Source organism: Leptidea sinapis, chromosome 2 (genome assembly GCF_905404315.1).
Source record: "Leptidea sinapis chromosome 2, ilLepSina1.1, whole genome shotgun sequence".
Lineage (NCBI taxonomy): Eukaryota > Metazoa > Arthropoda > Insecta > Lepidoptera > Pieridae > Leptidea > Leptidea sinapis.
Window position 1 is genome coordinate 18,574,654 of NC_066266.1, and position 58,737 is coordinate 18,633,390.

At 40.2% G+C, this 58,737-nt stretch overlaps 2 protein-coding genes across 2 annotated transcripts; one reads left to right on the forward strand and one right to left on the reverse strand.

The window, feature by feature from the left end:
- Positions 1 to 231: 231 nt before the first annotated feature.
- Positions 232 to 2,990, reverse strand: LOC126973335 (adenosine 5'-monophosphoramidase HINT3-like). Its single transcript, XM_050820563.1, has 2 exons — positions 2,400 to 2,990; positions 232 to 473 (listed from the first exon to the last, which is right to left on the reverse strand). Exons 1-2 carry the CDS (start codon positions 2,599 to 2,601, stop codon positions 232 to 234), a joined length of 444 nt encoding a protein of 147 aa, XP_050676520.1. The 5' UTR covers positions 2,602 to 2,990.
- Positions 2,991 to 30,583: 27,593 nt separating this feature from the next.
- Positions 30,584 to 50,857, forward strand: LOC126973345 (trimeric autotransporter adhesin AtaA-like; the record flags this gene model as incomplete). The annotated part of the gene is made up of 1 exon (XM_050820575.1): positions 30,584 to 50,857. A coding segment is annotated over one exon (19,362 nt), but the record flags the coding sequence as incomplete, so codon positions are not given.
- Between the last annotated feature and the right edge of the window lie 7,880 nt (positions 50,858 to 58,737).

The following is a 58,737-nucleotide window of genomic DNA, read 5'->3' on the forward strand; positions in this document are numbered from 1 at the left end:
AATGCAGAAGAAAAACCCCAAAAAATTCTGAGCGGCACTACAACTGCACTCCTCACCTTGAGATGCAAGATGTTAAGTCTCATTTGCCGAGTAATTTCACTAGCTACTGTGCCCTTCAGAACGAAACACAGTAATGCTTCACGGCAGAAATAGGCGTCGTTGTGGTACCCATAATCTAACCGGCATCCTAAACAAAGGAGCCTCAAACTGGTAATGCCACTAACAACTATGCTACATGGGATGTCCATCAATTTGTTTCAAGGAAAGACAACTACTTACAGAAACAAACCAATATGAGTTCTTCATAAAAACCATCCGTGCTATGTAACCCATCTCAGATTCTGGTGCTATTGCATGCAAATGTAGATGTTTCACACTCCGGAATGGTGGCCAGTGGTAACCGAACCTTGTGTCTTCAACAGTGTAGTTGTTTTTAGTTACCATTTCTTTTGCTACTGATAACATTCTTTCAACTAGAAAAAAAAATTAATAAAATGCTTGCATAAATCTATTTTACATGCCAGATGGATTCTGTCTATCATAGGTGTAACAGACAGCGCCTTGTGCAGAGGATGCATGTAGGCCGAGGATGCATGTAGGCCGAGGAAACGCCAGAACATGTGCTTATGGAGTGCAGCAGCGTGGCCAACAACGGGCACAAATACTCCAATCACCAGCATCACTTCAGGATGCCGGCAGAAACTTAAAAAGACCGACTTCTGGCATGATCTGGGCTGTAAGAAGACATTTTTAAAAATGCACAATGGCCCAATCAAGAGCTTAGTCTGTAATCAGCCCAGCTAAACTAACTAAATGACTATGACAGATGGATAATAGTTGTAAATTGCATTGAGGAGCATGAACAAATCTGAAAGTACTCATTGAAAACACTCTCCTAAACTGTGGTACGCCACAGAGATGAAAAGGCTGAAAACTATCGATGTGCTCTAGAAAGGCAGTTGTGATCTGGTCTATTTTGCCATACGCCATACTCACACTTACAGGTGCAACTGATTGCAGATTAGATTTAAAAAACTTTACAGATATTGTTTATTGATGAAGCTGTAAATGTTGATGTAAAAGAGTGGCAATGAGTTCCTTGCCACTTCTTGGCAAGGAACTCATTAAAGATCAAACTTTACTAAAGTGGTGGTAAATGGTAAAAATATAACTTTTCTCATTCATAAGTTTCATTTCCTTGCCATCAATTTTGATTTGATTTAATACCTTGTCGATTTTATCCCTTACCACTAAACTATGATCACTCAAAACTGAAGTTCTTTATGTTAACACCAGGAACAAGCATAAACTTGTTATGCCTACTACTCTGCTAAGTCAAGTTATAATAAGTATATTGTAAGCCAATGTATTACTTTTATCAGAATGTTCCCAGGAAATGTACAAAACTAATGTGTTATGAAATAGACAGATTTTACTTATTGAAGGTAGAAGTAATAAAAATTGCTAAAGGTGACTAAAAATCTTAGCTTAACACATTTCTTGCTCACCACTCGGATCCGAGTAAGACGGGGCTATAGAAGCAGGGCCTCCCACTCGGATCCAAGAAAGCATCCCGTTCATTAAGTAGTAGTTAGTAAATTGCGGGCATTTGAGGTGATTCAATGTTTCTTTGTGTGGCAACTCTCACAATATAGTCGACTTACAAAAAGGAGTATACATTTATCCCTATTTTCAAACATTCATTTGTACCAAAAAATGTAATCAATTTGCTAATTCACAAAATGCAAAAAAAGAAGAAGTATTCGCCTTAAGGCAAAGAGTAAGCAAAAAACACGCAAACATGGTGTTTTTAGACAAGTTTTGTGGTGAAAGTATAGCATTTCGAGCTATGACCACTACTTAATCCTGTTACCTCCCTTTTATTTGACAAGCTTAGAAGTTAAATAGATTGCACTTAATTAATTAAATTAAATTCTTATTGTTAATCAATTTATATTGAGTATTTCTGTTAATAAATGTACCCATATCTGGCCAACTCATAAGCCAGAGGTAATTTTTTTATGAAAATAGTTCTTTTATGTAAATTAAGTTCCCATGCCTTCGTCAGCAACAAACAATGCCAAAGTTAGAAATACACATCTGTGACTGGTGTACACAAATTATACCAAAATTTAGTATATTTCTAGTAGGAATTCCACCTGCAACCTATGGCTTGATTTGAATTTTGGCGGGTTCATATAAATCTATTATGATGCTGTATATTATAAGTGCAGAAAGAACATTATGTCTTCACAGGTCACATTTAGGACTTCGGCTTGTTCAGCAAAAGGGACCAAAAATATTATTTTTAATTGTGGATGGTGTAGGTACTTATAGAAAAAAAAACTTTTGGACAATGGACTCTATCGAATATTACGTGATGATATTGATATACATACCAAGATCCTTATCACTAGGTTTCAATGATTTAGTATCATCTATGTGTCTTTTAGGAATGATCAAAATATGGTACTTGGTGGCGGGCCGAATATCCCTGAAGACGCACACTAAATCATCTTCATATAATATCTCAGTATCTTCCAACTTATTCACAATATTGCAAAAAATGCAAGCTGATTTTTGACTGGAAGAAGAGTTCATTCTACGCAGTTGTTAGGCGGGCTAAACGAGCTCTGAAAATATATCATAATTAATCCAAAAAAAGTCACTTGAAATAGGAAGTATCACATACAAAATAAGTTTAATAATAATTGAGTACTGAATAGTGAATACTAATAATTAATGATTAGGTACTGACGACTGAGCAGAGTAGTCAGTAGACTTCAATTAAAAATTATCTGATCCAAAACTCTGTAAAAGTTAGAAAAATAGGAAAGAGAATTTAAACACTACGTAGATAATAAGTCCTAGCTAGTCACTCAAACCACAGAGTACTTTATCTTAAAACTGAAAACTCGAACCACCAACAAACACAGAGTACATTTTATTAGTTCTTATGCTGGCTCCATACAGTCGCCCAACACTACAACTGTTCGTCGAAACTTCCAAATTCCTAGTGCGGAGAGATACTTCGTACATGTTTGTCGATGTTTGCTCGAGTTGGCGCGTGATCGCTCGGATGGCGGTAAATCGGACCCAAATAGTTGGCCAACTGATACGAACAGACATCATTGCGGTCGTTTCACTCAGGCTGCAGGCAGCTGTAATTTATTTCGCGCCATTTGTGTATATTATAGTATAATATTTAATTATTTCGTATTTATCAAAAAGTATAATAGCTTATACAGGTATTTATCATGACAGAGAGTAGTAACGACACCGTACTGTTGGTTTTGGAACTGTATGAAGGAGAGTCGGTGCTATGGAATCCCAAGCATCGGAAACTTAGATAAAACAGCTTTAGACGATGCTTGGTTGAGAATGAGCATTGTTAAATAAACCACAAAAAAAACCCCATTTGCCGTATCTTCTCTTCGACAACACTTTCCTTAAAGCCTCGCCTAGTATCGGAATACTGGGTCTCGAAATCTCGAGCGATTGGCAATTCCGTTGCCATCTGGAGGGCAAAGCCAAATTGGCTTCGAAGAAGCTGGGCGTCATTAATGGAGCACGGCAATTATTCAAGATGGCCCACATTCTAGCGCTCTACACAGCGCAGGTCCGGCCACACATGGAGTATTGCTATCATCTCTGGTCTGGCGCAGTGACCCACTTGACCGCGTGCAACGTATGCGTGTGCTCTGACAGGGCAATTGATTCGCCAGTAAAGATGGAATTCTGCGGGGGACTTTTGTAATTTAAAATTATACGGAACTTAGGGATCCAAACTGCAGACCCGACCCAGCTGTTGTTGGATAATTTGGATGCGTCCGTGTACAACGTCACCCAATCAGACCAATCAGAAAATAGAATGGAATTAAATTTTCTATTGGCTTCAGGGCAGCGTTTAGTAATTCCAAAGTCAAAGAAAATTTTAGGTTGGAAAATGAGAGACTGATATTCTACTTCAAAGACTGGGCATAAGGTTGATTGGTAAATGGGAACTGGAAAGGCTTTAAATTTAGTATAAGAATTAATTAACGGAGGTGGATCTTTATGAGACCAATATAAAGAAGTTTGAATAGTTAGAGACAAAGAGTGTAGAATATCAAGAAGAGGGTGTGCGCTAAATTGGATTACTTTAGTTAGGAATCTATCGGCTAGGTACTGACGGCGAAGGTGAAGAGGTGGGTCTACACACTCCACTTGGAGAGCGTTGACGGGAGAACATTTCATAGCACCAGTTATGATTCGTAAGCATTTGGACTGGATTTTCTCTAATTTGGACAGGGCTATTTTGCTACACGGCTCAAGTAGAAAGCTACCGTTATCAAAATGACTACGAACGATAGCATTGTATAAAAGTTTTTGACAAAATGGGTGGGTACTCCAGCGTACCCCCGAAGGGGCCCTCATAACGTTTACACCCCTCTCACATTTCTTAACAGTGTACTTCAAGTGGTGAATACCGGAGAGCTTAGAGTCAAGAAAAAGACCTTGGAATTTAACATTATCCTTAAACGGGACTGATTCATCACCTACTGAGAGATTTATGACCGGTATAGCGCGTTTTCGGGAAAAAATAACCGCAGTACATTTCGGGACAGAAAGAGTGAGGTTGTGGTCTAAGAGCCATTGATTCAGATAATATAAAGCAGAATTTAAGCAAGATGATGAATAGTTAAAAGAAGATGAGATGGAGTATAGTGCTATATCATCAGCATATTGAAGAATTTTGCAGAATGGGCTAACAGTAAGGCCTAGGTCAGAAGTATATATATTATATAGGATAGGACTCAACACCAAACCCTGTGGGAGACCCTTCCAGACAGTTCGAGGTGGGTTCCTTGATGGCGGACGGAATTAGAGCGACCCATTAACATATTACAAATGATATTGATCAACCTAACCGGAATACTCAGCTGGTGCATTTTCTGCCTGAGTAGAGGAAGGTGAACATTGTCATATGCCGCTGAGACATCTAGAAAGACCCCAACAACATGCTCGCTTCTAGAAAATGCTAAACGAATTTCAGAAGTAAGGATGCTTGGGTTGTCCAGCGTACCCTTACCTTTCCTAAAGCCATATTGGCTATTAGAAAGGAGATTTTTTATTTTCTATTATCCATTCTAATCTGTTTTTTACCAAATTTTCCATAATTTTGGCCAGAACTGACGACAAAGCAATGGGACGATAGGAGGAAGCAACCAATGGGCTGCCAGGTTAAAGGATGGGTATAATAATTTGTGTTCTCCAAGAATTTAGGATTACATAGGAGGAGTAGAACGAATTGAGAATATTAAGAAGGACTTTTTTGCTAGTGGTAGAGGATTTACAAATGAAGGAATAAGGTATACCATCCGCGCCAGGAGAGGAATCACGAAGGTGATCAAGAACAGATGTTTCGGAGAAGGAAAAAGGATCGTTCATTTTGTTTGAGTCGGAAAGGGTAGAAATCGGATCGGGAGTAAAAAGGCGATCAGATTCAGGGACGTAGGGAGGAGCTAGATGGCAAAAGAAGTCATTAATAAAAGAATTTGGGTCATTGTTTGAAATGTCCGGCTTGTCAAAACCTCTACGATACGTTTTTATATTTTTCCAAACGAGGGAAAGGGGGGAACGAGGAGATAAGGATTCACAGAATTGACGCCATCCAAGGGATTTCTTTTTGTAAAGAAGTCTTGATGTGCGAGCAGAAATCTGTTTAAAGGAAATAAAATCTACCATGCTACAAGATGTGGAAAATATTTTCTCAGCTTCTTTTCGCGAGCGGAGCATTCAGCATCCCACCAAGGAGGGGAAGAAGTAAATTTTCGGTCAGGATTTTTTAAGGGAATTGAAGCATTAGCAGCTTGTAAAATTGACGAAATGAACTTCTCATATATCTGGAGACAATTAGATGTTGTTATCTCTGTAAAAGAATCACTTTCTGAGTCCATAAGCAATGAAAATTGATGCCAATTGGCATTGGCGACTTGGTATTTGAGGAGAGGTTGAAAAGGGGAGAGATGGATGGGAATAAGAAATAATAATGGGAAAATGGTCACTACCCAATGAACTTGGTAGCACTAGCCAAGATAAGAGGGAGACTAGAGAAGGAGATGCAAGAGAAAGGTCAGGCACACTGATATTTTGTGCTGGGGAAACTCTACGAGTGGCAGATCCATCAATGAGGATACATAAATTTATGTCATCAAGAAGATCTAAAAGAAACGGGGAAGATGGGTGAATACAATGAGAACCCCAGATGGTGTGTCGGCAATTAAAATCACCTAATACCACCATGGGGCTAGGTATTGAGGAGAGGATAGTATTTAGTTCGAGAATGATGTTAGAATTGGGGTGGGGAATATAAACAGAAACAAAAGATATATTAGCACCTCTGGCAGCTACTACATGTAAACCTGGAATATGTATAGGCAAAATAATTTGGGAGAATGTCATACATGAATTAATCAGCAGTGCGCAGCCTGCCCAACCATCATTCCTGTCATCCCGGAGGCAAGAAAAGCCTGAAATCCTAAAATGGGACCCAGGCATGAGCCACGTCTCCGAAATGGCAAGGATAGGGATTGAGAAGTTTGAGGAGTAACAGGGGAGGGATGGGGTCTAGAGACCTCAGAATAAAGTCGTCTTGGTTTATTAAACCTGGTTGAGGCTTCCGAATAACTTATATTTTCCTGTGACAAAAAAAGTTTAATCGATTTTTGCCGAGCATGTTCGGGGCATTTACTATTGATGGCCATATGACTTCCACCACGACAAAGGAAGCAGGAAGCCTCCAAGTCATTAGTTTTGCAAGAGTCTCCGGAATGAGGTTGAGCGCATTTATAACATCGTGGCTGAGATCTACATTATTTAGCTATATGCCCAAATCTGCAGCAGTTACGGCATTGAATCGTGGGAAGCTGGTAGATCGAAACTGGGAGAAAAGCATGGTAGCAATATACTTTATCGGGTAGGGATTGGCCCAAAAAAGTTAGTACCACTGAGTTGGAAGGTACCCATGTGGTGATGCCATCATTCCTAACCTTAACATTTAGCCTTCTCGCTCGAATTACCTCTCCACAATTTACCACTATGCCTTGAATAAGTTCTTCGAGGGACCAATCTGTAGGTATATCGCGGACCACCCCCATACGAAATATATGAAATTTCGGAATATACGCAGAATATTTGTTACTTTCTAGAATATCCAAGTCTAAGAATTTGTTAGCTTTTTCAGCTGAAATAAAATCAACTGAGATCTTATTGCGGCCAAGTTTCTTAATGCCTCCCTCTTTAATACCGGTTATATTATTTTTGTGGAGGAATTGTGCAAATTTAAGGATTTTCAATGCGTATCCCGACGCGGGGTCTGGTTCAATTTTAGAGACATACACAGAGAATGGGCCTTTGTCTTCATCAGAGTATTTAAGGTTACAATCAGAGTCAAAACCAGGTTTCGAATAAATTGATTGGATCGATTCTGCCGGTGTCCTAATCTTCTTGCCATCGGGTTAAGTTATTTCGATCTCTGCCGGTCTTTTCAAAGTTCTTGATTTGTCTGGGGGTATCCCCCCCCCCTATCGTCAGGCGGCTCCTCCATACTCACTTCCACTTATAATTACAAAAATACCATATACTTATATAGTTATACCTACCACCACCAAAACAACACTAACAATAAAATTCAGATTCACAAACACCACGATCATCGTTAACAAAAAAATAACCTAAATTCAACAACCTCTCTCAACCACGCGTTGAACAAAAGTCGCAGTTTGTGTAAGCTCGCGTCGAACCTCGATCATACGATGTCAATGAGCATTCAGCACCTACTCTGTCGCTCATTGATTAAAATTGCATGAATAGCGATCGACGCCCGAGTGCCGACGCGTCATTCGAGGACGCTCGCCTCGGCCTTGCTGTGCGGTTGTGTAACGCGGGGCATATGACTGATCATATCTGCGGTCGTCGAGAGAACGTGACGATGCTCGTACATCGCTGAGATGACTACTGGTGATCTGTATGATTCTATGAGTTGATGTACAGCATTATGAAATGGTTCTTATCAGAGCTAATATTACGTTATATAAAATAAAATGTTCTTTTCAAACGAATCTTTCGGCATACGCTTATTACAGTTATTATGCACGATTACTATTTCTACGATCTATAATGCTACGTTACAAGTTAGATATTAGACATTTGTATTAATTGATATTATTGGTTTTAGGTACAGCTACACATCGATTCATTAACAACCATCATTCCACAGCATGGCTGTACGTGGTAGAAAGTTCCTTAACAACAGCTCTGTGGAGGAACGCGAGAAATGCAGAAGGTGGGGATAATATCTTTTGCGTGTGGAAGTACTGTGGAAACTTGAAAAATAAACAGTGTCGCTTTAACGCCTACTCATAAATTATGTTTTGTAATTCGCAACGTAATAATTGCTTTAATAATTTCTCAGGCGTTAAGTTTTTTCAATTTCAATTTTCTAGTTAAATATGATAACTCAAAAGAGAATTAATAATTCAAGAGAAATAAAATTCTATGAAAGCCATTAAATATTAAAAATCATAATTAAATCATTTATACATAAGACTTAACTAATATTGTGGTAGAATATTGTCGTTTGTGGTTGTGTGCCGAAAATTTAAGTATAATAAAAGTGTTTTTTCTGTATTTAACCACATAAATGGTAGTACTTTTATACCGACGAGTAAAGCAATTATTGCCAAATAATTCCCTCACCATTCCAAAATATTCAAAAATGCATGTTAGCGTTAAGCTTCCTGACAATAGAACAGATATAGTAAATACAACTAACTTCTTTTAAAATAAACATAAAATAGTGAACTGCATAATATTCCCTAAATATAGCTTAATCTTTATAATATTTTTTTAGTGAATTTATAATGATTTAAATAATACAAAGGTTTGTTCATTTAGTTTGAACAAACATAAAAAGATGGCGCTGCAAACAACATTCGAAAGGCAATTAAGAAAGACTTATTGCATAAAATAATTAAGTTTGATACAGAATAATAATAAATTCGAATAGAAAATAATTTGCGCATTTACACGGTAATTTATGTCTTTTAACAATAAATGAAACAACAAACATCTTCAAAACATTCAAACAGTCAAAACAGTGTCTCTAAAATATCAGACCTTAGTAAATAACATTTTTATGTTTGCAAATAGCTATATGTATTTTAATCTTATATGTTTCAGATATTTCTTTATTAATATATTCACTTTAACGATAAACTAAAACATAAATATCCATTGATACCAATTATTGCCGATAGGTGGCGATATGCGCCCCATTTTATTATTGTGCATATACTTGGCTCAACAAACTTAGCCCCCAAAAAAAAAATTGTTTTTCTATTTTTGAATTTTCAATATCGTATATCATTAATTCGTAGTTTGTTCTTAACTGTTCGCTATAAATAATTGTTTGTTCTTTTGTTGTTTATTTAAAAACAATAATTTAAAAATGGGGGGAAACGCCTACTATTTGGTTCTGGCGTTGTTTTAACTGTTCTAACATAACCTAACCTAACCAATTTTAATGAATTGCAAATTTAAAAAAAAAATGAGTAAAAACAAATGTTTATAGAGAACAATCAAGAACAAATGGCGAACTAACAATGTAATAAAAAAAAATAGAAAAATAAAAAATCTGGGGGGCTAACTTTCCTGAGCTCATATACTTACAAAGTTACAATGTTTATGTTCAAGTTTTCACTTCTGCCGGCACACCCGGAATGCAACCGGTTATTTTGTTTTGAGTAGGTAGGGATTGTCGCATCATTCGAACAGGAAACACTGCACAATGACGCTCATTAGGTCGTGTTGAAAGTGTGTAGTTATGTCATGTGTCTACTGTCTACCTAATAAATAGGCTGTATACAAAAACTAATTCCTGCCCGCGACTTCGAATCACTGTAATAATTCATATTATTATTTATTCTAAATAAGCTGTGGAATGAGCTTACTTGTGCGGTGTTTCCGGGACGATACGACATGGGTACCTTCAAAAAAAGCACATACACCTTCCTTAAAGGCCGGCAACGCTCCTGTGATTCTTCTGGTGTTGAGAGAGGTTGTGGGCGGCGGTGATCACTTAACTTGTGTTCCTATTCCATAAATAAATATGTTACCCTATTAATATTATTTAAAATGTGAATGTAAGTTGGTTTCTTACGCTTTCACGCCTTAACCACTGAAACGATATCTTACCAGTGGGAGGCTCCTTTGCACAGGATGCCGGCTAGATTATGGGTACCACAACGGCGCCTATTTCTGCCGTGAATCAGTAATGTGTAAACATTACTGTGTTTCAGTCTGAAGGGCGCCGTAGCTAGTGAAATTACTGGGCAAATGAGACTTAACATCTTATGTCTTAAGGTGACGAGCGCAGTTGTAGTGCCGCTCAGAATTTTTGGGTTTTTCAAGAATCTTGAGCGGCACTGCATTGTAATGGGCAGGGCATATAACCATCATGTGAACGTTCTGCTCGTCTCGTCCCTTATTTTCATTTAAAAAAATATATCAAATTTAGTACAGAGAGAGAGACTAGAACTTGGAAAAGGACATAGGCTACCTTTTATCACGAATAAGATGTTTGGAGGGGTTGAAATAGGGGGTGGAAGTTTGTATGTAAGTTCGTCATTATCAAAGATGTCACCGTGAAACTTTGTACGTAGTGTCTAACACTTAATAAGAAATATATAAATATTAATTGTTCCAGCGTTTTTTGTAATTTCGACCTGTATGTTCGTATCGAAGTACAAAGTAGAGATGTCGCTTCATTGTGTGTCTTCTACCGCATTTATCACGGGGAGTGTTCAGAAGAGCTGTTTGACCTGATTCCTGCCGCGTAATTCCATCTTCGCTCGACATGTCACCAGTAAGGATATCATCCCCACAATCTGGATGTGTGGCGGTTCTCCACAGTGCGGTTTTCAAGGAGCTTTCTTCCTCGTACTACAAAGCTGTGGAATGAGCTTCTAAATGCGGTGTTTCCGCGACGATACGACACGGGTACCTTCAAAAAAAGCGCATACTCCTTCCTTAAAGGCCAGCAACGCTCCTGTGATTCCTATGGTGTTGCAAGAGATTGTGGGCGGCGGTGATCACTTAACACCAGGTGACCCGTACGCTCGTTTGTCCTCCTATTCCATAAAAAAAAGTCACGCATTCACGCCTAGCAGTAAATTCGATTTTGATTTTATTTTGGTAAAAAAATAGAACTCTTAAAAGTAACATTAAGGAGTACTTTAAGAATAAAAATCCTTTTTGTCATGGCAAACTTTATATGGCTCACGAGTATCAAACCCGCAAAATCTTACCCCCTTATTCATAATAGTCTGCTAACTTAAAGCATTGCTAATTCTCACTCTGTCTTCTTCTATTGCCCTAAGTCAGAATGAGAAATAACACTCTCTAGCGGCTGTTTTAAGTTAGCGGACCATTATGAATAAGGGGGTTAATGTTTTAGCAATAGAAGGATAATATTAAAATGTATTAAAATAACCAATTATATTTTATTATTATTATATTATTTGCAAATTATTCTAAAACATAAAATATGCTGTCCAAAGTAACAATTCCACGTGGACGAAGTCGCGGATAAAATCTAGTATATTATATATAAAGCATTGTTTTGTTGGAATTAATTTTTTTATGAAAATAAGGGATGAGACGAGCACGACGTTCAGCTGATGGTAATTGAGACGCCCTGCCCGTTACATTGCAGTGCCGCTCAGGATTGTTGATAAACCCCAAAAATTCTGAGCGGCACTACAACTCCGCTCGTCACCTTGAGACATAAGATGTTAAGTATCATTTGCCCAGTAATTTCACTAGCTTCGGCGCCCTTCAGACCGAAACCCAGTCATGCTTACACATTACTGCTTCACAGCAGAAAAAGGCGTCGTTGTGGTACCCATAATCTAGCCGGCATCCTGTACAAAGGAGGCACTGGTAAATTAAGAATACATTATGAGAAAGATTTAGTAACTATAGTATGTATATTTTTATAATAATTATGTTATTTTAACCAAATAATAATAAAACGGGCGGTGATCAGGTAACACTTTAAAATCTATTCAATAAAAAACTTGGAATCGAATATTAGTGATGTTAAGTTTGTCTATTACTCCTCAGGGAGGGTGCCAAAGAGAACAAACACGTGCCAACAATTGTCACCGCAAGGGCTATAATTGAATTAGGAATAATTTACTGTTTCCATAGACAATATTATTAACGCAATATTCGGAACAGAACAGAGGGGCTTTCAGTGTTTCTATAGTCTCTAATATTACAAAGAGTACTAGTGACGACCATCTCGCAAAGAGGATATAAATACTACGTAATAAAAGGTCCCGCATGCTTAAGTAAAAATTGAAAATCATTTTAGTATGAAACGTGCTTTGACATATTTTGACGTAGTGGATTTCGGCTACCTCCGTTTTTTCCAAGATTAAAGCCGTCATCTGTCAATCTATCAATGACTGCACGTTTTATACAATTGAGTAAATAAATTTTTTCATATATCATCTCGCGCCTGGCGTGACTCCTGCATATGCCTGGTGAAGCATATGCAATTGTAGTTTAAACTTATAAAAAATGCTCCAATTAGTTGAAAAAGGATGTCCAGTTTCACGATTTCATGTCATTTAGTAAGATTGTTATATAGATTTCGCTAGAATGCTTCTGAAACTTTATTCAAGTTATTAGAAATAGAATAAAAAAATTAAGTAGCCATAAAGGATATGAATGGCGGTAGTTTCATGTCGATACGATCAGTGGCTTAGGCGTGATTGAGCCTCAAACAAAGACCATTTTCATTATATATATAGATAGATAGAAGATAGAACATTATATATATATATCTTTATCTTTATATATATAATTCTTGTGTGCGTGTGTATGTCACTGAACTCCTCCTAGACGGCTGGACCGATTCTAATGAAACTTTCTGTGTGTATTCAGGTGGATTCGAGAATGGTTTAGATTCACAATTGAACTACCTCCTAAACGGCTGGACCGATTTTGATGATATTTTTGTGTGTTCCAGTGAATTTGAGATTGGTTGTGTCTTCAGGTGGATTCGAAAATGGTTTAGATTCACAATTAAACTACCTCCTAAACGGCTGGACTGATTTTGATGACTTTTTTGTTTGTTTCAGTGAATTTGAGATTGGTTTAGATTCTCAATTCCGCCCATATAATATAATTCTCCTGCTCATGTGTATGTTAGTGAACTGCTCCTAACGGCTGGACCGATTTTTCAAATTTAAAACATGTGTACAGGACAACGTCTGTTGGGTCCACTAGTATATATATAAAAATGAATTGCTGTTCGTTAGTCTCGCTAAAACGCGAGAACGGCTGGACCGATTTGGCTAATTTTGGTCTTGACTTATTTGTGGAAGTCCAGGGAAGGTTTAAAAGGTGAATAAATATGAAAATGTTCGGAATTAAATAAAAACAACAATTTTGTTTTTCGTTCGATATTTGTTTTGTATGGACATATTTTCTATGAGAGAATTTATTGACGCACGGTTTGACAGTTCTGCTGTGAAACAATTTCATTACAATAACAGGGAGCATATTTTACGAAATAATACTTGATGTTATGATATATTATTGGCAAATCCATAAAAAACATTATTTTATTTATTATATACAGAACAACGTCTGTCGGGTCAACTAGTCAAGAATATAATACTGAGAAGCAACAGTCAAAATGTTAATTTCTTTAAATTTTTCTCTTAATGATTCTTTAGGACCTAGGTTATAAATAGCGCGAATAGCCCTCTTCTACAGTACAAAGATGTTATTAACATCGGCCGCACTGCCCCATAACAATATACCATAGGACATAGTATTACTGTGAAAATAACTAAAGTATACTAGTCGCGCCGTATGTCAGTTAATTGTCTAATTTTTTAACCTCATATGATGCAGAACTAAGCCTATTCGCCAATCTTTCAATATGGGGACGCCATTACAATTTGGAATCAAGAGTAATTGTAAGAAATATGGTCGATTCCATTGGTTTTACCACCTCTCCTTTTAATAAAATATTCTCATCTACAATCGACGCAATCATTAGGTACTTTTGAATCCCGTAACACATTTGTTTTGAACATTTTCTGGAATCATGTTGTAAAAGCATACAACGCCCAAAAAACACTCTTCCATCGCGACCCTTAGGCCTAAGTCCTCAGTAACTGTCACTTCATATTATTTAAATTTTTATTGTATGGTATTACCCGCCGCGATGGCATGCGTCCTGATGGAATAACGCTGATGGCTTGGGCACGGGGAAGGGCGCTGGTGTGGGACGGGACTAACGTCCACACTCTGGCTCCTTCTCAGGTCCAAGCTGCTTCCTGATGCTTCAACTGCCGAAGACAGCAAGCGTCGCAAATATGTTGGTCTCAGTGAGTCATACATCTTTGTGCCGTTTGGTGTGGAGACACTTGGCCCGTGGGGCCCAGAGGCGTGGAGAATGTTCGCGCCTCAATAAGGCCTAAGCGCTGGCAGCTATTTCGGTCAACGGATCAGCCTTGCTATCCAACGCGGTAATGCTGCCAGTATTCTTGGTACGCTTCCACGTAATGATAGTTTTAATTTTATGTAGTCATAGTATTGTAAATATAGTTATGATTGAGAAAAAAATATTGAAATTAAATTGAATTCATCAGTCATTTGTCAAATCTAACCTTAAGCAATCTCGAACGTTTGGCGCAGTTGGAAGCACTCGCACGTAACGCGAGACGTCGCGGGTTCGAGTCCCGCATAGTTCATAAAATTTTGTTTTTTATTTGTGTAATTAATCCCAGAAGTGAGGGTTATCACTTTAAAAGCATAACAAATTGTTTAGATTTGCAAGAGAGACATCTCAAGTCAATTTCCTAATATATATAATTTAATAATATAATATTAGGGTTGAGCTGTAAAGTAGATTCTGTAGATGAAGCCAGAACCTGAGAGTTGAACAAAGCATACAAGATTGTATAAACGATACGTCGGCAGTTCGAGTCTCGCATCTTTCAAAAATTTTGTTTTCAGTTTTATTTGTGTAATTCACGGACGAGTAAAAAAAGAAGGACTCCGCGCCGTGATATTAGCAAGTGAAGCACCGATATGCTAGTGTGTGTGCAGTTACGGGGGATACACAATTTTTTCTCCCTTAAATAATCATATGATTATGGCCACAAATACTTATATAGTATAGTTTTTACACTTTTTCACAACGCACGACGGCATTTTTAATATATTTTATTGAGACGCAAACTCACTCACTGACGATGTCAATAATTCACATAATGGCTGCCTATCGGCCTGTAGTAGTGTAAGTGTGTGCGTGGGGCTATATATTTACACGTTAATTGGCTTGTTTTGGTGCTACACTGTTATGTACGGTGACAAGGAGTCCTTAGTTTTTTACTAGTCCGTGATGTAATTAAGCAATCTTCCGCCGTACCACATCTATCAATACTTTATGACTCCATCTGTGTATTAGAATGACTCTAATTGTTCTATATGGTACCCATATAGCCGAATGGTTAGTGACCCTGACTACTAAGCTAGAGTTCCCGGGTTCGAATCCCAGTAGGTGCAATCATTTCTATGATGAACTAGCTGACCCGACAGACGTTGTTCTGTATATAATAAATAAAATAATGATTTAAAATGAATTTGTCAATAATATATCATAACATCAAAAATTACTTCGTAAAATATGCACCCTGCTGTCCTTATGAAATTGTTTCACAGCAGAACTGTCAAACCGTGCGTCAATAAATTCTCTTATAGAAACTATGTATGGATATTGATGTCAAAGGAAAAACAAATTTGTTGTTTTTATTTAATTTAGCAGCATTATCCTATTTATTCACCTTTTAAACCTTCTCTGGACTTCCACAAATAATTCAAGACCATAATTAGCCAAATCGTTCCAGCCGTTCTCGAGTTTTAGCGAGACTAACGAACAGCAATTCATTTTTATATATATATATATAGATATGGATGTTTTTTTCCGAGTTTGGATGTTTATATGTATTTATGTATGTTTAAGTGTATTGTATTAAATATATTGTCGTCTTGTACCCATAGTACAGACTGTGCCTAGTTTGGGGCAAGATAATTAATTGTGTAAAATGTGTCAATATATATATAAAAAAGAATTGCTGTTCGTTAGTCTCGCTAAAACTCAAGAACGGCTGGACCGATTTGGCTAATTTTGGTCTTGAATTATTTGTGGAAGTCCAGAGAAGGTTTCAAATGCTCATAATTTTTTTTTGATGTGTCCCCTGTCGTTCAGAAATCAAATTAAAATAATAGTTAGAATGAATAACTAATTAGAATTTTTAAATCCTTCTAACTTTCTCAGGAGGTAAAGAATTAACTTTATTTTAGGTAAATGTATTAGATAGATTAACTACAGTTGTTAGCTATCTGTCAGATTATTTTTATGTAGATTGATAAATCTTAAGTTTTGTCCAAAAATAAAATTTCTGAACCTCCCCGCACCAATAAAACAAAACAAAAAGTTTATCAGAAAGCTTTGAATTGATTAACAGACTGTATCATAACTGTGTGTGTCTATCAAACTAACTAACTAACTAACTAACTGTATCATAATGATATTCATCAATTGAAACTTTATAAGTAGCTAGTATTTCAGGAAAACTCTGTTTTGTAAGTAAGTAAATCGAAAATAATAATAAAATTTCATTCGTACCGAGAATTTTATTATTTTTGTTTTTATAAAAAAGGATTCCTTTTGTTTGTTTTAAGTTTATTTTATAAAAAGTTTATGTATTTTATATATCGATTGAAACGATACGAAGTCAGCACCGGGTCAGCTAGTATATTATACATACATATATACTAGCTGACCTAGCAAACGTTGTATTACCGATATTAAAATCGCGATACAAAAGTAACTGTTGATCGTAGACGGGTGAAAATTTGAAATTGTATGTATTTTTTAATGCTGACTCATAATCAAACAAATTAAAAAAAAATATCAAAAAAAATTGGCGTGGACCACCCTTAACATTTAGGGGGATGAAAAATTGATGTTTTCCGATTCTCAGACCTATCCAGTATGCACTCAAAATTTCATGAGAATCGGTCAAGCTGTTTCGAAGAAGTTTACCTACAAACACCGCGACATGAGCATTTTATATATTAGATATATCATATAACTCCATAGCGATCTCTATTCAAGCTGTTTCTCACCCAGTACATTTTTTGTTATCGAACATGTATTTCACGTGTAAAGTTATTTTCGTTACAGGTTGTATATAAAACAATTTATTGGCAGTTTCCGTTAGGGCCATGTGGCTTGCGTGGCGCGCGCTTGCTACAGTAACCATACATTCTTATAATGACGGACTCGTCGTGTCGGTCATCGGACATGTCAAATAAATCAATCAAATCAAAATCAGTTTATTCACGTAGGTCACGGAAATGACACTTATGAATGTCAAAAAGAAATAAAATATTTTTCTTATTTAATCTACCGCTACTTCGTGAAGGGTTGAGCTAATGAGAAGAAGCAGCAAGAAACTCATTGCCACTCTTTTATATTAAGATTTACATTTACATCGATTTACAAATCATTTCAATTACAATATAATATGTAAAATGTAAAATGATGCAACAAACACACTGTCGAATATTCATTTCGAGCAATTTGTAGTGAAAATATCTAATGTGCATCGAGCACGTTATTTTGAGTGTATTTAATGTCACGCAAATTTAGTAAAAATAAGGTATGTATTAAGTTACCGACATAGCCCAAATGATTGCGAAAGTGAAGTGGCAGTGGGCAGGGGACATAGTTCGACGGATGATGACCGTTGGGGGGTAAAGTCCTCGAATGGCGACCACGTACTGGAAGACGTAGTGTTGGTAGGCAATTAATGAAATTACATTAAATTACATTCTCGTAAATGACGAGATTGTCAAACTTCAAGACATTGTTAATTTCAACACCTCCATCAACAATACTCGTAGCTCAGCGGAAAAGTGTTTACTTTAGACGCTGTAGATCTGGGTTCGATACACCTACCAGTGTATGGAATTTTTTGGGTTTTGTTAAGTTAATGGAAGTTTCTAGTAAGTTCAGGATTAAATCGAATACAAAAAAAAGGGTTGGAAAATGTGTAAGCAGGATAGAAATAGTTAAAAGAGTTTTCTAGTACAATTTAAATTTAAAGATGGAATGGGAGAATCATTTTAAAAATAGAACAGATCCGGGGGTATATAAGCCGTACTAAGCGTGTCCTACGGCAGTTCCAGTACTGACCAAGACCAAGTGTTCCAAGAAGAAGAAGATAAAAGAGACTTAGTATTCGGTGTGGTGTGACGCGTTGATGGTACTGCCGCCCACAAGAGGAACAGGGGCAGACCGGCGAAGTGAAAGTTCAGAAAAAGTGAACGCAAATAAAAGACTCGTTCCTATAAGCGGAGTATTATTTCCAATCCCTGACCCACTCCCGTGTCCATTATCCCCCTCAAGATGGACCGACAATCTGGTCAAGATCACCGGAATACGCTGGATGAGGGCAGTGCAGGACCGATCGCCGTGGAAATGTTTGGGGGAGGCCTTTGGCCAGCAGTGGACGCCTGCCGGCTGATGATGATGATGAAGCGATCTATTTAGACACAACCCGTTTTCGGCAAAATCGGCTTTTTCCTGCTTTAGTTTCTCATCTCATTATCAATAAATAGTAAGGACTAAAATTGACTAGAAGTTCATAATAACCTCAACTTTTATCATTCTCGATAACTGAACTGAATTTTACTTAATATTATACATAAATCTTAGAGTTATTTTGAGATAGTTCGATTTAAATAAAAAAACATCGATTTAAAATCACTTGTACGAGAGTAATTTACTGTGGTGCTGCTTTATTATTTATTTATTTATACTATTAATCATTTACAGAAAGAATCTTAAAAGCTAACATAGTCCCGCAAAACTGTTTGGACAGTTTGTCTGCAGGATCAAGTCTCTTATAATACATTAATGCTTATTAGAACATTGATTTTATACAAGTGTAATTAACAAATATAGATAAAAATATAATAAATAATCTAATTTTAATTTTAAGGCAGTGTTGACAATAAATATTTCTTAAGTTTAGTTTTAAATTTTCTTTTACTGGTTTCTAGTCGGATGTCCTCGGATGTTTAATAGATAAGGTAGGCGTTTTTTCAAAGTTCTATCTCCGTAGTAGTTATTGATTCTAGGAACCTCGAACTTACCAGCGGACATCAACCGATAATACATTTTAAATAAAGATATTATACCAAATTTATTGTCCTACTTCAGTCACACTTTATCGTCACCCTACCCACAAAAATACTCCTGTAAGTAAATTTGTTAGTAATTTGTTTTATCGTCTTAATAAATGATACAAACTGCTTTGATGTTGTTTGCTACACTAGGGTTAGGACCACGACTTTTCCTGCCTTTGTCTAATAAGCCTGCTATCTTCTTCTTCGGTATTACACTCTTGTCAGAGTGGTCGTCACGTCGAGGTTAGTGGACTGTTTCACAATGCGCCAGTCGTCGCGAACTGCCACTCTTCTCGTGCATTCATGCAGAGTACCGTCGACAGCTTGCCTCACTTGGTCCGTCCACCTCATCGGGGACCTGCCTCGTGGTCTAGTGCCCTCGACTTTACCCTGCACTATGAAGCGTTCTATGGAGTCGCTTCCACGTCGCGATACATGCCCGAAGAAAGTTAGAATGCGAGCTGGTACGCTAGCAGACAGTCTCTGTATTTTTTTTTTTTTTTGAATAGGAGGACTAACGAACGTACGGGTCACCTGTTGTTAAGTGATCACCGCCGCCCACAATCTCTTGCAACACCAGAGGAATCACAGGAGCGTTGCCGGCCTTTAAGGAAGGTGTACGCGAAGGTGTCTTTTTTTGAAGGTACCCATGTCGTATCGTCCCGGAAACACCGCACAAGAAAGCTCATTCCACAGCTTTGTAGTACGTGGAAGAGAGCTCCTTGAAAACCGCACTATGGAGCACCGCCACACATCCAGATGGTGAGGATGATATCCTAACTTGTGGCGTGTCGTGCGAAGGTGGAATTCGGCGGCAGGAATCAGGTTAAACAGCTCTTCGGAACACTCCCCGTGATAAATGCGGTAGAAGACACACAATGAAGCGACGTCTCTACGCAACGCCAAGTGATCCAGCCGTTCACAGAGCGGGTCCCCGACAATTCGAGCTGCTTTGCGTTGCACGCGGTCAAATGGATCGAGCTGATACTGGGGTGCGCCAGACCAGAGATGACAGCAATACTCCGTGTGTGGCCGGACCTAAGCTTTGTAGAGCGCTAGTATGTGGGCCGGCTTGAAGTATTGCCGTGCTCTATTAATGACGCCCAGTTTCTTTGAAGCCAATTTGACTTTGCCTTCCAGATGACCACGAATTTGACAATCGCTCGAGATTTCGATATCCGGTATTCCGATACTAGGTGAGGCTTTAAGGAAAGTGTTCCGGAAGAGCTCCCGAAGAATGGACTCATTGGTTCGGAATTCCGCCCACGATAAACCGAGCATTCTGTTCAGACCACATCTCAAGAGCGTTAATCTTTTTCTTCTCACTTTCTTGTAGGGTCCATGTCTCAGCAGTATAGAGGAATATGGGGAATATGAGAGCCCTTACAAGTCGTATTTTGATAAGTGTGCTATAAGGTTAGTAAATTTTTAAAGTGAAAAACTTCTTTAGCCGCGATGGGCACTTTATGGGTTCGCGTTACCGACATGCTCATGACTGGCGAACGCGATAAATAAATAATTACATATATATATATAAATATATAGTTAGACACTTTTTGGGGTGGGTGTAAACGCGTGAGTTCGCGTCACCGAAATGCTTATAGCAGTATATCTGTAGCTATACAGCTGACGTATTGTGCAACATTAGTGCTGTGTATATCTTGAATACTTGAATATATCGTTATATATATCGTTGAAATAGTAATATTGTTTGATTAAAATATTGAAAATATTTTTTTTAAATAAATTGATATTAATAATTTAATTGTTTTTAAACATTATGAAACTTCTAATTTTAATACTAAAAGCTCTAAATTTCCACTTCTATCGGCAGTCTCTACGACTCCCATGTTTTTTTCTTTGATGGCGAAGATTATCCATTTAAATGATATACTTCTTAAGTAAATAAAATGTAATTTGAATTGAACTTGAAGGTCAGCTACAGCTTTGGGTCAATTCAAATTTGTGGATACCAGCTCCAAAATATATTTTATATAACGGGCAAGATGCTGACGGGATGGGGTAAGCCCATGGACATCCGCAATTACCGTTGCCAACCCCCATAGGAAAATTTTGTGTACTTGGATGATATAATTGATTTTTGTGTACGGCTTTTTTAGGAGTTTTCGTTCAGGTTGATTTTATATTATAATTATTAACTGACACTAAAAAGTAAAAAATAAAAAAAACTACGTTTAAAAAACCGACTTCAACAACTGAAAAGTATCATGATGTACATTTGAAAACCAATATTATATGAACGATGCGGGACTCGAACCCGCGACCTCTCGCGTTCCGTGCGATCGCTGTCCAAACTGAGCCAATAGAGTCCCGCATTGTTCATGATTTTTTTTTCAAATATTATTTGTGTATCAATCCTAGAAGTGAGGGTTATGACTTTAAAAACGTAACAAATTGTTTAGATTTACAAGAGCGACATCACAATTCAAATTTCCTAATATGCAAATATTTGGGTTGAACAGGTTATCAACTGTAAAGTAGATCCTGTAGATGAAGCCACAACCTGACAGTTGACCAAAGCATACAAGATTGTATAAACGATACGTCACTCGAACGGTTGGCTCGGTCGGAAGCGCTCCCACGGAACGCGAGACGGCGCGGGTTCGTAGTTCAGAAGTGAGGGTTATCACTTTAGAGGAAAGAAGACTTCATAAAAACAATTTAATCTGCATTCATTCATAAATACCGGGAATCGAACCAGCTTTACGAGAAAAATACCCTGTGACATACAACTTAAAAAAGCATGTTTTGCTACATAACATACCACAACGCCGCCCATTTCTGCCGTGAAACAGTAATGTGTAAGCATTACTGTGTTTCGGTCTGAAGGGCGCCGTAGCTAGTGAAATTACTGGGCAAATGAGACTTAACATCTTATGTCTCAAGGTTACGAGCGCAATTGTAGTGCCGCTCAGACTGGGTTTTTAAACAATTTATAGCGGCACTAAATTGTAATGGGCAGTGCGTATCAATTACCATCAGCTGAACGTCCTGCTCGTCTCGTCCCTTATTATCATAAAAAAACAGAAATAAAACGAACACCATGAATTTTAAAGTTTTGATGTTGTTTTTGTTCACATTATTGAAAAGGTGACATTGTCGTAAGGATATACTAATGACATTATTATGCTCGATTCCTGATACAATCTATACAATTACATGTACAACAAGATACATGTTTTAAGGGTAAATATATACACTTCTATAATAAAAACCCAGCCACTGTTCAGGCATTATCTATAAATTAATTTAAATGTTTTATAAAAAAAATGACTCTGTCGTAAATCCTATTACTCCACTGCTGAATATCTAAATGATCGGACAGCCTGGGACTAGATTGTGATTATTTTATAGCGATAGAAATGACTGTACAATATTGTATATTTTTATTGAAAAGAATGCTGGAAGAGTTTCTTGCGCCGCTTCTTCTCTCTCAGAGCACCATTTGTTTCCGAAGCGGTAGTAGTAGTTAGAAATGACATCAAAAATAATTCTAAAGGAATCAATTTTGAGAAAATAAATGCCTTTTATGCCTTTTAATCAATTATATAAAAATCTATGAATGATTTCAAGTTTTAAAGTTAAATTGTTTTTTAATTAATATAAAGTTATTTCAGTAAAACGTCACATCTGCAATATTTAAGGTATTCCCCTCTTTGTCATGCCATGGGTCACCCTGTATACCTCGTTTGAAATTCAAATTAGGATGTGACATCACTTATTAAAAGTCAAAAATTACCACCTGTTCTAAAAAGAATGCCTCAGACTTGAGAAGAACGGGCGCAACAAACTCAGTGGGCTTTTTTTTTTCATCAAAAAATATTTTTACAAAGTAATATTGTACAATTTAACTAATTATTTAATAGCCTGAGGGCGGTCGCTCCATTCCCATACTGTGGTATCATTAAGAAAGTCATATATGTTATAGTAACCTTTCCCACTTACCACCATATTAACTTAACCCAAATAAATAAATTATTTTATGATATTGAATTCTTGATACTTCATGATAAATGATTTATGGATAAATAAAATTAATATTTATTTTACAATCATATACTTATACAAAATAAATAGAATATTTCTATAAAAACAGACGAAATTGATAAATTTAATTACGCATTTACTTTATTTACACAGATGAAGAAATTCGATATGGCTGTGTGTGTTTTTTTTTATCTTTTGTGTTGCCAGACTTATATAAGCTGAAGTGGATGGTGTTGCCAATTGTGGTCCTCGAAATGTGGCTGTTTGCGCTTCAATTGTTGGTAAGATTATATTTTTATTCTTTATTTTTAACACAATCAACAAAAAAATTAAAAAAAGTATCGGTTCGTGTTTTTTGAACTGCTGTTTTTGAAGTTATACTTGTTTAGGCGCGTTATGAAAAAATGATGAGAGTGAAATTTTAAGATGCGCGCGCATCACTGTAACAGGTTGAAATTGGTTCCTAAAATTTTCTGATGTTTGCGTCATTCGTTATTTTTTTTTTTTTGGTTTCTTCGTCCATTATTAGGACAGGCAAAGGGTTCAAGCCCATACAGCTGTATTCATTATTTAATAATTTGTCAATTGTCAAAACCATCTTTGCAAGATTTTTACAAAATTGTTCTTTCTAAAAACGTAGAATAGCACGAGGAACAAATCATTTTAATGATTTTTGCTTCGTTAGGCCAAAGAAGTTTAACGTGCATACATAAGCACACACACACCTTTTTTTTAAATAATATACTAGCTCACCCAACACACGTTGTTCTATTGATACATGCATACATACATATAATCATGTCTCTATCCCGTTGGGGTAGGCAGAGACCACTTCTTTCCACTTGCTGCGATCCCTACATACTTGTTTCGCTTCGTCCACTTTCATTATTCCTTTCATACATGCTCTTCGGTTTAAGGTACTCTTGACCTGGCCTTTTTTCAAGACGTCCCTGATTCGATCTCAAAACGTTCGCCTAGGTCTACACCTTCCAACACTTTCTTCATTCATTCCCTCGACATGGCCAAACCATCTAAACTAAGCTTCTATTGATAATAAATATAAACTGCTTTTATTAATTTGTCAACACCTTTTTTTTTAATCTAGACCAAAGAAAGCAAATTCGCAAAAAACAAAGAAAGAAAAATACTTATATATAAAACAGACATATTTCTGAATGATCCATATAATATTATCTATTTAAATCAAATCAAATCAAAATCATTTTATTCATGTCGGTCAAGGAAAGGACACTTATGAATGTCAATTTTTCTTTTCTTTTTACATTTACCACCACTTCGGAAAAGGCTGAGCCTTAATGAGAAGAAGTAGCAAGAAACTCATTGCTACTATTTTAAATCAAAATTTACAGCTTCATCGTTTTACAAATCATTTCAACTACAATATATATTTATTAGAGAGTTGAGTTATTGAGATTTTGAGTTATTGAGTACAGTAGATGCATCAATCCACACACGCCGTAAATTAATAAAGGTATTTTGTGAGCAATTTATTAGAGATTGTAAAAAAATTATTATACATTTAAAAATGAAAATGAAATGAAAATGAATTTATTTTGGATGAAAAACTGACACATTCACACAAAAAAGTTAATGAGGACAAAAAATATGCTTAATCTAATACTTAACTTACTTAATACAAAAGCAAAACTTAACGTGGCAGTGGCAGTGGTCTTCCAAAACTGGGGTCCACTCAGTTATAGTTGTGTCCATACATTATGAGCACAACACTGATTTTCAGTGACCCCATTGTGTGAAGTTTGGAGAAAAACTGAAAACATGAAGAGTTTCTGGTAACAGGATTATCCTTCCACTACAAAAAGTTCCAGTTCACGAGCATGACGCATGGGTCAGCCATCGCCTCCCTCGACCATATTTTAGAGAGCATATTAATTTCGATAATAAATGGTGCGAATTATTTTGTCTTCCGGTTGATAATTGAAATAATATACTTCGGGTATCGGTAACGAGAAGTATTCAAAATAATGCCAATCTCATACAAATTGTATTATTTACTAGCGGACGCGACAGACGTTGTCCTGTCTTAAACTTGAAAATATTAAACTACTTTGAATAAGTCTTCTATGGAGTCCTCTCTTGCCCTCTCTCTTTTGCATTGGGCAAACACCCGCAGAAGACTCAGGTTTGCGCGTTTACCACTAAAAGAAATCTCAATATCAATATAGAAATTAAATTTCTGACAAAACTTAAGATTTATCAATCTACATAAAAATAATCTAATACTATCTATCAGAAGAAGAAATTAACAACTTAATCTACCAACTATAGTTAGCTAAAATTAAGTTTATTTTTTACCTCCTGAGAAAGTTAGAAAGATGAAATATTCTTTCAATTTGATTTCCGAACGACGGGGGACACGTTAAAGGAAAAACAAAATGGTTTTGTTTATTTAATTCCGAGCATTTCCATATTAATTCATCTTCCACCAAAAGCCGCTCTCGCCTCTCGCCGCCTCACGACTCAAGCACATCTCATCTATAACTATGTATGTAGTAACAAACCTATCTTGGATGACACCGTCTCCAAAAATTACAATAATCGTAACTAGAATTAGATTAATTAATTAGATTGTATAAAAAATACGCAATAATTTTAATACTTTTTAGTGAACATTATATCTATTTTTTAGAAATAGTGTTTTTGAAGGCAGTTGTTTATTTTGTTAATTTTTTTATTTATTTATGTTTTTTAGTGAAAATGAAGTACACTAACTAACAATATGTGTAGATATACTACATTTTTCAATGCAGCAATGAACGCAACTGCTTTACAATTTGACTACAGACAACTAGAAATTCTGTAACAGATCGCACCCTTACTGTAAGTCGTTAAGGAGTCCCATTGATCATCATATTCGACTATGACAATTACTAGACCATAACTATGTGTTGGTAAATGACTTAAATATTCGAATAGCATAAAAAAAGATTCGGCCGAGTATCGTTCATTTGCTCCTAAGAATTGAAGAGTTCCGTTACTTTGTCATGGATTCCGTAATCAGAACCTAACCAAACTCTCACCAAACTATCTTTAATATACTTCAAATTTTCAAATAAAAAAAGAATCATCGGTTGGCGCGATATTGAGTTATTCGTAAATTTATCATCCACTTTGCTATACGTATGTATAGCAAATTTAAGAATTTTATGGTTTTCTCGTGGATGATATTGTCAGATCTGGACCAAATTACAATGGGACCACACGGGAAGCACCAGCTTTCAAATAAAAAAATATCAAAATCGGTACACCCAGTCGAAAATTTTGAGGTAACAAACATTAAAAAAACATACCGACGAATTTGGAACCTCCTCCTTTTTTGAAGTCGGCTAAAAATAGGAGCGTGAATGCAATTTCGTCCGCAATTTTACGTTGAAATAGTAGTGAACACGGGCTGATTCGCTTCCGGTGATCGCCGGGCACTGCCGCGGCACGCTACGCTAGGCTCATGTGATGTGACTAACAGTGTAAATTTGATTCCGGGACCTACAAGTGAACAAATACCGATTCGTTTGGATAACAATAAGTTGATTACACTAATTGGGTAGTGTACATCAGTTGTGGCCCAACACGCACTTAGCCTTTTCTTTATAGACAATATTTATTCAAAAATACACAATCGTTACTGAAGGCCTTCAAAACATCTGTGTAAATATTAAATGTATGAACATCTGCCAGGTAATAAATTAATTGCAAATTATAATTTAAAAGTTTATTAAGGTTTAAAATTTAATGGTGGGTTCTACAATGGTGACTTCCTCTGAAGCAGTATATAAGATTTATTGATAAAACGCTCGCATAATATCTTTATTTATTTATTTCTTGATATAATTTCTAAGGTGGTAACTGCAAATGTTGATTTACTTGCCAATTCTTCTTATTAAAGCTCAACGTTTTCCCTGATGGTGGTAAATAAAGTATAATAAAAACGATAAGTTTTTGACCTACATTGAAAAAAGTGATTTTGATTTGATTTATTGTGTGTTGTTACATTTTTCGTGTAAGTCGTTGCGTATTTTATGTTATGATTTGTAATTTGATGGAAATGTAAATCTTGATATAAAAGAGGCAATGAGTTTCTTGCTACTTCTTCTCATTAGCTTAACCCGTTTACGAAGTAGCGGTAGATTTAAAGTTATTTTAAGTTATTTTGATTTGATTTGATTTATTGACGTTTGAGTATTTTTGTTACCTCACTTTAAATGATTTGTAAGGCGATGAAGCTGCAAATGTTGATTTAAAAGTGTGGCAATGAGTTTCAGCTACTTCTTCTCATTATAGCTCAACCTTTTCCAAAGTAGTGGTTAATGTAAGACAAAAACTTTTTGACGTACATAAGTGTTATTTCCTTGACCTACATTGAATAAAGTGATTTTGATTTGATTTATTGTGTGTCGGTTAAAGGGGTTGTAATTATAGTGACATTACAGGTCTAGTGACTCTAAACAGCCTGTGACTTAGGCTGAGATTTTTAGAGCTCACTTAGACTTTACTTACATAATAAAATAAATTAACAAAAAAACAACCGACTTCAAAAACGCTATTCCAAAACAATAGATACAATATGCACTAAAGAGTATCAAAACAAATGCGTATTTTTATACAATGTAATTAATTAATCTAATTCTAGTTACGATTATTGTTATTTTTGGAATCGGTGTCCTACAGCCACGACCCGCTCTAGCATCTAACTATGTATGTAGTTACAAACCTATCTTGGCTGACACCGACTCCAAAATTAGTAAAAAAAACATACGGACATTCAGCTTTGTAAGCTGTGGAATGAACTTCCTTGTGCGGTGTTTCCGGGACGATACGACATGGTTATCTTCAAAAAAAGTGCGTAGACCTTCCTTAAAGGCCGGCAACCCTCTTGTGATTCCTCTGGTGTTGCAAGAGAATGTGGGCGGCGATTATCACTTAACACCAGGTGACCCGTACGCTCTTTTGTCCTCCTTTTCCACAAAAACAAAAAACTTTCAAGTAGCTTTCAATTATAATTATTTCATAAGTTGTCATTGCAAGCAGGCACGGTCGAGTAAAAAAAGAAGAACTCCGTGTCACCTTACATAACAGTGAAGCACCAAAACAAGCCGGTAAACGTGTAAATACATAGCCCCACGCACAAACTTACACTACTACAAGCCGATCGGCCGCCATTATGAGATTTGCCATCGCCTGTGACAGATCAGTTTGCGTCGCAATAAAATATTTTAAAAATGCCGTCGTGCGTTGTGAAAAAGTGTAAAAACAACAGTATAAAAGTATTTGTGGCCATATATGATTATTTAAGGGAGAAAAAATTGTGTAACTAGTATCCCCCGTAACCACACACACACTAGCATAAAGGTGCTTTACTATCACGCCGCGGAGTCCTCCTTTTTTTACTCGTCCGTGGCAAGCTGGCTATAAGTTTCCCAAATAATTATAAAATAAAAATTCTTTCAGGTGGCTTCAACGGCTTTTGCCTTTCCGCAGAACTGTAAGTTGTTTCATATTTTTACTACACGATTCTTATTAGCTTTACCTGTATGTATGTTTGTTTGTAACCGACTCATTTGGGCGCGATTTTGACCCACCGTAAACAGCCAGATTTCGTTCAAACTTCGTAGATTTATCGAGGACCGAGGACAATACATTAATTTGATAAAATTATTCCATTTTTCATAATATATTTTTAAAAGGAGTCCCTTTAGGCAAGGTTCCGAAGTTACTGACAGCGTTCCCCCTTTGAATAGCTAGACTAATTCTTTGTCCGAGGTAGCTGCCAGCTCTTTCGTCTCCTGTGATGTCGACTTACCTTTTTGCTATTTCCTTAAAAAGCCTTATAGGAACCCACGGACCAAGGGTCTCGATACCGGATGGGACACACTCATATTCGGAGCCTAGACCAAGTATTATAAAAATATTATAATTTTTTTTTAATATGTTTTAAATAAATACATTAATTTGGCCATCGCAAGGAAACAGTGTTTCTCACAAGTTATACATATTACGATATTAAATTATTTAGTTAAAATAAATATGTCTAAATGTTCATTCAAAAGAGTGGAAATTTATTTCTTACCACTTCTCACTTACGAAATGATTTAATGTTGACATAAAGACTTCTAAATTGGCATAGTGAATAAAAACTATAATTTTATTGGCCAATACTAATAAATATTTTAGTTTCAAAATGAAATGAAAAATACTGGCCAATTAATTAAAAAACAATTAAATTTATTGGGCCGAAATTAGGTTTATTTATTTTAACCAAATGTTAGAGTTTCAACACTCCCATTCTTACTCCACATCTCGAACATAAATTTAAATATTCCCAGAATCTCCGCAAGACATCCTAAATATTTAACTATTCCCTGTAGTGTATTGACATCTAGTCTTAACAGAGTATGTGTTAACTATCATTGTGAGTGTCACAGACATCTTGACATCGAAAGTGACATTAACCGTGTGACTTTGAGTGCTATATAAGGAATGCACAGTACACTGTACATCGGAAGGCCAGTTCTAATCGGCTATTGGTTGCGTCCGGACGTGTCCGGGTGTAGTGCTACATAGTAAAGATTAGTTGTTGCACTCGTGAGCAAACGAGGAACATTACATACCCCATTGTGCGACAAATTACAAACGAAACTCATTCTTCAAAAGAGCATCTCACTACTTAAATAATCGTAAAGGCTTTCCTGAGTTTGACCTGTTTAAGTCATCCACCTATGTAATCATACTTTATAAAATATTTTACATATACGAAAAAATGTTGTACCTATATTAGACTATATGTTATAAGAATCAATATGTGAAAACTTTTACAAAGTGTAAAATGTTCACAATATTTTATTAGATATTTATGAAACTTTTGTGTAATAAGGTGATAATAGTATCACATGAGTGTTTTAATACCTAACTATCAACAGTTGCATACAAGACTTTACCTACACCCACAATATGAATCCTCTATACAAGATTCTGAAACAGTTAGCTTACTGCTAACATTAAAAAGCCAGTCGAGTATTGTAATGAAATTTAGTACATCATTACAAAACTCGTTTGTATGATGTAATGGTTATTAGGACATCGAGAGTTTTAATGTTGGCAATGAGCTACCTATTTAAGAATCTTTAATAGAGGATTTAATGCATGAGTGTAGATAAAGTAATTATGTTATAGCAACACTGTGAGTCTTCCAAATAAAATAAAATAAAAATAAATAATTCTTTCCTCCACAGACAATCCTCCTAAGCAAGGAACACGATGCATCGTTTTAAACACAGGCTCTCATAGAACCGCTGACATTGGCGAGTCAAGCTATGTACAACCTATCCCGATAAAAGTGTCGTCATTCTTATATTTTCCTGACGAAAGCAACGTAAGAGCTGAATCACTTCAACCAATCAGTCAAAATCCATTTAAATACCCATGGATTATATTCAGGCCTATAGGTAGTTACATCAAACCAAGAGGAAATTGTGGAGATGGAGCTGTGATAGATGGCATAACTGACTCCACCAATGGGAACTCATACGGCAATGCTGTTGATGGAGTGAATGGGGCCGGTGCTAATTCTGGAAGCAACATTAGCTCTGGAAGCGTCGTGAACACGAACAATGGAGGAACCACGGCTGAAAGCTACAGCAACGGAAACTCAAACGGCGACGCTGTTGCTGGAGTGAATGGGGCCAGTGCTAATTCTGGAAGCGACAGCAGCTCTGGAAGCTTCGTGAACACGAACAATGGAGGAACCACGGCTGGAAGCTACAGCAACGGAAACTCAAATGGCAATGCTGTTGCTGGAGGGAATGGAGCCAGTGCTAATTCTGGAAGTAACTCTAGCTCTGGAAGTTTCGTGAACACGAATAATGGAGGAACCGCGGCTGGAAGCTACAGCAACGGAAACTCAAATGGCAATGCTGTTGCTGGAGGGAATGGAGCCAGTGCTAATTCTGGAAGTAACTCTAGCTCTGGAAGCATTGTGAACACGAACAACGGAGGAACCACTGCTGGAAGCTACAGCAACGGAAACTCAAACGGCAACGCTGTTGCTGGAGTGAATGGGGCCAGTGCTAATTCTGGAAGCGACAGCAGCTCTGGAAGCTTCGTTAACACGAACAATGGAGAAACCACGGCTGGAAGCTACAGCAACGGAAACTCAAATGGCAATGCTGTTGATAGAGTGAATGGAGCCAGTGCTACTACTGGAAGCGACAACAGCTCTGGAAGCTTCGTGAACACGAACAATAGAGGAACCACGGCTGAAAGCTACAGCAACGGAAACTCAAATGGCAATGCTGTTGCTGGAGGGAATGGAGCCAGTGCTAATTCTGGAAGTAACTCTAGCTCTGGAAGCATTGTGAACACGAACAACGGAGGAACTACTGCTGAAAGCTACAGCAACGGAAACTCAAACGGCAACGCTGTTGCTGGAGTGAATGGGGCCAGTGCTAATTCTGGAAGCGACAGCAGCTCTGGAAGCTTCGTTAACACGAACAATGGAGGAACCACGGCTGGAAGCTACAGCAACGGAAACTCAAACGGCAATGCTGTTGCTGGAGTGAATGGGGCCAGTGCTAATTCTGGAAGCGACAGCAGCTCTGGAAGCTTCGTGAACACGAACAATGGAGGAACCACGGCTGCAAGCTACAGCAACGGAAACTCAAACGGCAATGCTGTTGCTGGAGGGAATGGAGCCAGTGCTAATTCTGGAAGTAACTCTAGCTCTGGAACAATTGTGAACACGAACAACAGAGGAACCACTGCTGAAAGCTACAGCAACGGAAACTCAAACGGCAACGCTGTTGCTGGAGTGAATGGGGCCACTGCTAATTCTGGAAGCGACAGCAGCTCTGGAAGCTTCGTTAACACGAACAATGGAGGAACCACGGCTGGAAGCTACAGCAACGGAAACTCAAATGGCAATGCTGTTGCTGGAGGGAATGGAGCCAGTGCTAATTCTGGAAGTAACTCTAGCTCTGGAAGTTTCGTGAACACGAACAATGGAGGAACCACGGCTGGAAGCTACAGCAACGGAAACTCAAATGGCAATGCTGTTGCTGGAGGGAATGAAGGCAGTGCTAATTCTGGAAGTAACTCTAGCTCTGGAAGCATTGTGAACACGAACAATGGAGGAACCACTGCTGAAAGCTACAGCAACGGAAACTCAAACGGCAACGCTGTTGTTGGAGTGAATGGGGCCAGTGCTAATTCTGGAAGCGACAGCAGCTCTGGAAGCTTCGTTAACACGAACAATGGAGGAACCACGGCTGGTAGCTACAACAATGGAAACTCATACGGCAATGCTGTTGATGGAGTGAATGGAGCCAGTGCTACTACTGGAAGCAACACTAACTCTGGAAGCGTCGTGAATACGAACAATGGAGGAACCACGGCTGAAAGCTACAGCAACGGAAACTCAAACGGCAACGCTGTTGCTGGAGTGAATGGGGCCAGTGCTAATTCTGGAAGCGACAGCAGCTCTGGAAGCTTCGTGAACACGAACAATGGAGGAACCACGGGTAAAAGCTACAGCAACGGAAACTCAAACGGCTACGCTGTTGCTGGAGTGAATGGAGCCAGTGCTACTACTGGAAGCGACAGCAGCTCTGGAAGTTTCGTGAACACGAACAATGGAGGTACCACGGCTGGAAGCTACAACATTGGAAACTCATACGGCAATGCTGTTGATGGAGTGAATGGGGCCAGTGCTAATTCTGGAAGCGACAGCAGCTCTGGAAGCTTCGTGAACACGAACAATGGAGGAACCACGGCTGAAAGCTACAACAATGGAAACTCAAACGGCAACGCTGGTGCTGGAGTGAATGGAGCCAGTGCTAATTCTGGAAGTGACAACAGCTCTGGAAGCTTCGTGAACACGAACAATGGAGGAACCACGGCTGGAAGCTACAGCAACGGAAACTCAAATGGCAATGCTGTTGCTGGAGGGAATGGAGCCAGTGCTAATTCTGGAAGTTACTCTAGCTCTGGAAGCATTGTGAACACGAACAACGGAGGAACCACTGCTGAAAGCTACAGCAACGGAAACTCAAACGGCAACGCTGTTGCTGGAGTGAATGGGGCCAGTGCTAATTCTGGAAGCGACAGCAGCTCTGGAAGCTTCGTTAACACGAACAATGGAGGAACCACGGCTGGAAGCTACAGCAACGGAAACTCAAATGGCAATGCTGTTGATGGAGTGAATGGAGCCAGTGCTACTACTGGAAGCGACAGCAGCTCTGGAAGCTTCGTGAACACGAACAATGGAGGAACCACGGCTGGAAGCTTCAGCAACGGAAACTCAAATGGCAATGCTGTTGCTGGAGGAAATGGAGCCAGTGCTAATTCTGGAAGTAACTCTAGCTCTGGAAGCATTGTGAACACGAACAACGGAGGAACCACTGCTGAAAGCTACAGTAACGGAAACTCAAACGGCAACGCTGTTGCTGGAGTGAATGGGGCCAGTGCTAATTCTGGAAGCGACAGCAGCTCTGGAAGCTTCGTTAACACGAACAATGGAGGAACCACGGCTGGAAGCTACAACAATGGAAACTCATACGGCAATGCTGTTGATGGAGTGAATGGAGCCAGTGCTACTACTGGAAGCAACCCTAACTCTGGAAGCTTCGTGAACACGAACAATGGAGGAACCACGGCAGCAAGCAACGGCTTTGGAATCTCATACGGTAGTGCTGTTGCTGGAGTGAATGGGGCCAGTGCTAATTCTGGAAGCGACAGCAGCTCTGGAAGCTTCGTGAACACGAACAATGGAGGAACCACTGCTGAAAGCTACAGCAACGGAAACTCAAACGGCAACGCTGTTGCTGGAGTGAATGGGGCCAGTGCTAATTCTGGAAGCGACAGCAGCTCTGGAAGCTTCGTGAACACGAACAATGGAGGAACCACAGCTCAAAGCTACAGCAATGGAAACTCAAACGGCAACGCTGTTGCTGGAGTGAATGGGGCCAGTGCTAATTCTGGAAGCGACAGCAGCTCTGGAAGCTTCGTGAACACGAACAATGGAGGAACCACGGCTGGAAGCTACAGCAACGGAAACTCAAACGGCAACGCTGGTGCTGGAGTGAATGGAGCCAGTGCTAATTCTGGAAGTGACAACAGCTCTGGAAGCTTCATTAACACGAACAATGGAGTAACCACGGCTGGAAGCTACAACAACGGAAACTCAAATGGCAATGCTGTTGCTGGAGTGAATGGGCCCAGTGCTAATTCTGGAAGCGACAGCAGCTCTGGAAGCTTCGTGAACACGAACAATGGAGGAACCACGGCTAAAAGCTACAACAACGGAAACTCAAACGGCTACGCTGTTGCTGGAGTGAATGGGGCCATTGCTTATTCTGGAAGCGACAACAGCTCTGGAAGCTTCGTTAACACGAACAATGGAGGAACCACAGCTGGAAGTTACAACAATGGGAACTCATTCAGCAATGCTGTTGATGGAGTGAATGGGGCCAGTGCTAATTCTGGAAGCAACACTAGCTCTGGAAGCGTCGTGAACACGAACAATGGAGAAACCACGGCTGAAAGCTACAGCAACGGAAACTCAAACGGCAACGCTGTTGCTGGAGTGAATGGGGCCAGTGCTAATTCTGGAAGCGACAGCAGTTCTGGAAGCTTCGTGAACACGAACAATGGAGGAACCACGGCTGGAAGCTACAGCAACGGAAACTCAAATGGCAATGCTGTTGCTGGAGGGAATGGAGCCAGTGCTAATTCTGGAAGTAACTCTAGCTCTGGAAGTTTCGTGAACACGAACAATGGAGGAACCATGGCTGGAAGCTACAGCAACGGAAACTCAAATGGCAATGCTGTTGCTGGAGGGAATGAAGGCAGTGCTAATTCTGGAAGTAACTCTAGCTCTGGAAGCATTGTGAACACGAACAACGGAGGAACCACTGCTGAAAGCTACAGCAACGGAAACTCAAACGGCAACGCTGTTGCTGGAGTGAATGGGGCCAGTGCTAATTCTGGAAGCGACAGCAGCTCTGGAAGCTTCGTTAACACGAACAATGGAGGAACCACGGCTGGAAGCTACAACAATGGAAACTCATACGGCAATGCTGTTGATGGAGTGAATGGAGCCAGTGCTACTACTGGAAGCAACCCTAACTCTGGAAGCGTCGTGAACACGAACAATGGAGGAACCACGGCTGAAAGCTACAGCAACGGAAAATCAAACGGCAACGCTGGTGCTGGAGTGAATGGAGCCAGTGCTAATTCTGGAAGTGACAACAGCTCTGGAAGCTTCATTAACACGAACAATGGAGTAACCACGGCTGGAAGCTACAACAACGGAAACTCAAATGGCAATGCTGTTGCTGGAGGGAATGGAGCCAGTGCTAATTCTGGAAGTAACTCTAGCTCTGGAAGCATTGTGAACACGAACAACGGAGGAACCATTGCTGAAAGCTACAGCAACGGAAACTCAAACGGCAACGCTGTTGCTGGAGTGAATGGGGCCAGTGCTAATTCTGGAAGCGACAGCAGCTCTGGAAGCTTCGTTAACACGAACAATGGAGGAACCACGGCTGGAAGCTACAGCAACGGAAACTCAAATGGCAATGCTGTTGATGGAGTGAATGGAGCCAGTGCTACTACTGGAAGCGACAGCAGCTCTGGAAGCTTCGTGAACACGAACAATGGAGGAACCACGGCTGGAAGCTACAGCAACGGAAACTCAAATGGCAATGCTGTTGCTGGAGGGAATGGAGCCAGTGCTAATTCTGGAAGTAACTCTAGCTCTGGAAGCATTGTGAACACGAACAACGGAGGAACCACTGCTGAAAGCTACAGTAACGGAAACTCAAACGGCAACGCTGTTGCTGGAGTGAATGGGGCCAGTGCTAATTCTGGAAGCGACAGCAGCTCTGGAAGCTTCGTTAACACGAACAATGGAGGAACCACGGCTGGAAGCTACAACAATGGAAACTCATACGGCAATGCTGTTGATGGAGTGAATGGAGCCAGTGCTACTACTGGAAGCAACCGTAACTCTGGAAGCTTCGTGAACACGAACAATGGAGGAACCACGGCAGCAAGCAACGGCTTTGAAATCTCATACGGTAGTGCTGTTGCTGGAGTGAATGGGGCCAGTGCTAATTCTGGAAGCGACAGCAGCTCTGGAAGCATTGTGAACACGAACAATGGAGGAACCACGGCTGGAAGCTACAACAATGGAAACTCATACGGCAATGCTGTTGATGGAGTGAATGGGGCCAGTGCTAATTCTGGAAGCAACACTAGCTCTGGAAGCTTCGTGAACTCGAACAATGGAGGAACCACGGCTGAAGGCTACAGCAACGGAAACTCAAACGGCAACGCTGTTGCTGGAGTGAATGGGGCCAGTGCTAATTCTGGAAGCGACAGCAGCTCTGGAAGCTTCGTGAACACGAACAATGGAGGAACCACAGCTCAAAGCTACAGCAATGGAAACTCAAACGGCAACGCTGTTGCTGGAGTGAATGGGGCCAGTGCTAATTCTGGAAGCGACAGCAGCTCTGGAAGCATTGTGAACACGAACAATGGAGGAACCACGGCTGGAAGCTACAACAATGGAAACTCATACGGCAATGCTGTTGATGGAGTGAATGGGGCCAGTGCTAATTCTGGAAGCAACACTAGCTCTGGAAGCTTCGTGAACTCGAACAATGGAGGAACCACGGCTGAAGGCTACAGCAACGGAAACTCAAACGGCAACGCTGTTGCTGGAGTGAATGGGGCCAGTGCTAATTCTGGAAGCGACAGCAGCTCTGGAAGCTTCGTGAACACGAACAATGGAGGAACCACGGCTGAAAGCTACAACAATGGAAACTCAAACGGTAATGCTGTTGCTGGAGCGAATGGGGCCAGTGCTAATTCTGGAAGCGACAGCAGCTCTGGAAGCTTCGTGAACACGAACAATGGAGGAACCACGGCTGGCAGCTACAGCAACGGAAACTCAAATGGCAATGCTGTTGCTGGAGGGAATGTAGCCAGTGCTAATTCTGGAAGTAACTCTAGCTCTGGAAGCATTGTGAACACGAACAACGGAGGAACCACTGCTGAAAACTACAGCAACGGAAATTCAAACGGCAACGCTGTTGCTGGAGTGAATGGGGCCAGTGCTAATTCTGGAAGCGACAGCAGCCCTGGAAGCTTCGTTAACACGAACAATGGAGGAAACACGAACAATGGAGGAACCACGGCTGGAAGCTACAACAATGGAAACTCATACGGCAATGCTGTTGATGGAGTGAATGGAGCCAGTGCTACTACTGGAAGCAACACTAACTCTGGAAGCGTCGTGAATACGAACAATGGAGGAACCACGGCTGAAAGCTACAGCAACGGAAACTCAAACGGCAACGCTGTTGCTGGAGTGAATGGGGCCACTGCTAATTCTGGAAGCGACAGCAGCTCTGGAAGCTTCGTGAACACGAACAATGGAGGAACCACGGGTAAAAGCTACAGCAACGGAAACTCAAACGGCTACGCTGTTGCTGGAGTGAATGGAGCCAGTGCTACTACTGGAAGCGACAGCAGCTCTGGAAGTTTCGTGAACACGAACAATGGAGGTACCACGGCTGGAAGCTACAACATTGGAAACTCATACGGCAATGCTGTTGATGGAGTGAATGGGGCCAGTGCTAATTCTGGAAGCGACAGCAGCTCTGGAAGCTTCGTGAACACGAACAATGGAGGAACCACGGCTGAAAGCTACAACAATGGAAACTCAAACGGCAACGCTGGTGCTGGAGTGAATGGAGCCAGTGCTAATTCTGGAAGTGACAACAGCTCTGGAAGCTTCGTGAACACGAACAATGGAGGAACCACGGCTGGAAGCTACAGCAACGGAAACTCAAATGGCAATGCTGTTGCTGGAGGGAATGGAGCCAGTGCTAATTCTGGAAGTAACTCTAGCTCTGGAAGCATTGTGAACACGAACAACGGAGGAACCACTGCTGAAAGCTACAGCAACGGAAACTCAAACGGCAACGCTGTTGCTGGAGTGAATGGGGCCAGTGCTAATTCTGGAAGCGACAGCAGCTCTGGAAGCTTCGTTAACACGAACAATGGAGGAACCACGGCTGGAAGCTACAGCAACGGAAACTCAAATGGCAATGCTGTTGATGGAGTGAATGGAGCCAGTGCTACTACTGGAAGCGACAGCAGCTCTGGAAGCTTCGTGAACACGAACAATGGAGGAACCACGGCTGGAAGCTTCAGCAACGGAAACTCAAATGGCAATGCTGTTGCTGGAGGGAATGGAGCCAGTGCTAATTCTGGAAGTAACTCTAGCTCTGGAAGCATTGTGAACACGAACAACGGAGGAACCACTGCTGAAAGCTACAGTAACGGAAACTCAAACGGCAACGCTGTTGCTGGAGTGAATGGGGCCAGTGCTAATTCTGGAAGCGACAGCAGCTCTGGAAGCTTCGTTCACACGAACAATGGAGGAACCACGGCTGGAAGCTACAACAATGGAAACTCATACGGCAATGCTGTTGATGGAGTGAATGGAGCCAGTGCTACTACTGGAAGCAACCCTAACTCTGGAAGCTTTGTGAACACAAACAATGGAGGAACCACGGCAGCAAGCAACGGCTTTGGAATCTCATACGGTCGTGCTGTTGCTGGAGGGAATGGGGCCAGTGCTAATTCTGGAAGCGACAGCAGCTCTGGAAGCTTCGTGAACACGAACAATGGAGGAACCACTGCTGAAAGCTACAGCAACGGAAACTCAAACGGCAACGCTGTTGCTGGAGTGAATGGGGCCAGTGCTAATTCTGGAAGCGACAGCAGCTCTGGAAGCTTCGTGAACACGAACAATGGAGGAACCACAGCTCAAAGCTACAGCAATGGAAACTCAAACGGCAACGCTGTTGCTGGAGTGAATGGGGCCAGTGCTAATTCTGGAAGCGACAGCAGCTCTGGAAGCTTCGTGAACACGAACAATGGAGGAACCACGGCAGGAAGCTACAGCAACGGAAACTCAAACGGCAACGCTGGTGCTGGAGTGAATGGAGCCAGTGCTAATTCTGGAAGTGACAACAGCTCTGGAAGCTTCATTAACACGAACAATGGAGTAACCACGGCTGGAAGCTACAACAACGGAAACTCAAATGGCAATGCTGTTGCTGGAGTGAATGGGCCCAGTGCTAATTCTGGAAGCGACAGCAGCTCTGGAAGCTTCGTGAACACGAACAATGGAGGAACCACGGCTAAAAGCTACAGCAACGGAAACTCAAACGGCAACGCTGGTGCTGGAGTGAATGGAGCCAGTGCTAATTCTGGAAGTGACAACAGCTCTGGAAGCTTCATTAACACGAACAATGGAGTAACCACGGCTGGAAGTTACAACAACGGAAACTCAAATGGCAATGCTGTTGCTGGAGTGAATGTGGCCATTGCTTATTCTGGAAGCGACAACAGCTCTGGAAGCTTCGTTAACACGAACAATGGAGGAACCACAGCTGGAAGTTACAACAATGGGAACTCATTCAGCAATGCTGTTGATGGAGTGAATGGGGCCAGTGCTAATTCTGGAAGCAACACTAGCTCTGGAAGCGTCGTGAACACGAACAATGGAGAAACCACGGCTGAAAGCTACAGCAACGGAAACTCAAACGGCAACGCTGTTGCTGGAGTGAATGGGGCCAGTGCTAATTCTGGAAGCGACAGCAGTTCTGGAAGCTTCGTGAACACGAACAATGGAGGAACCACGGCTGGAAGCTACAGCAACGGAAACTCAAATGGCAATGCTGTTGCTGGAGGGAATGGGGCCACTGCTAATTCTGGAAGCGACAGCAGCTCTGGAAGCTTCGTGAACACGAACAATGGAGGAACCACGGGTAAAAGCTACAGCAACGGAAACTCAAACGGCAATGCTGTTGCTGGAGGGAATGAAGGCAGTGCTAATTCTGGAAGTAACTCTAGCTCTGGAAGCATTGTGAACACGAACAACGGAGGAACCACGGCTGGAAGCTACAACAATGGAAACTCATACGGCAATGCTGTTGATGGAGTGAATGGAGCCAGTGCTACTACTGGAAGCAACCCTAACTCTGGAAGCGTCGTGAACACGAACAATGGAGGAACCACGGCTGAAAGCTACAGCAACAGAAACTCAAACGGCAACGCTGGTGCTGGAGTGAATGGAGCCAGTGCTAATTCTGGAAGTGACAACAGCTCTGGAAGCTTCATTAACACGAACAATGGAGTAACCACGGCTGGAAGCTACAACAACGGAAACTCAAATGGCAATGCTGTTGCTGGAGGGAATGGAGCCAGTGCTAATTCTGGAAGTAACTCTAGCTCTGGAAGCATTGTGAACACGAACAACGGAGGAACCACTGCTGAAAGCTACAGCAACGGAAACTCAAACGGCAACGCTGTTGCTGGAGTGAATGGGGCCAGTGCTAATTCTGGAAGCGACAGCAGCTCTGGAAGCTTCGTTAACACGAACAATGGAGGAACCACGGCTGGAAGCTACAGCAACGGAAACTCAAATGGCAATGCTGTTGATGGAGTGAATGGAGCCAGTGCTACTACTGGAAGCGACAGCAGCTCTGGAAGCTTCGTGAACACGAACAATGGAGGAACCACGGCTGGAAGCTACAGCAACGGAAACTCAAATGGCAATGCTGTTGCTGGAGTGAATGGAGCCAGTGCTAATTCTGGAAGTAACTCTAGCTCTGGAAGCATTGTGAACACGAACAACGGAGGAACCACTGCTGAAAGCTACAGTAACGGAAACTCAAACGGCAACGCTGTTGCTGGAGTGAATGGGGCCAGTGCTAATTCTGGAAGCGACAGCAGCTCTGGAAGCTTCGTTAACACGAACAATGGAGGAACCACGGCTGGAAGCTACAACAATGGAAACTCATACGGCAATGCTGTTGATGGAGTGAATGGAGCCAGTGCTACTACTGGAAGCAACCCTAACTCTGGAAGCTTCGTGAACACGAACAATGGAGGAACCACGGCAGCAAGCAACGGCTTTGGAATCTCATACGGTAGTGCTGTTGCTGGAGTGAATGGGGCCAGTGCTAATTCTGGAAGTGACAGCAGCTCTGGAAGCTTCGTGAACACGAACAATGGAGGAACCACAGCTCAAAGCTACAGCAATGGAAACTCAAACGGCAACGCTGTTGCTGGAGTGAATGGGGCCAGTGCTAATTCTGGAAGCGACAGCAGCTCTGGAAGCATTGTGAACACGAACAATGGAGGAACCACGGCTGGAAGCTACAGCAACGGAAACTCAAATGGCAATGCTGTTGATGGAGTGAATGGGGCCAGTGCTAATTCTGGAAGCAACACTAGCTCTGGAAGCTTCGTGAACTCGAACAATGGAGGAACCACGGCTGAAGGCTACAGCAACGGAAACTCAAACGGCAACGCTGTTGCTGGAGTGAATGGGGCCAGTGCTAATTCTGGAAGCGACAGCAGCTCTGGAAGCTTCGTGAACACGAACAATGGAGGAACCACGGCTGAAAGCTACAACAATGGAAACTCAAACGGTAATGCTGTTGCTGGAGCGAATGGGGCCAGTGCTAATTCTGGAAGCGACAGCAGCTCTGGAAGCTTCGTTAACACGAACAATGGAGGAACCACGGCTGGAAGCTACAGCAACGGAAACTCAAATGGCAATGCTGTTGCTGGAGGGAATAGAGCCAGTGCTAATTCTGGAAGTAACTCTAGCTCTGGAAGTTTCGTGAACACGAACAATGGAGGAACCACGGCTGGAAGCTACAGCAACGGAAACTCAAATGGCAATGCTGTTGCTGGAGGGAATGAAGGCAGTGCTAATTCTGGAAGTAACTCTAGCTCTGGAAGCATTGTGAACACGAACAACGGAGGAACCACTGCTGAAAGCTACAGCAACGGAAACTCAAACGGCAACGCTGTTGCTGGAGTGAATGGGGCCAGTGCTAATTCTGGAAGCGACAGCAGCTCTGGAAGCTTCGTTAACACGAACAATGGAGGAACCACGGCTGGAAGCTACAACAATGGAAACTCATACGGCAATGCTGTTGATGGAGTGAATGGAGCCAGTGCTACTACTGGAAGCAACCCTAACTCTGGAAGCGTCGTGAACACGAACAATGGAGGAACCACGGCTGGAAGCTACAGCAACGGAAACTCAAACGGCAACGCTGGTGCTGGAGTGAATGGAGCCAGTGCTAATTCTGGAAGTGACAACAGCTCTGGAAGCTTCATTAACACGAACAATGGAGTAACCACGGCTGGAAGCTACAACAACGGAAACTCAAACGGCAATGCTGTTGCTGGAGGGAATGGAGCCAGTGCTAATTCTGGAAGTAACTCTAGCTCTGGAAGCATTGTGAACACGAACAACGGAGGAACCACTGCTGAAAGCTACAGCAACGGAAACTCAAACGGCAACGCTGTTGCTGGAGTGAATGGGGCCAGTGCTAATTCTGGAAGCGACAGCAGCTCTGGAAGCTTCGTTAACACGAACAATGGAGGAACCACGGCTGGAAGCTACAGCAACGGAAACTCAAATGGCAATGCTGTTGATGGAGTGAATGGAGCCAGTGCTACTACTGGAAGCGACAGCAGCTCTGGAAGCTTCGTGAACACGAACAATGGAGGAACCACGGCTGGAAGCTACAGCAACGGAAACTCAAATGGCAATGCTGTTGCTGGAGGGAATGGAGCCAGTGCTAATTCTGGAAGTAACTCTAGCTCTGGAAGCATTGTGAACACGAACAACGGAGGAACCACTGCTGAAAGCTACAGTAACGGAAACTCAAACGGCAACGCTGTTGCTGGAGTGAATGGGGCCAGTGCTAATTCTGGAAGCGACAGCAGCTCTGGAAGCTTCGTTAACACGAACAATGGAGGAACCACGGCTGGAAGCTACAACAATTTAAACTCATACGGCAATGCTGTTGATGGAGTGAATGGAGCCAGTGCTACTACTGGAAGCAACCCTACCTCTGGAAGCTTCGTGAACACGAACAATGGAGGAACCACGTTTGGAAGCTACAATATTGGATACTCATACGGCAACGCTGTTGATGGAGTGAATGGAGCCAGTGCTAATTCTGGAAGCAACACTAGCTCTGGAAGCCTTGTGAACACAAACAACGGAGGAACCACTGCTGAAAGCTACAGCAACGGAAACTCAAACGGCAACGCTGTTGCTGGAGTGAATGGGGCCAGTGCTAATTCTGGAAGCGACAGCAGCTCTGGAAGCTTCGTTAACACGAACAATGTAGGAACCACGGCTGGAAGCTACAGCAACGGAAACTCAAATGGCAATGCTGTTGATGGAGTGAATGGAGCCAGTGCTACTACTGGAAGCGACAGCAGCTCTGGAAGCTTCGTGAACACGAACAATGGAGGAACCACGGCTGGAAGCTACAGCAACGGAAACTCAAATGGCAATGCTGTTGCTGGAGGGAATGGAGCCAGTGCTAATTCTGGAAGTAACTCTAGCTCTGGAAGCATTGTGAACACGAACAACGGAGGAACCACTGCTGAAAGCTACAGTAACGGAAACTCAAACGGCAACGCTGTTGCTGGAGTGAATGGGGCCAGTGCTGATTCTGGAAGCGACAGCAGCTCTGGAAGCTTCGTTAACACGAACAATGGAGGAACCACGGCTGGAAGCTACAACAATGGAAACTCATACGGCAATGCTGTTGATGGAGTGAATGGAGCCAGTGCTATTACTGGAAGCAACCCTAACTCTGGAAGCTTCGTGAACACGAACAATGGAGGAACCACGTTTGGAAGCTACAACATTGGATACTCATACGGCAACGCTGTTGATGGAGTGAATGGAGCCAGTGCTAATTCTGGAAGCAACACTAGCTCTGGAAGCCTTGTGAACACGAACAACGGAGGAACCACGGCTGAAATCTACAGCAACGGAAACTCAAGCGGCAACGCTGTTGCTGGAGTGAATGGGGCCAGTGCTAATTCTGGAAGCGACAGCAGCTCTGGAAGCTTCGTTAACACGAACAATGGAGGAACCACGGCTGGAAGCTACAGCAACGGAAACTCAAATGGCAATGCTGTTGATGGAGTGAATGGAGCCAGTGCTACTACTGGAAGCGACAGCAGCTCTGGAAGCTTCGTGAACACGAACAATGGAGGAACCACGGCTGGAAGCTACAGCAACGGAAACTCAAATGGCAATGCTGTTGCTGGAGGGAATGGAGCCAGTGCTAATTCTGGAAGTAACTCTAGCTCTGGAAGCATTGTGAACACGAACAACGGAGGAACCACTGCTGAAAGCTACAGCAACGGAAACTCAAACGGCAACGCTGTTGCTGGAGTGAATGGGGCCAGTGCTAATTCTGGAAGCGACAGCAGCTCTGGAAGCTTCGTTAACACGAACAATGGAGGAACCACGGCTGGAAGCTACAGCAACGGAAACTCAAATGGCAATGCTGTTGATGGAGTGAATGGAGCCAGTGCTACTACTGGAAGCGACAGCAGCTCTGGAAGCTTCGTGAACACGAACAATGGAGGAACCACGGCTGGAAGCTACAGCAACGGAAACTCAAATGGCAATGCTGTTGCTGGAGGGAATGGAGCCAGTGCTAATTCTGGAAGTAACTCTAGCTCTGGAAGCATTGTGAACACGAACAACGGAGGAACCACTGCTGAAAGCTACAGTAACGGAAACTCAAACGGCAACGCTGTTGCTGGAGTGAATGGGGCCAGTGCTAATTCTGGAAGCGACAGCAGCTCTGGAAGCTTCGTTAACACGAACAATGGAGGAACCACGGCTGGAAGCTACAACAATGGAAACTCATACGGCAATGCTGTTGATGGAGTGAATGGAGCCAGTGCTACTACTGGAAGCAACCCTAACTCTGGAAGCTTCGTGAACACGAACAATGGAGGAACCACGGCAGCAAGCAACGGCTTTGGAATCTCATACGGTAGTGCTGTTGCTGGAGTGAATGGGGCCAGTGCTAATTCTGGAAGTGACAGCAGCTCTGGAAGCTTCGTGAACACGAACAATGGAGGAACCACAGCTCAAAGCTACAGCAATGGAAACTCAAACGGCAACGCTGTTGCTGGAGTGAATGGGGCCAGTGCTAATTCTGGAAGCGACAGCAGCTCTGGAAGCATTGTGAACACGAACAATGGAGGAACCACGGCTGGAAGCTACAGCAACGGAAACTCAAATGGCAATGCTGTTGATGGAGTGAATGGGGCCAGTGCTAATTCTGGAAGCAACACTAGCTCTGGAAGCTTCGTGAACTCGAACAATGGAGGAACCACGGCTGAAGGCTACAGCAACGGAAACTCAAACGGCAACGCTGTTGCTGGAGTGAATGGGGCCAGTGCTAATTCTGGAAGCGACAGCAGCTCTGGAAGCTTCGTGAACACGAACAATGGAGGAACCACGGCTGAAAGCTACAACAATGGAAACTCAAACGGTAATGCTGTTGCTGGAGCGAATGGGGCCAGTGCTAATTCTGGAAGCGACAGCAGCTCTGGAAGCTTCGTTAACACGAACAATGGAGGAACCACGGCTGGAAGCTACAGCAACGGAAACTCAAATGGCAATGCTGTTGCTGGAGGGAATAGAGCCAGTGCTAATTCTGGAAGTAACTCTAGCTCTGGAAGTTTCGTGAACACGAACAATGGAGGAACCACGGCTGGAAGCTACAGCAACGGAAACTCAAATGGCAATGCTGTTGCTGGAGGGAATGAAGGCAGTGCTAATTCTGGAAGTAACTCTAGCTCTGGAAGCATTGTGAACACGAACAACGGAGGAACCACTGCTGAAAGCTACAGCAACGGAAACTCAAACGGCAACGCTGTTGCTGGAGTGAATGGGGCCAGTGCTAATTCTGGAAGCGACAGCAGCTCTGGAAGCTTCGTTAACACGAACAATGGAGGAACCACGGCTGGAAGCTACAACAATGGAAACTCATACGGCAATGCTGTTGATGGAGTGAATGGAGCCAGTGCTACTACTGGAAGCAACCCTAACTCTGGAAGCGTCGTGAACACGAACAATGGAGGAACCACGGCTGGAAGCTACAGCAACGGAAACTCAAACGGCAACGCTGGTGCTGGAGTGAATGGAGCCAGTGCTAATTCTGGAAGTGACAACAGCTCTGGAAGCTTCATTAACACGAACAATGGAGTAACCACGGCTGGAAGCTACAACAACGGAAACTCAAACGGCAATGCTGTTGCTGGAGGGAATGGAGCCAGTGCTAATTCTGGAAGTAACTCTAGCTCTGGAAGCATTGTGAACACGAACAACGGAGGAACCACTGCTGAAAGCTACAGCAACGGAAACTCAAACGGCAACGCTGTTGCTGGAGTGAATGGGGCCAGTGCTAATTCTGGAAGCGACAGCAGCTCTGGAAGCTTCGTTAACACGAACAATGGAGGAACCACGGCTGGAAGCTACAGCAACGGAAACTCAAATGGCAATGCTGTTGATGGAGTGAATGGAGCCAGTGCTACTACTGGAAGCGACAGCAGCTCTGGAAGCTTCGTGAACACGAACAATGGAGGAACCACGGCTGGAAGCTACAGCAACGGAAACTCAAATGGCAATGCTGTTGCTGGAGGGAATGGAGCCAGTGCTAATTCTGGAAGTAACTCTAGCTCTGGAAGCATTGTGAACACGAACAACGGAGGAACCACTGCTGAAAGCTACAGTAACGGAAACTCAAACGGCAACGCTGTTGCTGGAGTGAATGGGGCCAGTGCTAATTCTGGAAGCGACAGCAGCTCTGGAAGCTTCGTTAACACGAACAATGGAGGAACCACGGCTGGAAGCTACAACAATTTAAACTCATACGGCAATGCTGTTGATGGAGTGAATGGAGCCAGTGCTACTACTGGAAGCAACCCTACCTCTGGAAGCTTCGTGAACACGAACAATGGAGGAACCACGTTTGGAAGCTACAATATTGGATACTCATACGGCAACGCTGTTGATGGAGTGAATGGAGCCAGTGCTAATTCTGGAAGCAACACTAGCTCTGGAAGCCTTGTGAACACAAACAACGGAGGAACCACTGCTGAAAGCTACAGCAACGGAAACTCAAACGGCAACGCTGTTGCTGGAGTGAATGGGGCCAGTGCTAATTCTGGAAGCGACAGCAGCTCTGGAAGCTTCGTTAACACGAACAATGTAGGAACCACGGCTGGAAGCTACAGCAACGGAAACTCAAATGGCAATGCTGTTGATGGAGTGAATGGAGCCAGTGCTACTACTGGAAGCGACAGCAGCTCTGGAAGCTTCGTGAACACGAACAATGGAGGAACCACGGCTGGAAGCTACAGCAACGGAAACTCAAATGGCAATGCTGTTGCTGGAGGGAATGGAGCCAGTGCTAATTCTGGAAGTAACTCTAGCTCTGGAAGCATTGTGAACACGAACAACGGAGGAACCACTGCTGAAAGCTACAGTAACGGAAACTCAAACGGCAACGCTGTTGCTGGAGTGAATGGGGCCAGTGCTAATTCTGGAAGCGACAGCAGCTCTGGAAGCTTCGTTAACACGAACAATGGAGGAACCACGGCTGGAAGCTACAACAATGGAAACTCATACGGCAATGCTGTTGATGGAGTGAATGGAGCCAGTGCTATTACTGGAAGCAACCCTAACTCTGGAAGCTTCGTGAACACGAACAATGGAGGAACCACGTTTGGAAGCTACAACATTGGATACTCATACGGCAACGCTGTTGATGGAGTGAATGGAGCCAGTGCTAATTCTGGAAGCAACACTAGCTCTGGAAGCCTTGTGAACACGAACAACGGAGGAACCACGGCTGAAATCTACAGCAACGGAAACTCAAACGGCAACGCTGTTGCTGGAGTGAATGGGGCCAGTGCTAATTCTGGAAGCGACAGCAGCTCTGGAAGCTTCGTTAACACGAACAATGGAGGAACCACGGCTGGAAGCTACAGCAACGGAAACTCAAATGGCAATGCTGTTGATGGAGTGAATGGAGCCAGTGCTACTACTGGAAGCGACAGCAGCTCTGGAAGCTTCGTGAACACGAACAATGGAGGAACCACGGCTGGAAGCTACAGCAACGGAAACTCAAATGGCAATGCTGTTGCTGGAGGGAATGGAGCCAGTGCTAATTCTGGAAGCAACAGCAGCTCTGGAAGCTTCGTGAATACGAACAATGGAGGAACCACTGCTGAAAGCTACAGTAACGGAAACTCAAACGGCAACGCTGTTGCTGGAGTGAATGGGGCCAGTGCTAATTCTGGAAGCGACAGCAGCTCTGGAAGCTTCGTTAACACGAACAATGGAGGAACCACGGCTGGAAGCTACAACATTGGAAACTCATACGGCAACGCTGTTGATGGAGTGAATGGAGCCAGTGCTACTACTGGAAGCAACACTAGCTCTGGAAGCTTCGTGAACACGAACAATGGAGGAACCACGGCTGAAAGCTACAACAATGGAAACTCATACGGTAATGCTGTTGCTGGAGTGAATGGGGCCAGTGCTATTTCTGGAAGCAACACTAGCTCTGGAAGCTTAGTGAACACGAACAATGGAGGAACCACGGCTGAAAGCTACAACAATGGATACTCAAATGGCAATGCTGTTGCTGGAGGGAATGGGGCCAGTGCTAATTCTGGAAGCGACAGCAGCTCTGGAAGCTTCGTGAACACGAACAATGGAGGAACCACGGCTGGAATCTACAACATTGGAAACTCATACGGCAACGCTGTTGATGGAGTGAATGGAGCCAGTGCTACTACTGGAAGCAACACTAGCTCTGGAAGCTTCGTGAACACGAACAATGGAGGAACCACGGCTGAAAGCTACAACAATGGAAACTCATACGGTAATGCTGTTGCTGGAGTGAATGGGGCCAGTGCTATTTCTGGAAGCGACAGCAGCTCTGGAAGCTTTATTAGCCCTAACAGTGGTGGTTCCACGGCTGGAAGCAACGGCAGCAGAAAGTTATACGGCAATGCCCCAACAGGTCTTCGTTATACGCCAACACTAGATTTTGGCTTGCGATCTGCACTTGGAAGTATTCCTATAAATAAATTTAAGCCCCAATTACATAATGTGGAGGGACCGCTTGACTTTTCATCAAGAATCGCTGACAGTATAATACCGGAAAGGAATTTTTTAAGTAATGCAGGCTCTTATGATCTAAACCATTTAGACTACCCAAGTAGTCCCAATGGTATTTATAGCCTGAATGAGAATTTCAAAGCACCTGCAAGAGCAGTATATGATAATGAAAATTTCGCTCCTCGTCTTGTTGCAAACACATTTAATAAACCGTCATATGGTCCAATCATTGGTCAATTAGGTGGAAATAATTATGCTTTGGCGAACTCCTTCGCCCAGTCTCGTACTGAAACCGAAGCCTCTTCTACATCTGCCAGTGCTACTTTGAAAGACAACAACTCGTATATAAATTATTCATCTTCCAGAGGCGAGAGCAGTAGTGAAAATGAAAGCGATTCCAGCAATTTTGTATCAAAATTGGGACCCAACGGTAAAAGTTTTCAATACAATAACGACGACAGTTTTAGCGAATCAAAGAGTAATGCAAATAAATACGCACTATCCTTTGGACAACAATATTAGAAACGTCAACGACGCGATCTATTGACAGTTCATAGACATCTGTCAATTTAATGTTATACGAAATCTACTCATTTGTGGGATAAATATGAATTGGTACAGCTTGCCAATAATTTGGATTAAATAATTGGCAATAAGACGAACATATTATACCTAGGTTCTCATTTATATTTATAGACTTATATAATAGCAAGACGTGTGTATACTTAACTCATGAAAGTGAGGAATATAATAGTGAACGAATAAGAAGCCAATAAATCTCAAAAAGAAGTTATTAGAAGTAACTTTGGAATCCGTAGCAACACATTACATGTGGTGCACAGATATTACCCGTAACGCACACATATTACATGTAACGGACACATATTACACGTGTCGGACACATATTACACGTGTCGGACACATATTACACGTGTCGGACACACTTACTTCAGTTTGATTATTTACCGACTGCAGCTAATGTTACTTCCTGCTTTTTTATTAGTCTTAGTTTATATTAATGTGTTTAAAATAAAATTAAATACATTGTTAATATTATGATTGTTTTGAAATTCTTGGAAGATATTAATTATTTCTTGATATTTTATGGATATATTATGAAAATAATGTAACTTTTTAGCTTATCTGTGACGCGTTGAAATTTAGAAGCAATTATAGGTACCAATTTTTGTTATTTCTATGTGATTTCAAACGATCTTTGAGTACGATTTCGTATGCCGGATGCAGCAACTAGTATTTCTTATTACAATAATTATCTACTTAATAAATTAAAATGATTTGCGATTACTCTTTAGTTAATATTTGTTGAATTTACTAACGAGATGCATTTGTAAACTAAGTAAGAATATAAATGAACGAATGCCAAATACGGCGTCAAATTTTTGTGGTGTTTAATAAACTTATTCAAGCATATAATATTGTATTTTTTTTTTTCATTTGTGACCCAATTGTATTAAGAATTTTATAAAAGTGTCCGCAACGCACAAAATAAATATTGGAACGAAGTTCCTTATTGGAATAACCGGGAAAAAACGTCCGGAACATAACTCTCTTCGTGTATATAGAAGCGAAGGGATTTAAATAGGTATTAATTACTTCATGGAGTGCAGTTTAGTCCAACTTGAGAGATAGGACAGTTTTCATTTTGATTTAAGACACAATTATTTTTATTTCCAATATTTGTTTTGTATGGACATATTTTCTGTGAGAGAATTTATTGACGCACTGTTTGACAGTTCTGCTGTGAAAGAATTTATAACAACAGTGAGCATATTTCACTAAATAATTCTTGATGTAATTAAATATTATTGACAAATTATTAAAAGACAATATTTTAATAATCACAAGAACGACGTCTGTAGATTAAGCTAAATATTTATAGTTAGTTATTTATGTATAAATAATTGACAATGAACAATTGTTGACATTTGACACATTTCTGACAAATTACATTGATTATTTTATTTATTTAGATTTTAGAGCATTGGTACAAATAAAATACAATGAACGAATATTTAAATCATAATATTTAAATAGGTTTATAACTGCAAAATAACATTGACTTAAAAGCAAAACATAATGACGTTTACAGTACCTATTTGATGTTTTTGAAAATAAACTTTGAGTATTACTCGGCGCTACTATAGGCTATACTATTGTGCGTGCGTCATCTAAAAATAAAAGGTTTCAGAAATTTTCTGACGTTTGCGACATTAATTATTTTGTTTTGTTTCTTCGTCCATTATTAGGACAGGCAAAGGATTCAAGCCAATACAGCCGTATTCGTTAATATTCAATAATTTATTTCACGATTTTTAAAATATAGTTCTTTGAAACGATTTGTCTGGTTACGCAATAGAAGTATATCTTCTTGCGTGCATACATAAGTATATACATACTTTTTTATTACAGACAGTGGAATTCAGTGGACACTGCCCATTTTTTTTTTTTCGTAAAGTTAAATATTTATAAAAAGGAACTATGTTCCTATCCGGTGTCCCACGACACCACACGGTTTTTTTTATAAGTACGTCAAATCAACTCGGGACGTGGCTCCTATTTAATGAACCGGTTTTTCTATCTCAGGCGATAACTATTAAAATATTGAATTTTTAAAAAAAATGGCGTGCGTACAAAGTACATGTCTACTACAACTAATTTTTAAATCTCGTTAATATCTCGCGGCCACGCACTAAACCTGCACGATACAACGCTAGTAGGGAAAATGTTCTACTTTTTCGCGGCCGCGTGCTAAACCTGCACGATACAACGCTAGAAGGGAAGGTGTTCCATTTACTCGCGTCCGCGCGCTAAACCTGCATGATACAACGCTAGTAGCGAAATTGTTCTACTTACTAGCGGTGCCATGTGCTTCATGCTACGTTCGCCCTATCTCACTCTATCTCAATCGGTCTCAATCTCCCCCTCCTTGGATAAATACGTCCCACATTTTCGTGACACTTTATAGACTGGATTTAAGAAATGATCCCTAATTTACACTACCTCATAGGTGGCGTGGAAACTAACTTTTTGAATCGTTATATCTCAGAAACAGTGGCTCGTAAGAAAAAAAGTACTGATACATTTTTTATAGATAATTTTATGATCTACAATTTTTGTCTGAGGTACTTTTATGATAAAACTTACCGTATTGCTGAAAATCGAGAAAAACTAATTTTTTTGACCTTTGACCTTGAATGAAATTTTTTCCATACACGAGAATGATGGGGAACTTTTAAACATTGTTTATAATTATGTTTTGAACAATTTCACTGAATTTCAGCTTGTTGGGACTTTATGTAACTTCGAATGTCTAAATTGACCGGACTATATACGCTTACTTGAGTTCGTCACGTCACGAGTGCGATAGGTATCTTTTTATATTTTCCTCTTGATGGATATAGTAGTATAGGTGGTAGGCAGTCTTATTTTGTTCATCATTTGGGTACAGCAATAACCTGTAATGTATTTATTCTAATTTATAATGATATTATTATCGGTAAACATGGTAACCGCGTTAAATAATTATTATCAAAGATCACGCTGGTTCATTAAGCGTAGCTCCAAAGGCTTTCGTTCTCTGCACCCTCGAGAACCTCAGATTCAGTATCCATATTGTTGAAATCATAAATTTGCGCGGCGGCCATCTTGAATTTCAAAAATTATCCCAAATTCGTTCTCTGCACCCTCGAGAACCTCGGATTCGATATCCATATTGTTGAAATCATAAATTTGCGCGGTGGCTATCTTGCATTTAAAAAAATCATCCCAAATTCGTGCGAAGGTGGAATTCGGCCGCAGGAATCAGGTGAAACAGCTCTTCGGAACACACCCCGTGTTAAATGCGGTAGGAAACGCACACTGAAGCGACGTCTCTACGCAACGTCAAGTGATCCAGCCTTAAACAGAGCACTGGGTCTCTGACAATTCGAGCAGCACTGCGTTGCACGCGGTACCTACTTTACAATTTTTTTTTATAAATTATTTGTAAATCCAACAGTTTTTTACACAAAAACAATAAAAACCCACAACTACACTCGTAGTTAACGGAAAGGCCATACTAACTCACTGTATCTCATGACCTAAGGCTGCCATTGGTTGGATTTCTTATACAGGAATTTGAAAATCACAGACTCCATTTAAGAGAAAATTGCTTCTACAAAGACTTTTGTTCAAATGTGTTTTTCACCCACTTATAACGCTTTTCTAAAGGAATAAAATTGATGAATTTTGTACCACACTTAAAGTACTATTTTTCTAGTTGGTTGTCAGTACATTTATGAAAATTTAAAATAATATGTTCACAAAAATCGTCACCTTTTTTTCTTAATGGTGATTTTCATTACACACTAGAATTAAGGGATTGCTTGCAACTAATTCTAGTAGACTTCATAAGATTTATTTATTTAAGATTACCTGCAGAAACTACAACATACAATCCACTATAATTACAACATACTTAAAAAAAATGATAATTGCGATTCTACTTACAGGCAATCGGACATGCATGAAAAATAATTTTATGACGATTGTTTGTCGGCTATAAACGAATTATAGGTATAAATCTAACAAATATTTTACAACTACTTCTACACATATAAAAAGAAAAATATATAAGGACAAATTTAAATTAAGTTAGTAAATAAAAAAAACACATACGTTTTTGACGTTAATTGTCGGCTAGATACTAATAACGTATTATATCAATCTAAAACATATTCTACAACTACTTCTACACAAATAAAAAGAAAAGTACACTTAAAGAACAAATTTAAATTAAATTATTATTTAAAAATTACAAAGCCTACGCCTAAATTCATTTTCAGAATTATGGTTAATGTATTAACCCTTCAATCCTTGAAGATAGATGACCGCGAAAGCCTTACTAAAGTTGAATTGGCTCCAAGCCTCGTTCTGCGGGGTGGGATTTTAAACAATGCAGTTGCCTTACGAGGAGGTCTATGGGGAATATTGATGTCAAACAAAGTCAATAGAGCTACATAAAATAGCTTTAAGCGGTAAATGTATACAGTTTTATAATAAAGTCCCAGCCAATGTTCAGTTATTACGTAAAAATGTTTTATTAAAAAATAGCTCTGTCGTAAATCCTACTCCACAGCTGAGTATCTAAGTGATCGGACATCCTGGGACTAGATTATGATTATTTTATAGCACTAACAATGACAGTACAATATTGTATATTTTATTAAAAAGAGCGCAAAAAAAGAATGCTGGGAGAGTTTCTTGCACCGCTTCTTCTATCTCAGAGGGCCATTTCTTTCTGAAGTATTATCTAGTATATTAGAAAAGACATCAAAAAGTCTTCTAAAGAAATCAATTTCCAGAAAATAAATGCCTTTTACTTTTACTTTTTAGATAGATTTTTAGATAGACTAAATTAACAATATATAATATGATACTTAGGATCTCTTATCAATTTTATCTCTCTTAAAGTTAACTACGTACTTTACTCGCGTCAAATATAAAATTATCGCTAATATTTGAAAACTCAGAATATCAATTTCGAGTTCAAATGTCAATGCATAATGATTTGCGGGCCGCAGATTAGATACTAATGACATTAGCTTATCATATAATTATATTATAATCTGTGCAACCATAGAGTAGACAGAACTCGAAGTATTCAACGAGTCGGAGACGGCACTACGTTAATACGGGAGAAATATTTCTGTATATGCTGTAAGGCTTTTTATATTTATAGATTAACCAGAGTTAAGGGCTCCATTATAGGTTTTGTATCTAAAATTTAAAATAAAATACCAGACAGTATACTAGAGCTCACTTTACACAAATTCAAGAAATCTATTATTCTTTGACAAAGAAGACTTGCTATAATTAGTACATTACATTATAGATAATAATTAAGCATAGTTTTCGACGGGTTTTGTGCACACTTAATGCTCGCTACGGAATAATCGTAATTGTTTGTAACAATTAGAATAAAAAAATCTTCAGTCCGCTTTAATTCATCTGAATTAAAGCTAAAAACAAATTGTTTCTGCTAGAGTGACGTCACTACATGGTGGCCGGCGTTTTCAGTCACGTGACATGCAGATAATAAAACGACGATCTTAATTTTGAAAATATAAATAATTCACAGCAAATTAGTATTGAATTTGTAATTCTTAAGGTAAAAACTCGTTAAAAACCAAACTTTCATAATTTGATTTTGATAGATAAAACTGACTTATTTTGTCTTAACAGTGTCACTGCCTATATAATTATTATTGAATACAGTTGATTCAAAGAGGATGTAAGTACTACGCAATACAGATATTATAACTTAGCTGTTTACTATGTGAAGATGATGTCGGAAAATCGAGACACTGTACAGTGTACTCATTTTTAATAATTTTAAGATGTTTTGTTGTAACATTTATAAATAAAAATAAAGTATTTTAATGTTACCATTGATTCAACCATAAAAAATTCCTCTAACACTTAAAAAAAACTAGATTTAATTGTAATAGTTCTATGGGCCTCGATGAATTAGCAAGTCAGAAAAGATGAAAATTGTGTTGAAAAGAACTGTTAGTTTGTTACATGATACTCATTATTCAGCAAATAGTAAGAGATAATAAATCTCTTGTGTTTCATGCAGAGTCGTCTCCATTCGGCCACATACTCTAGTTACACAGTAAAACCGCAATCAACTTTCCCGCCCTTTTGTTTGTCAATGTTTTGACACACCGCCATTTCAATGATTGAAATGAAAGGGTCGCACCCTTTTGCGACAGAATGATTTGGTTATAATTATTTTATTTAATGGCGTAAGTATAATCTAATATAACAATAATTATTGCGGATTTTTTGAGATGTTTATTTTTTCTTTATAGTGATTAAGGCTGGGGACCGAGCCAACGGCCTTGAGGAGTCGAGCGGAGATTGGTTATCTCTCTCGCACAAGATAGCTAAAGTCATTAGAGGTCGTCGTTAAATCAATAAACTATTTTTTTTAACAGTTTTATATTTGTTAACGAATTAACTGTTTTTATTCAATCAACGTCTTCGCCCGTAACTCTCAATAAATGAAGAACTTGAATGCCTAGTGTTCTAGTGAGAACAGCTTAATTCAAAACAGTTGACGAATTTGCGAACGAAAACGTTATTGATATTACATTGACGAAATAAAAACCTAATAAAAACCTAAATTATTAATAAATGCATTAACCGATTTTTCAAAACCCGTTGACGATTTAACAGTTTTTTCAACCTGTTGACCATTGACAAAAAACAGTTAAATTAAATTAATATAAAAACCTACAATGACACACCTCTAAAAGTAATAGGCACGCCTTGATATTAGCAAGTGAAGCACCGTTATGCTAGTGTGTGTGCGGTTACGGGGGATACACAATTTTTTCTCCCTTAAATAATCATATATGGCCACAAACACTTATATAGTATCGTTTTTACACTTTTTCACAACGCACGACGGCATTATTTTAAGTATTTTATTGAGACGCAATCTGATCTGTCACAGACGATGACAATTCTCATAATGGCCGCCTATCGGCCTGTAGTAGTGTAAGTGTAAGTAAGTAAAATAACAAAACTATGTCATGTTAAATAGTCCTGGTAAACAGTTAATAATTTTTCATACATTTTTTATCTAGATTGAATGATTAGCTCCAGGTGTAAGAGTTAGGGGTTGGTCATTTTTCTTTCGCAATGTCTGAAATGTAAATAAAAATTAAATTTTCTTCTCATATTCTGTAGACATATAATGAGACTTAACATCTGATGTCTCAAGGTGAGGAGCTCAGTTGTAGTGCCGCGCAGAATATTTTGGTGTTTCAAGAATAAAATTTGAAAACAAAATTTTATGATCGAACGGGTGCTCTTCCAACCGAGCTAACCGTTCGAGTGACGTATCGTCATAAAATCTTGTATGCTTTGTTCAACTCTCAGGTTGTGGCTTCATCTACAGGATCTACATTACAGTTGATAACCTGCTCAACCCCAATATTTCGAGAGGTCGGGGGTTCGAGTGCCGCATCGTTCCTAAAATTTTGTTTTTCAAATTTTATTTGTGTATTAATCCTAGAAGTGAGGGTTATCACTTTAAAAAAAAACATAACAAATTGTTTCAAGAATCTTGAGCGGCACTGCATTGTAATAGGCAGGGTGTATCAATTACCATCAGCTGAACATGCTGCTGGTCTCGTCCCTCATTATCATAAAAAAATTAGAGCAATAAAAAGTAAAAAAAAAGAGTGGCAATGACTTTCTTGTCACTTTTTCAAATTCAAATAATTATATAATACTAGTGGACCCGATTGACGTTGTCCTGTACACATGTTTTATATTTGAAAAATCGGCCCAGCCGTTAGGAGGAGTCCACTAACATACACATGAGCAGGAGAATTATATTATATGGACAGAATTGAGAATCTAAACCAATCTCAAATTCACTGAAACACACAAAAAATCATAAAAATCGGTCCAGCCGATTAGGAGGAGTTCAGGTACAACAGACGCAAAAAGAAATATATATATTAAGATATGATATCACTTATTGAAAGACAAAAACTTGGCGGTCGCTCCATTCCAATCTATGGTATTCTATGGTTAATCTATGGTTACTAATAAGTAAGAAAGTAGTGTATGTTATAATAACCTTTTAAACACAATTTCTCGTAAAGTGATCCTTATTTAGACTCACATAAACAGAACTATAACACACACGTACATATAACACACTATTGCTAGAATTATCCCAACAAAGTTAAGTTAGTACCTAACTGCAAATTGTGTGAGAGTAAACACAGCATTGTCAATCTAACCGCAAAGTGAATTTAAACACTACGTTCAGATTTTACAACACAATCATATTTAACAACTTTTTTATTAAATTGTATAGCTTAGTAATGAAATACGCAATTATTCTATAAATAACTAAGCAAATTACCCTGAATAATGTACAAATAAAGTAAAAGAGAACGACAATTCGTAACAAAAATTGTTAAAAGTCACTTATATTTTGAATGAATGACATGTCACATGAGATGCTTTTTTTTTTCGAGAGTCGAATATATGTAAGAGCAAGACAACATTTGCCGCCATTAATTTTAGTACAATGCTAGTACAATGTCAATTGTCATACATTTTCAAGTTTATTAAAGAGTTGCGTCAGGCTGCCAAACCGGGTAATACAGTTTTATTTTTTTGTAACAACAAAGCGGTTTTATGCCGCTGAAAATCCATTTAAATTTTTGAATAAATTAAAGGGTCTCTAATTAAGACCAAAAAACACTTATTTTTATCAAATTATT

Coding starts and splice junctions, on each gene's coding strand:
- LOC126973335 (XM_050820563.1), bottom strand. CDS start 2,601: ATGAACTCTTCTTCCAGTCAAAAATCAGCTTGCATTTTTTGCAATATT. Junction 474..2,399: donor ACCTAGTGATAAGGATCTTG/GTATGTATATCA, acceptor TTTTTTTTCTAG/TTGAAAGAATGTTATCAGTA.